General features: G+C 40.5%; 1 protein-coding gene and 1 non-coding gene across 5 annotated transcripts; both read left to right on the top strand.

The window, feature by feature from the left end:
• Positions 1-23,905: 23,905 nt before the first annotated feature.
• CUNH8orf37 (chromosome unknown C8orf37 homolog) lies at positions 23,906-50,049 on the top strand. Of its 4 annotated transcripts, none has more exons than XM_032248641.1 (6): positions 23,906-24,737; positions 29,762-29,849; positions 32,990-33,054; positions 33,612-33,677; positions 42,522-42,617; positions 43,437-43,788. In XM_032248641.1, exons 1-6 carry the CDS (start codon positions 24,583-24,585, stop codon positions 43,702-43,704), a joined length of 738 nt encoding a protein of 245 aa, XP_032104532.1. In that variant the 5' UTR covers positions 23,906-24,582; the 3' UTR covers positions 43,705-43,788. The 4 variants fall into 4 exon arrangements, with proteins under 4 accessions (XP_032104532.1, XP_032104542.1, XP_032104547.1 ...); XM_032248652.1 differs by lacking the exon at positions 43,437-43,788 and adding an exon at positions 47,244-50,049 and having other exon boundaries at positions 23,921-24,737; XM_032248651.1 differs by having other exon boundaries at positions 23,910-24,737; positions 42,522-43,788.
• TRNAS-AGA lies at positions 24,042-24,123 on the top strand. The gene has a single exon. It is a non-coding gene; the product is annotated as a tRNA-Ser (tRNA).
• Positions 50,050-72,089: the final 22,040 nt, after the last annotated feature.

The raw sequence follows: 72,089 nt of genomic DNA on the forward strand, positions 1-72,089 counted from the left end.
ACAGGGTTGGGAGAGACATACTCACTGCGAATGTTAAGTACTAAGAATCAAGTTATAAAGGCTTAAATCCTTTCAGAAATGTTTATTGGGCATCTGCTGTGTGCTAAGCCCTGTTCTAGATGCAGGGTATACACTGGTAAACAAGAGAGACCTATCCTCCACCCACTTACATGGCTTGCCTAAGGGTGGCCTGAAAGTGGGAGCAACATAACCTCCTACTCTAGTCAAAAGGACCCAAATGTTGTTAGGTCTGTGAGATAAGGAGGATGTCGTCACACAAAAATATTAAAGAAATGCGAAAAATATAAAGGAGACTGTAACCTCAATTACACCTTAGCAGCATGAAGTAATGATGCTTTCAGAAGTGGATGTTTCCTTTTTAAAAGGAATTCAAGGATCTTTGTGATGATGGAAGAGTTCTGCATCCTGATCATGATGGTGAATACACAAATCCACACATGATAAAACTGCACAGAACTATTCACGCACACCCAAATAAGTGCATGTAAAGCTGGTAAAATCTGCAAAAGATCTGGATTGCACCAATGTCGATTTTCTGGCTTGATATTGTACTCTAGTTAGGTAAGATGCAACCCCTGGGGGAAACTGAATTAAAGGTATACAGCAGTTCTCTGAGCCATTCTGGCAGCCGCCTGTGACTCTATGGCTATTTCAAAATAAAAAGATTTTTTTAAGGAATTTGAGAGTCACAAGTGTTATAATCATGACTCTGATCCACCCAGGACAGAAGGTATCTGATTCTGGGACCGCTGTCAGAGTTCTAGGCACAGCCCTGGAAGGAGGCAGGGTAATCCACCCAGCTTCCTCAGCATCCTGGAAACACGTCTCCTCCTAAGCAGTCCCTTTAAATATCCCAAAGATCCCACACCAGAGGCACATGTAAAAACCTACGGCAAACACTGGACTCCAGCTCAGGAAATTCCTCAAGAATGTCTCCCCAGGGCCAGCTTGAAGCCTCCTCATCACACATGCTTCTCGATTCTCTTGGCTTCTCACCTTGGCTCCATCGTGGCTTGTTGGGGTGGGGCTGGTAATGGTGCCCCAGACTCTTGGCACTGACATGAGACTTCATGGGGCAAGACTTTGTCCTCAATCCTCAGCTCCAAGTACTGATATGCCTCTGAAAAATCAGGCCGAGGCTGTGTGACCTGGAGCCCAGAAAAAGCAATGACGGCCCCTGTTTCCTTACCTCTCCAATCCAATGAACATTTGTTATTGTCTTTGTTCAGATTGTATTCTCACCTAGCAACAATTAATCAATGATTTGGACTTTCCAGTAGATTCACTCATTGGGAGAGAGTTATCAGAGAAAATAACCAATGTTTATTATCATAGTTATTGTATCTCTCATTGTAAAGAAATCCATTTCCACTCTGGTTTCAGCATGACTTAAGGCAGTCCCTCAGTACAGTATAGTAGTTATGACGGCCCCTGTTTCCTTACCTCTCCAATCCAATGAACAAGTCAGCAATAATGAAGTGCAACTCCTGTTACTGCAGCCCTGCCAGACCCTATAAACAATCTGAGTGCTCCTAGCACCTGTGGCACTCAGGCCCCAAAGCAAGTGAGGGGAGAAGGGAGTGGCTACCTTTCCTGTTTCCAAGAAATGCAGAAGGAGATAAAGGATGATGAAGCCTGCTGGTGTACAGAAAAGAAAACTCTGATCACAGGGAAAAGATATAGCTACCTGAAAGGTAAAAGTAATTGTTATTATTAGTGAGAAATGAAATAATTTGTCCAGGAGCAGAGGCCTGGCTATTAAGTATATGGGAGTGTAAATTAGTTCAACCATTGTGGAAGACAGTGTGGCGATTCCTCAAGGACCTAGAAATAGAAATTCCATTTGACCCAGCAATCCCATTACTGGGTATATATCCAAAGGATTATAAATCGTTCTACTATAAGGACACATGCACACGAATGTTCATTGCAGCACTGTTTACAATAGCAAAGACCTGGAACCAACCCAAATGCCCATCGATGATAGACTGGACAGGGAAAATGTGACGCATATACACCATGGAATATTATGCAGCCATAAAAAACAATGAGTTTGTGTCCTTTGTAGGGACATGGATGAAGCTGGAAACCATCGTTATCAGCAAACTGACACAAGAACAGAAAATTAAACACCGCATGTTCTCACTCATAGGTGGGTGTTGAACAATGAGAAAACATGGACACAGGGAGGGGAGCACTACACACTGGGGTCTGTAGGGGGGAAATAGGGGAGGAACAGCGTTGGGTGGGGAGTTGTGGAGAGACAGCATGGGGAGAAATACCAGATATAGGTGATGGGGAGGAAGGCAGCACATGACACTGCCATGTGTGTACCTATGCAACAATCTTGCATGTTCTTCACATGTACCCCAAAACCTAAAATGCAATTTAAAAAAAAGTATATGTCTCATCAAACAGTGAAATCTGGGCAAAGATCACAAAAAGAACTAGAATGGAGAAAAGTGGAGTTATTTAGAAAATGAAAAATATATATTTTTAATTCATTGGCTACAGTTAAGAATGGCCAAAATCTGAGAGTGTGTTTACAGAGTAAACTGACTGGAAACCCAGAGAGGTGTCCTCGGTCTACTCAGAGTTCCTGTTGGACCCTTCTAAGGAAGACAGAGGTGTTTGCTGTCCTTTATTCCAGGAAGCAGTGTCCTGAGTAGGGCAAGGTGGCATTACCTAAGCCATATGGAACTTTCAAAGGAAAGAAGGAGAGGACAGTGAAGGTAGACCAGCTGTTTCTTACTGGGTTAGAAAAACTTCTAGAAAACCCCATAGAACCTTTTCAATGATAGGACACGCTGAACATGCCAAAGAGAAAGGTCCCATTGGGGTGGGACTGGAGGGCATTTTCCCCCTTTACTTGTAATGATTCAAATACTAATGGATGCCATACAAAATTGAGGAAACAGGGGGGTGTAGGGGGATCCTGACGGAGCTCATGTATGCAACATATGGAACAAGTTATTAAAGAAAGTGCTTCTAAGAGAGTGTATAAAAGTTAAGAAGAGGTAGTTATGCTGCTTTTGGAGACAGCGAAGATTGAGGGTGTGGTGAAAAAATAGCAAAACAGGATTAAGATAAACCAAAACAGAGGAGAAATACTGGGCCAGATGAACTTTCACCTTCCCTAAAATGATTTATGTACTTTCTGAAGAGCTAGACTGGACTTGACTTCAGGGGGTGAAGGTGGCTGGTGAACCTGCATGTATCCAGTATTTCTGCAGAAATTCTGGACAAAGCTACACTCCTACAGGCAGAGCCAACATTGAACATGCATGTTGATGAGGTTCCCTATTTAAATGGGACAAACCATTACTGGAGCACCTCATCCTTAGTAACAAAAAGAGAAGGAACAAAAAAGGAAAGAGCATCTGAATGTACAGAAATCTATGTAAAGAAGTGGCTTTTTGTAATGCTCTAGTTTTTTTTTTTAATCTTTCTTCTAGAAAATAATCGTTTCTCTCTGTTTCTTTTATGTGATATTGGTGTCAGAACTGAAGAGAGACTCAACTGTGACAAAAGACCCCGTGAGGACCCAACAAGATCTAACCAGTCTATTTCACAGTGGCTTACGCCAGAGAGGATGGGGCAGAACAAAGATTGTTAGCATATTGGTGAGCTAAATGTCCATATGTCTGACTAACTGTCACAGGGGAAAGCAAGAGCCAGAATCACCAGGAGATGAAACGTTAAGTTTCATCTTCACTGCATTGCAGGTAGTGGATGCAGAGGTTGAGGGAATGCAGACTGGCCAAGTCCAAGGCCCAAGGAGCCAGTTGAGGGTTGAGCCTGGAAGCTTTGCTAAGGATTGAGATCCATGGAAGGGTCATAAAATCAAGATAGTAAGTATTTCTCCAGAATTTTAAAAATAGAATAAGATAGGACAGGATAGGATAAGATATACACTAGATTATACTAAAAGAGTGCATTACACTCTGTACTAAGTATTATTTAGTGAAACTTTTAATTCAGAGGGGGTGTATGTGAGTGTGTATAGTGCTTCTCTGCACTGAGTCATTATATAAAATACACCTCTTAACCATGACTCAAAAATGTTTGAAACCACAGATAAGAGAGGCTCAAAGAAAAACAGGGGACAAGGAAAGAAAGTGTTATAGCATATGAAAGACCCTGAGACCACTACATCTCTGGATTTAAAGGTGTTTATAACTTTCCTTATTGTATTAATTTCCTTACTAAGTCAGATTTTCTATTGCTTGCTGCTGACTAAATCACAAGGCAGCAACACTGAAGTGAAGATTAAGTTAGATTATCTGGGGTTGAGCATGGTAGCTCATGCCTGTAATCCCAGCATTTTGGGAAGCTGAGGCAGAAGAATCACTTGGAGCCAGGAACTGGTGATCAGCCTGGGGAAGATGGTAAAACCCTATCTCCACAAAAAATTTAAAAATTAGCCCAACAAGCCACATGCAGAAAACTGAAACTGAACCCCTTCCTTACACTTTATATAAAAATTAACTCCAGATGGATTAAAGACTTAAACATAAGATCTAAAACCATAAAAACCTTAGAAGAAAACCTAGGCAATACCATTTAGGACACAGGCATAGGCAAAGACTTCATGACTAAAACACCAAAAGCAATAGCAACGAAAGCCAAAATTGACAAATGGGATCTAATTAAACTAAAGAGCTTCTGCACAGCAAAAGAAACTATCATCAGAGTGAACAGGCAACCTACAAAATAGGACAAAATTTTTCTAATATCCAGAATCTACAAAGAACTTAAACAAATTTGCAAGAAAAAAAAAAACAATCTCATCAAAAAGTGGATGAAGCATATGAATAGACACTTCTCAAAAGAAGACATTTATGTGAGCAACAAACATATGAAAAAAAGCTCATCATCACTGGTCATTAGCCAAATGCAAATCAAAATGAGGTATCATCTCACACTAGTTAGAATGGTGATCATTAAAAAGTCAGGAAACAACAGATGCTGGAGAGAATGTAGAGAAATAGGAATGCTTTTAACACTGTTGGTGGGAGTGTAAATTAGTTCAACCATTGTGGAAGACAGTGTGGTGATTCCTCAAGGATCTAGAACCAGAAATACCATTTGACTGAGCAATCCCATTACTGGATATATACCCAAAGGATTATAAATCATTCTACTATAAAGACACATGAACACTTATGTTTATTGCAGCACTATTCACACTAGCAAAGACTTGGAACCAATCCAAATGCCCAGTCAATGATAGACTGGATAAAGAAAATGTGGTATATATACACTATGGAATGCTATGCAGCCATAAAAAAGGATGAGTTCATGTCCTTTGCAGAGATATGGATGAAGCTAGAAACCATCATTCTCAACAAACTAACATAGGAACAGAAAATCAAACACCACATGTTCTCACTCATAAGTGGAAGCTGAACAATGAGAACACATGGGCACAAGGTGGGGAACATCACACACTAGGGCCTGTTGGGGGTGGGGGGCTAGGGAAGGGATAGCATTAGGAGAAATACCTAATGTAGATGACAGGTTGATAGGTGCAGCAAACCACCATGGCACATGTTTAACTATGTAACAAACCTGCACGATCTGCACATGTATCCCAAAACTTAAAGTATAATTTTTAAAAAATTAGCCAGGCATGGTAGTGTACATCTGTAATCCCAGCTACTCAGGAGGCTGAGGTGGGAGGATCCCTTGGGCCAAGGAGATCAAGGCTGCAGTGAGCTATATTGTGCCACTGAACTCCAGCCTGGGCGAGAGAGTTATTTATTTTTTTCTCAAATAAATAAATACATAAATTAGATTATGTAAAAGTATTTTGTAAACTAGAGACAACTTATACAAATGACAGCTTTTTTCCAAAATCATAAAATTTCAAGTAACCTAGGTAGAACAAATTTTTAGGAAAAATCCTTGACTGTTGTAAGCCTCACCTTTTCTTTGTTGGGACATACTTGCCCTCTTTTGGCTCCTGAGCAGGGATTGCATTCTGTACAACACCTAGTGTATTATCAACACTTAATAAATGCGGAATAATGTGATAACTAACAAATTGCTAACACATGTTCTTAAGGTTTTGTAACCTTCAGGTGAAAACTGATTGCACAAAACAATAGTTTAATTATTACATCATCCCTCTCAGTAATGACGAGTGTCTGTCTGTTTTAAGGCTGAAACCTCAAGTTAGACTGCTGCTATAGTGCTTAAGACTACATGCTCAAATGTGGTCCCCAGAGGCAGATCTTGGGAAAAGTCAATAATCAGCTTCTCTTTACATCACCATGTTGAATTACTTTGATCAAAGACAAAGCACAACATTCCAAATCAAGATGTCAAAAAAGAAGTTTCTGGCTGAAACGAAGTTTTAAGAAGATGACAAGTACTCTCAGCAGAGGCAGACAAGGAACCAAAAGTATTATCTGTAAGTGGTTAATGAGATGGTAAATGGCAAAACTGTTTGGAAGAGCTCAAAGGAATTGCCTCCTCCAAAGGGCACCAGGAATGGACCTGGATTCTTCCATCCTCAGAAAATGTTTCTCTTCTCCAGTGGGGTCTCAACTCTGGTGTGTTGGAATCACCTGGAGAAGTTTTTGGTATTTGGGGCTTTCTTTTAGTATCATGTCCCTCAAACCCACTCCAGCCAGTTAATTCAGAATTTCTTGAAAAGGACCTTAAACTATAGATACTGGACCAACAGCATTAACACCACCTAGGAACTTGCAAGAAATAGAGAATCTCAAGCCCACCCCACTCAAGACCTCCTTAATCAGGATTTGCATTTTTACAAATCCCCAGGTGATTCTTGTGCCCATTAAAGTTGGAGAATGCAAGAATCTTATTTTTTCTCACATAACAGTTCCAGGGTAGCAGTTCAGGGTAACAGGGAAGCCCTGCTCCACACGGTCTTTCAGGTACCAAGGTTCCTTCCTTTGTGCTGCTTGTCATCCCCCAGGACATTGCTTGCATCTGCCTGTTCAATGCTGGATTACTATGGGGTTCCAAACAGCAGCAGTGGAGGAGAGAATGGAGGAGATGCTGTTATTATCCTGAGGCCCACACCCAGAAATGCTACATGGTGTACCTGCTCTGAACGTCATCACAGGGACACACCTAACACAAAGGAGGCTATGAAATGAAGTCTCATTACAGGTCTAGGAAGAAGGAGAGAACAATTTTGGTAGACAAAGAACAGTCTCCACGCCCCCAATAAATGATAGCTATTATTATTTACCAGGATGTATGCTTCACCTACTTAGAGTACAAATATTGTTTCATTTATTTTTCTAGTGACTTGCTAAGGCACAAAGACCTTACCAGCAGAAAATCTGGTATTCCTTTCTTGGGGCATTTCCCAATACTCCATCTCCAGATGGTCAACATTCTAGGGCCTTTCTCAGTTCCAAAGGGTCAATTACACTTCCAAATGCCAGGTGGGAGAAATAACTAAAAGGCTCTATGACCCCACCGGCACCACTGCTTTGGTGGTTACCTCATAGGCATACTAAACCCTGGTCCTGCTAGCCCAGTGGCCCATCATCCTTGTTTTGGAAATGTCCTTGCTGTTCACAGGTCACAGTCATGCCTCCACTTGTATTTTTAGGTCATTGCACTTGCTCAGTTGTCATTCCTCAGTGAAACTGTGTCCAGCTGGCTGGGAGTGGAGGTTCCTCCCTCAGCCATCTGCGGGAAGGAACTATCCTTCCTCATGAGATGCTAACCAAGTCTCAATGTTGAATCCAGATCACCAAACCAGACATGCCCATGGTGAACTCCAATCTAGCCCCGATAGTGTTCTTTCCAACAAACTTCCGTCCACTTCATCTCAATACATCAGTATCTAATGACATTAACCCTCACAAGAAAAGGACCAAAGACTATTTATCCCTTGCCTTCCAGGGACTTCCTGCCATCTTGGCAAAACTGTCCAATTCCTTACTCAGGACTAGTTTTATACGCCAAGGGCTATGGTAAGGGGGCCACCTTTGCGAGACCACAAACAAAAATCCCCTGATAACATTCCCTCAAGAGTAACAGGTATCTACTGGCCTGACATTTTTACAACTATAGGATGGACTCGTCCTATTTTTTTCCTATTATAATGAAAATATGCTCCAAAATTTCTATTTTCCTATTTCCAAATTTCCTATTATAAAGAAAGTCTGCTGCTGAATATTGAAGAAGCAGGTACCATTTTTTACATTTCATCTCACTAGTTCTCAATAACATCTAAGATCTCTTTAAGGCAAGTATCATTAACTCTTTACCCTTCTAGAAATGAAGAATTTAAGAGATTTCCTAGTGTCCATGACCACAAAGCCAGGATTCAAAACCTAGTCTTTCTAACTCTAAAAACAATTAAATATATATATCATTTTTATTCACCAGCTACTTTTTAAAAACTGTTTAAAACAATATACTTACAGAAAAATACACAGATCCCAAGTATACAACTTGCTAAATTTTCAAACTGAGCTCCTTAATATTCAGCAGCAGACTTGGAACAGATTTTTATCATAATAGGAAAAAAATCACAAGTGGCCCCCTTACCATAGCCCTTGGTGTATAAAACTAGTCCTGAGTAAGGAATTGGACAGTTTTGCCAAGAGGGCAGAAAGTCCCTCGAAGGAAAAGGATAAAGTCCTTGGCCCTTCTCTTGTGAGGGTTAATGTCATTAGATACTGATGTATTGAGACGAAGTGGACGGAAGTTTGTTGGAAAGAACACTAAGGGGGCTAGATTGGAGTTCGCCATGGGTATGTCTAGACATTCCCAGATCAACAAAACTGGGAGAATTTGTTACCACTAGACCTGTCCTGTGAAATGATCAAGGGAATCCTGCAAGATAAACAAAAGAACACTAGACAATAAATTAAAGATATTTGCTGACAAAGATTTTGTAAAGGTAAATACATGGTAAGTTATAAAATATCACATATAAAAAATCACATGAGCGCATCTCACAGTTGTAAAAATGTAAGGCCAGTAGATAACTCCTACCCCTGGGGGAATGTTATTAGGAGATTTTTGTTTGTGTTCTGACAAAGGTGGCCCTGCTATCATAGCCGTTGGTGTACAGAACTAGTGCTGAGTAAGGAATTAATCCATGTAATCAGTACACGCAACAAGAAACATACATGTCCAACAACTCCTAGAAACTCATCTTATGGTACTTTCTATTCATTCTGCCAACTAGGGTCGTCATTATCCTACTGTCCAGTTTTGCCGGGTTTTAAGTTTTATATAAATAAAATCATACAGCATTTACTCTTTTGTGTCTGGCTTCTTTTATTTTACAATTATGTTTCTGAGTTTCATATGTTTGTTGCATGTACATGCAGTTTGGTCACTTTTATAGCAGTCATATTCTGTTATATAAATATGCTGCAATTTATCCATTCTATTGTTGGTGGGCATTTGGGTAGCTTCCACTTTGGGGATATCACAAATATCGCTACAATGAACATTCTAGTACTTGTCTTTTGGGAAACATGTATTCATACCTATTGGGTGTATACCTAGGCGTGATAAAGTTGGTCATATTATGTATAGTGTTCCAGTGGTAGATGCCAATCACTTTGGTGCTTTACATTTATTAACTCATTTAATCCTCATAATAGTCCTAATAATGTAGGTATTATTATTAACCCACATTTTTACATATGAGTAAATAAAGGCATACAGAGAGTAAATATATTAAATAGTACAACCAGTCAGTAAATAAATTGACTTTTAAACTCAGGAAGTCTAGGTCCAAAGCCTGACCAATAACCACCATCCTGTACTCTTAAACCGGGATTCATTCTATAACATTCTGTTATTTGCTAACTCATTTCCCTTTCCATGTATTGATATAAGAGTTACAGTACATGCACACGCATACATGCACACACACACACACACAAATGACAGTTCTGGGAATAACAATTGTTAACAGCATTGATATCATTGAAAGAAAACCAGCCACAAGCTGGTCACTTACATGAGCAGTTTGCGTATATGTGAAAGGTATAGATCCACCAAGGGTTATTTTTACTTATTTTACTTCTGGTAAAATTTCAAATATATGAGAAGAGGATTTTGGGAAGATGGCAGAGTAGGGAGCACCAGAAATCTTTCTCCCCACCTAGACAACAATTGTCCTGGCAGAATCTGTCTGATATAACTATTTTGGAACTCTGTTAAAAGCTGGAAACTTCCAGGGGAAGGCTTGAGTGGTAAAATGGGGTTGATTTTGGTCAATTTCACCTCTTCAAACAGTAGCAGCTACCCTTCCCCTACCCCTAGCTCTACGGTGGGCAGCTGTGCAAGTGTTCCTGCAGCAACCTGAACATAGCTTGCTGGGGCCAGGGTGAGCAAAAAGGACCCTGTCCTCCAAATACTGGGGATCTGTGCTCTGAATGGTGATTACTGACTCTGGTCACAAAGGTGCAGACAAAGAGGTAGGTGACCATTGTTGTTGCATCTCCCCCCAGTTATTGCAAGCCCTACCCCCTCTGGCACAAGTGCTTATCAGGGGGTTTAAAGGGCAGACACCCCTTTTGTTTTTCCTTGGTTCATTTTTCTTTTTCCCATTTTTCCTAGACACTGAAGACTAGGACATTCAAAAACAAATATATAGAGAGAGAAAATTAGAAAGTGACTGTGCATGCACAGGGGAAAGTGAAGTCTCAGAAAAGACCTGAGAAGACTACGTTTCTAAGACTAACTCAGGATGGTTCCTGGCACAGAGGCAGCCTACAACAATCAACAAAATAAAAACAAAAAATAGCAAACAAAAACAAGTTTTTAAAAACAGCAAACTCTAGGGAAGGAAGAGAACCTAAGTTCCAGAGTTACCACATTGTTAAATTCAAATGCCTAGTTTTCAACAACAACAACAAAAAATCACAAGGCATACAAAGAATAGAAAAGAATGGAACATTCAATAGAAAACAATAACAGAAACTCTTCCTGGAAAAGACCCAATAGAAGAACTACTAAACAAATATTTTAAAACAACTGTCTTAAAAATGATCAAAGAACTTAAAGAAAGCTATGGAGAAAGTCAAGAAAATGATGTGTGAACAAAATGGAAACATCAATAAAGAGACAGAAAACCTGAAAAGAAACGAACAAAAAAAAATTCTGGTGCTTAAAAGTACAAATACTGAAATAACAAATATCACTACAGGGATTCAAAGGCAGATTTGAGCAGGCAGAAGAAAGAATCAGTGAAACTGAAAATAGAACAATGGAAATTATCAGCCTGAGAGAAAGAAAGAAAAAAGGTTGAAGAAAAATGAACACAGCCAAAGGGACATGCAGGATACTATCAAGTGTATCAACATATACATTGTGAATGTTGCAGAAGGAGAGAGAAGGGAGAAGACTGGAGACAACAGATGCTGGAGAGGATATGGAGAAACAGGAACACTTTTACACTGTTGGTGGGAGTGTAAATTAGTTCAACCATTGTAGAAGACAGTGTGGCGATTCCTCAAGGACCTAGAAATAGAAATTCCATTTGACCCAACAATCCCATTACTGGGTAGCCAAAGGATTATAAATCGTTCTGTTATAAAGACACACGTACACATATGTTCATTGAGGCACTATTTACAATAGCAAAGACCTGGAACCAATCCAAATGCCCATCGATGATAGACTGGACAAGGAAAATGTGGCACATATACACCATGGAATACTATGCAGCCATAAAAAACGATGAGTTCGTGTCCTTTGTAGGGACATGGATGAATCTGGAAACCATCATTCTCAGCAAACCGACACAAGAACAGAAAATCAAACACCACACGTTCTAACTCATAGGCAGGTGTTGAACAATGAGAACACATGGACACGGGGAGGGGAGCATCACACACTGGGGTCTGTAGGGGGGGACTAAGGGAGGGACAGCAGGGGGTAGGGAGTTGGGGAGGGATAACATGGGGAGAAATGTCATATATAGGTGACGGGGATGGAGGCAGCAAACCACACCGCCATGTATGTACCTATGCAACAATCTTGCATGTTCTGCACATGTACCCCAGAAACTAAAGTGCAATAAAGTATATTTTTTAAAAAGAAAGAAAGAAAGAAGGGAGAAGAGAGAATATTGAAGAGATAATGTCTGAAACTTCCAAAATTTGATAAGAGACATGAAAGAAACATCCCAGAAGCTCAATACACTCCAAATAAGATGAACTCAGAGACTCGCACACTGAGACACATATAATACTTTGAAAAGACAAAGAATGTAGATAGTAGCAAGAAAGAAGTGATATATCATATACAAGAAATCCTCAAAAAAGATTATCAGCAGATTTCTCATCAGAAAATATCGAGGTCAGAAGGCCATGGACTAATATATTCAAAGTACTAAAGGAAAAAACCTGTCAGCCAAAAATCCTTTATCCTGCAAAAGGGTCCTTTGTAAGTGAGGGGAAAGTTAAGTCATTCCCAGATCAACAAAACCTTAGAGAATTTGTTTCTACTAGACCTGTCCTGTGAAAAGCTCAGGGGAGTCCTGCAAGGCAAATAAAAGGACACCAGACAATAAATTAGAGATATTTGCTGACAAAGATTTCAGTAAAGGTAAATACATGGTAAATTATAAAAGTTAGTATTATTGTAACTTTGGTTTTAATTCTATTTTGCTTACTACATAATTTAAGAAACCAATGCACTTAAAAGAGTTATTAGATTGTTTTGGGGCATACAATGCATAAAGATGTAAACTAGTGACATCAATAGTCAAAAAGGCATGGACAAGGAGCTGAAAAGGCTCAGAGGTTTTGTGTGTTATTGAAATTAAACTGGCTGGGTGCAGTGGTTCATGCCTGTAATCCTAGCTGGATATCCTAGGTGGAATGCTTGAGCTCAGAAGTTCAAGACTGGTGAGGCACGGTGGCTCATGCCTGTAATCCCAGTACTTTGGGAGGCTGAGGTGGGTGGATCATGAGGTCAGGAGTTCAAGACCAGACTGGCTAATATGGTGAAACACCCCTGTCTCTACTAAAAATACAAAAATTAGCTGGGTGTGGTGGCACGTGCCTGTAGTCCCAGCTGCTCAGGAGGCTGAGGCAGGAGAATCACTTGAACTTGGGAGACAGAGGTTGCAGTGAGCTGAGATTGTGGGCAACAAAGCAAGATAGATCAGCCTGGGCAACATGACAAAACCCCATCTCTACTAAAAATACAAAAATTAGCCGCACTGGCATATGCCTATAGTCCAGCTACTCAGAAGGCTGAGACCAGAGGATCACTTGAGCCCAGGAGGTAGAGGTTGCCATAAGCTGAGATTGTGCCACAGCACTCCAGCCTGGGTAATAGAGCCAGACCCTGTCTTTAAAAAAGAAAAAGAAATAACAGAAAAGAAATGAAAATGGTATAAGTTAAAATTAGTGCTATAATAACTTTAGGATGGCAAACGTAATCTCCATGGTAAGTACAAAGAAAATCACTATAGAATATATAAACACACAAATGAGAAAGGAATTTAAACATTTCACTATAAAAAATCTGCTAAACACAGAAGAAGATAGTAATAAAGGAAATAAGGGACAAAAAAGAAATACACCATATAGAAAACAAATGAGAAAGTAGCAAAAGTAAGTCCTTCTTTATCAGTACTTTAAATGTAAATGAATTAAACTACCCACCCAAAAGAAAAAAATTAGCAAAGTGGGTAAAAACACATGATCTCCTTATATGCTGTCCACAGAAACTCATTTTAGGTCCAAGCACACAAGTAAGTTAGAAGTGAAAGGATATAAAAATAAATTCTACACAAAAAGTAGCCAAAAAAGAGTAGGGATGGATATACTAATATCATAGAAACAGACCTTAAATCAAAAAACTTGGCAAGAGACAAAGAATGATATTATATGTTAATAACAAGTTTAAAATTGTAAGAACAGATAACAATATAAACATTTACACATCTAATAAAAGACCATCAAAAATATGTGAAGCAAAAACTGTCAGAATTGAAGGGAGAAATAGATAGTTCCACAAGAATAGTTGGGCACTTCAATACCCCACTTTCAATTATGGATCAAACTAGACAAAAGATATGTAAGGAAATAGAGGACTTTAAAAAAACACAATAAACTATTAATAGATTTCAAAGACACATACAGAACATTCTACCCACTGACAGCATCCATATTCTTCTCAAGTACATATAGGACATTGTCTAGGATTGACCATATGTTAGTTAGGTCACAAATTAAGTCTCAATTGATTTTAAAAGATAGATATTATTCAAAGTATCTTCTTCAACCATAAAAGAATAAAGTTAGAAATCAATACGCAAGTAACTGAAAATTTCACAAGTTTTTGGAAATCAAACAACATACTCTTAACCAACCAACCAATGAATCAAAGAAGAAATCACAGGGGAAATTAGAAAATACTTAGAGGCTCATGAAAGTGAAAACAACATACCGAAACATGTAACACAGTGAAAGCAGTGCTAGGGAAGAAATTTATGACTATGAACACCTGCAGTTAAAAACAAAAAAAAAGAAGAAGAAAAGATCTAAAATCTACAACCTAAGTTTACAACTTAATGAACTAGAAAAAGAAGAGAAAACGAAACCTAAAACTAGCAAAAGGAAGAAAATAATAAAGATTAGAGCAAAGATAAGTGAAATGGAGAATAGAAAATCAAGAGAAAATAAATAAAATGTGAAGTTAGTTTTCTGAAAAGACAGACAAAATTGACAAATCTTTAGCTATACAGACCAAGAAAGAAAAGGGAGGAGATTCAAATTACTAAAATCAGAAATAAAAGTGGGGATATCACCACTGATTCTGCAGAAATAAAAAGGATTATAAGAGAGTGCTATGAGCAATTAATTATATGCCAACAAACTGAATAACCTAGATGAAGTGGAAAAGTCCTAGAAACACAAAACCTACCAATACTAACTCATGAAGAAACGGAAAACCTGAATAGACCTATAATTGGTAAGGAGACTGAATCAATAATCAAAACTCTCCTGACAAAGAAAAGCCCTGCGCTTCAGGGCTTCACTGGTGAATTCTATCAATATGTAAAGGCAAACTAATACCCATTCTGTTCAAACTTTTCCCACATATTGAAGAGGAGGAAACACTTCCTAATTTATGCTAGAAAGACCAAGGGACTTAAAGAGCTTTGGGTTCTAAGAGTTTTAGTCTAACTATACTTAGAGCATGGATATTGATCTGGATTTCAGTCACAGGCCGGTGTGCAAATTCAGCACATGACTCCTTCCTTGAAATATGGACTTTTACACTTTTCCTGGCTGACTGAACTTTCTGGCCTTTTCCTTTATGCTCATGTCTCTTCTCTGTGTATGTAGGATGGTTACTGGAAAATGTTGAGAGTATACAAACAGACGCTACACAAAACAACGGCAATAAATGTAGAATAATGAAACCGGCAAGAGGATTACAAACTTACATGCACTTACAGACCTTGAACTGGAAAGATCCCCCAGACAAGAATTTAAGAATTTAGTTGTCGGGTTGAGAAAATTTGTCTGCCAAATCCTCACAAGTAATTAGAAAATCAAATAAAGATTATTCCTATTCTAGTCTCTGTTTTGTTTTAATGAGGAGGAGAGATTATAACAATAAGATAGATAATACATGTAAAATATAGTACAGCATGGTAAAATGAACATGAAGTTTACAGTTAGACCCAGGTTGTATGACCTTGGGCTAATAACTTTACCTCGCTGTCTCTATTTCTTTTTTTTTTTTTTTTTTTTTTTTGAGATAGGGTGTTGCTCTGTCACCTAGGCTGGAGTGTAGTGGTGCAATCTCAGCTGATTGCAGCCTCAACCTCCTGAGTCCAAGCAATCCTCCTACCTCAGCCCTCCTACTAGCTGGGACCACAGGTGCATGCCACCATGCCTGTCTAATTTTTGTATTTATTAGTAGAGACGGGGTTTCACCATGTTGCTCAGGCTGGTCTTGAACTCCTGAGCTCAAGTGATCTGCCCACCTGAACCTCCCAAAGTACTGCGATTACAAGCATGAGCCACCATGCCTTTCTCTGTCCTTATTTCTTGATCTACACTGATTAAGTAAAAGAAATTCTATAAAGAGCTCAGAATAAGGTAGGAATGCAAAAAAAACATGTTATACACATGACGACACTATAGCCAACACGTCGTTGCCAAGAGGCACGCAGAGACCTCAATACCAGGATGATGAGAAGATGGAAACCATTACAGTATGGCTCAAGCTAAGAGAACTGACCTGAGCTTGGGCTTATTTGTAGAGAAGGAGTCCATCAGACTAAATCACAGTATTTAAAGGCAAGCTTAGTCTGGTCCAGGCTGGCACTTACACCCAAGGGGCTAGAAATGGAGGCTTAGAAAGGTGTGATTGTGGAAATATTCATAGTCAAGTGGTTAACAGTTTGATTCCAGACAGATTCACTCATTTTAAAATATGCTCTTGGCCAGGACCAAAAGAGACAAGGGGCTGATCCCCCAAAAAGAGGGGTCAGCATGGGCCAGGAGTTTATCAGGGCCGTTGTGCTAGGCTGAAAAATGGCCACAAAAACATATCAGATCACATCAAATCCCAGGAACCTGTAAATGTGACCTTATTTGGAAAAAGACTCTTCACAGATGTGATTAAGGATCTGAAAAAGAGGTGCTTATTCTAAATAATCTGGGTAGGACCTAAATGCAATCACTTGTATCCTTATAGAATAAACACACAGAGGAGAAGGCAATGTGAAGACAGAGGCAGAAATTATAGTGATGTGGGCCAATAGCCACCAGAAGCTGGAAGCAACATGGAGCAGATTCTCCCTTAGAGCCTTCAGAGGGAGTGTGGTACTGCCCATACCCTGAACTTAGACTTCTGTCCTCCAGAACTCAGAGAATAAAGTTCCATTGTTTTAAGTGGTGATTTGTTACGGCAGTCCTAGAAGACTGCTACAGCCCTGGACAAGGCTTTGGGGTTTGGACAAGGTTTCAGCCCAAGAATAGAAATGGAATTCAATCTAGAAGTAGAATAGAAGCCTATCCACAGGGGTTCATGGAGAACACAGCAGTGTGGCATTTTGCTCAATGTGTACCAGACGTAAGCCATGCAGACCAATTCCACATCTAAGCATGATGGGGAGGGGCAAGTCCTGAGTTGGCTCAGGGGCTGAGTTCACCTTGCAGGTGGGATATTTCAGCAGCCACAGCCAGGCTGGGCAAACAGGAACTGGCAAAGCAATTGGTAATGTTTTGGCAATACATGATAAATGTCTTCTGGAACCTGACCACATATAATTAAAGATGCTGTCATTTTCAAAAGAAAAAACACAAAGGGTCAGAAAATATGCTGCTCTTGCTGTGGAAAGAATCTGTCCAAGGACATCGAAACACGAGTTCCCTTCCTTTACAGGCCGCACACATGCTAGACCTAGCTTTGGCGTACGGAGCGTCCCATCTGCTCTGGCCCTCTCTGTAGCCCCCATATCCTTTCTGGAACTAAGACCTCCCTGTGTGCTCAGGGACATTCCTTCTTCAGGCAAGAATTTCTGTGGCCTGAAAAGGCCATTCTGCACTCATGCTACTAAGAAAGGAGAACTGGGGAAAGGAAGGGTTTACTGCCCCTACAGGGTTCAGGCTCATGTCTGAGACTCAGCCTCATTGTTAGAATACAACAAGGATTTCCTACCCCCCCCCCAAAAAAAATGGTATCATAATAGGCTTTCACTTTAGATGTTCTCCAAAGCTGTACTTCTCCCTCTCTATAAGGAGAAACAAATGTGCATCAGTTATAGTCCCTGTCCTTCAGAAGTTTGTGTCCTCATACAGGTATTGATCGACTTACGACCTATGCAACTTACGACCATTCGACTTTACGACCACAATCGCTAGCCACGACTGCTCCGCATCTGGCAGCACAAACCTTGCCCAGCTGGGTGTACGACAGTGCGGACCAGCTTCCGGCAGCACTACCATCTCTGCGTGCATATAGCCTACTCAACTTACGACCAAATCGTGTTACAACCAGTCTGTCGGAACCAATCGTGGTCGTAAGTCGAGCACTAGCTGTATATAATATGAAGTATAAACACAGTCACTAATCTACAGAGTTGCGGGTACAGTAGAGTGGCACAAGCCACTGGAGTTGAAGAAGCTGAGAGCAGACCATGAGAGATATTTGTATTAATATGTCAACGGCAGCCATGAAAGGAATCCAAAATATGGCAATCTGATATTAAATTCATAGCATCAATTTTACGGCCACTGGACATACCCTGGGCAACATGGTGAAACTCCATCTCTAAAATATAAAAACTAGCCAGGCATGGTGGTGTGTGTGTCTGTAGTCCCCGCTACTGGGGGGGCTGAAGTGTGAGGATGGCTTGAGCCCAGGAGATGGAAGTTGCAGTGAGACATGAACATGTCACTGTACCCCAGCCTGGACAACACAGACAGACCCTGTCTCAAAAAAAAAAAAAAAAGAGAGAGAGAGAGAGAAAGAAAGGAAGGAAAAAAGAAGGAAGGAGTGAAGGAAGAAAGGAAGGAAGAAGGGAGGGAGGGAGGGAAGGAAGGAAAACGGGAGGAAGGAGTCTCATTCAGAATGACCATCACGATGTTGAAATAAAAGAATGCAATAAATGGGTATATGAAAATCTCTGAATAATCAAAGAATTTCTAAATTATTTCCCCTCTCTGGTCTTGATTGCTATAAAATGAAAGAGGTTTTTTTGTTTTGAGACACACTATGTTGCCCAGGCTGGAGTGGAGTGCAGTGGCATGATCTCAGCTCACTGCAACCTCGGCTGAAAGAGTTTTATACAATATTACTAAAGTCCTTTCCAGCACCCAAATATTCCTTGGGCAATTCACGGCAAGGTCGATACCAACCGGTAACTTTTGCAAGGCCATAAAGATTGTTTGACATGTGAATCAGCAACTAAGGAAATAGAGCAAATTGGCCTGCTTACAACCTTGGCTTCCTTCACAAGAGGCAATATGGTCAATCAAGGGAAATGGAAGATTGATGGGCACCAAACCTAAGCCCAGGCCTGTGGGACATATCCCATCACCTCCATCAATTTGGTTTCACTTTGCCTTCATTTGAATGCCTGGATGAAATTGCTATTCCCCTCCCCGATTTCCCCAACTGTGCTTTTTTTTTCTTTTCTTTTCTTTTTTTTTTGTTGAATCAGGCTTAACTTTCTAAAGCTTAAAAATTATAAAACAAAAAAAGATATGAAAAAGGGGGGAGGGAAGAAAGAGCTGTACTCACATAACTGTAGAATTGAAAGGAACATCGTGATGTTAAAGCCTCAAAAACAGGCTGAACTACTAACTCCGCAGAGGGCTGACTGGTTTGAGCCACATACATTAGCACTTGCCTCCTCAGGCTGATCTGTTTGTTGGTTGCTATGTGGATGGTGATAAAATATCCATTTGGGTGGGGTCAAAAATTATATTACACTCTCATAGCACATCTGCAAATCCTGGCCTCCGTGCTGTCAGAAGCTGGTTCCCAAATACCAACTCTGAACCTAGCCCTACCATATGGACACATGGGGTCAATGAAAAATGGTGTCTGAGGGGCCCCAAAGCATGAGAAGTTCTGGCAAAAAGTGACAGGTTTTATCCAGGCTGCTGAAGAGAAATGTACTGAGACTAGAAAAGCTAAGGAGGTGCACGCCTTCAGAACGTGTCTGTGGATCAAAATACACCCTAACAGATTCTTGAGAGAGCCCCTGGCGGCTGTGTTAACCTTGGCATTGTTATCATTAAGAGGCTATGCTCATTTCTGGCACCTAATGCTGGACATATTGACAGCAACGGGGTTGATGGAAGAGGAAAGAATCTGTTTTGCAGTTTAAAAAAAAAAAAAGAAGTTCTCAGATTTCTCAAGCCATTTGAAATCACGCCAGAGAAATACTTGATTTCAGCATTCTTCAGCGCTCTGCGATGATGCCGCAAGTGGCGTCCCCCACATGTGATGATGTATTTCAGAGCCAGAGCTTTCTCAAGATGTTCCAAGCCTGCAGGCTCCTGATCCTTTTTCAAATTACCAAGATAATAGTATCCCAGTGAGAGTTGTGATTAGTCTAAACTCTCCACAGCTGTGAGAGATGAATGTACAAATTCCAATAAAGATTCTGCATGTTCTGGGCTGAGTTTACCTACATGACATTGAGGCCTAATTCAGGGACCACTTAAAAGAACTGGAGCTGCTTTGGTGTTACTCCATTTCTCCCATGGCATCGGCTGCTAGGAGGCTTGCAGCTGGCCCAGGAGGATGCCTCCCCTCATGCCAACGTCACCACCCAGCAGTGAGTATTTGCTTAAAAGGCCTGCAGCATGCAGGGAGAGAAGCAGGGCAGGGAAAATTAAACCAGACTACAGGGGAATTCGAAGAAGCCTTGCAATTCATTATGTGAGTAGCTAGGAGGATTACTGGATACCTTGTAACTGAAGCAGCTGGCCTGAGGCTGTGTGGAACAGCCTGCCTTGCCACCTCCAACTCATTACAATGGTGCTGGCAGGAAACCAGGCTCAGAGTTCTTCAGATACTTGGGAGAGACAACAGCGCTTTGATTTCCTAACTTGGACACCTTTTACCTAAAATACTTCCTTGGAATACTAAGTGAATGTAATAATACATGACATGCCCCTTTACCATGTTTTTTGTTTTGTTTTGTTTTGTTTTGAAGACAGAGTCTCATTCTGCTGCCCAGGCTAAAGTGTAGTGGCAGTACCTCAGCTCACTGCAGCCTCCACCTCCTGAACTTGAGCCATCCTCCCACTTCAGTCTACCAGGTACCTGGGACCACAGGTGCAGCACCGCCATCCCTGGCTAATTTTTGTAATTTTTTTTTGTTAGAGACAGGGTTTCACCATGTCATCTGGGCTGGTCTCAAACTCCTGGGTTCAAGCGATCCGCCTACCTCGGCCTCCCAAAGTGCTGGGATTACAGGCGTGAACCACCACACCCCATCCCCTTTACCATGTTAACAGTTGTGTCACTTGGAGGCACTTGCGTATTGTTTATGAAATATCTGACATTCAGCATGCTTTCCATGACTGGGAAAGACAGGGGACAAGGATTCACAACATTGTCTACACACATTAACAATTACAGAGAAAGAAAGAATATTGTTTGGGAAACAGAAAGTTATACCAAAGGAATATGTAGCAGGATTTTAAAAAATGATCTAATGTGATTTGCATGAATGTAGAATCTGCTAAAGCCACGTTTACCTTCATCTTATACATCCACATTCATTGTTGAATTTCATAACTGTATAACTTTCTTTCTGACATCTGCAGATTTTAATAGTGCACTATAATTTTACAGTTTATCACACAGCCATACACATATGCCACTCTAATGTGACATGTGGCATTTCTCCTTGTAGACTCTGAACTCGACTTTTTACTCTCAGTGGCAAACCAGAAAGATAACATAACTCAAGTCAGGAGACCCACCATAGAGTTGAATGAGCCATAAATGAAATTCTCAAAATATCAAACTCTGGATGATCCATACATGGCATCTTATTAAAATAGGAGTGGGCAGGAATGGAAAACCAAATACCATATGCTCTCACTTGAAAGCAGGAGTTAAACTATGGGTACACAAAGGCATATAGAGTGGCATAATGGACATTGGAGACTCAGAAGAGAGGAGGGTGGGAAGTGGGTAACAGATAAGAACACCACCTATTGGAGGCGGGGCGCGGTGGCTCAAGCCTGTAATCCCAACACTTTGGGAGGCCGAGGCGGGCGGATCACCTGAGGTCGGGAGTTGGAGACCACCCTGACAAACATGGAGAAACCCCATCTCTACTAAAAATACAAAATTAGCCGTGCATGGTCGCACACGCCTGTAATCTCAGCTACTTGGGAGGCTGAGGCAGGAGAATTGCTTGAATCCAGGAAGCAGAGGTTGCAGTGAGCTGAGATCGCACCACTGCACTCCATCCTGGGCAACAAGAGTGAAACTCTGTCTCAAAAAAAAAAAAAAAAGACACTACCTATTGGGTATAATGTACACTACTCAGGTGACAGGTGCACTCAAATCTCAGACTTAACCACTATACAATTCATCCATGTAACCAAAAACTGCCTGTACCACAAAAGCTACTGAAATAAAAGTAAATAAAAATAAAATAGAATTTTAAAATGTAAATGGAATAAACTATCCAATCAAAAGACCAGAAAAATGGGAGTAGGAGTGAGGGAAGGAGAGAACACGCTGACTTTTTTCTAATATTCACAAAAACAAAACACAAAACCAGAAACATTTCCTCTTTTATCTTTTCACCGTCTCTCATTGCAAATCTTCTACACCCTAACAGATACTTTCAACACTGGTACACATCCCCTCAGATTTCATCTTCTAGAGAGCAAAATCAAATCATTAATGTAAGCCTGTCAAACTAGATGGCAACTATGCATGACTTCCCCTGGAGCCACGTTGCAAGGGCCACTTTTTCAAGCAGCTTTTCGTTATCTTTCTGCTGGAAGCTGGTTCTAGGTAAAATTGCCCAGCAAGGCAACTTGAAGAAAAACTAAAAAATTAATGAGTGGGAAATCATAGGATATGCAAGGATTCTAGACAAATAACTAGTGTCCGAGTCCTCTGCTTGCCCCAACATTGTCTCCCCACCCTCTGGAGTTCTCTATTCTGACTACAAGGGTAACATATGTCAGGGGGCCTCTAGCATACTTCTTAAGCATCCTGGCAGTGGTGCTCACTATTCTTAAGTATTGTGAATAAAAATGCCGATTTCCTCTGTGTGTGTGAACATATATATGTTTACATACACATTTATGTGTATGTGTGTGTGTGTGTGTGTGTGTGTGTGTGTGTGTCTATTATACATATATATGCCAGGATACCAGCAGCTAAAACAAAGATTCAGAGAGTATAACTAGAGCTGCCCTGCAGAAAAAGGGTGTTGCCTTGCTGGGAATATTCCGAGTTGGTCTGATGGCAACGTGGGGTGTGCTACTAAATGACAACCATCTCCTGGGGAGAAAAAGCCCTGCTTTGTCACATTTGCAATTTCCCTCCTGGAAATAACACCCGCCATGGCTCATTTCAAGCTTCCCAAGTGACATCACTGAATGGAAAGTTAAAAAGCGAAAGTCCTTCAGATGTAAACAATTTCAGTGATATTTATAAATAATAAAATGTAGTGGGATAACTACAATGTGGTGAATTTTGAGCATCATATTTGCTTTTAATATAATGGAATTGCCAGTTTGCATAATTTAATTTTTAATAATGGTTGCATTTAACAACTAGTTCCCAAAACTCTTGAAAATTTAACGGAGGGTAGCAGTGAGCAGGTACCATTCGCTCCAACACACCACTACATGTTGCTCTTCAGGGATATTAAGATACTTTGAACAAGCAAATCATCTGGATCAAACGATCTCCAGAGTTTCCAAGGATGCCAGCCTCTTTGCTATCCCGCTTTAGAAATACCCAAAACACAGATTAAACTGTGGACAATATATATAAGAATGCCATTAACTATACCTTAGGCTTGTATCACGCTTTACACTTTTCAAAGTAATGCTTTCATGGCACGTGGGACTGTCCGACCTTGCAGAGCGAATTTAAATCTGTGGGTAACAGCTTTTTAATGTATAATGGGTGAAAAAAAAGTCCTGGGGGCCGTTTGTCAAAGAGAAAGGCAGGGGTGGAACAGGCAGCCCCACAAGGAAGCCGGGAGGCTGGTCAGCCGCCCTACGGTTCCTGGTTGCGTCCTGGAAATGGCCCCAACATTGTGCAAGCAGATGGGTGTGCAATACTTTGGGATCTCTCTGTCTCTCTCAGATTTAACTAGAATTACGTTTTTCTGTTGGGATACAAGGAGTTATATGGAATATGTCCTAAGAGTTTTACAAATAGTAAAATGATGAGCACCGTAACATTCAAATATGCTCTTAACAAAACAGCTCAGCAACGCCTTCCTGCAGATCAAATCGTGCCTGTTACTGCAACAGAGGCTTGTGCAGAGTCTAGATGCATTCTCACCGCGAAAACTTACACCGCCAGTAGTCGTGGCCGAGTGGTTAAGGCGATGGACTAGAAATCCATTGGGGTCTCCCCGCGCAGGTTCGAATCCTGCCGACTACGGGAACATTAGCGTTTTGCTGTCGTAAACACCTACTTTGTGTTTTAGAGCGTTCTCCTCCAACCTTCCGCAGATTTAAGGAATTTAGAAGCGGATGGAACACGACAGGGACCCAAACGGGAAAGGAGAGAATGATGGGGCGCGACAGTGTGCCTGTGGTTACAATGTGGGCCCGGGAGAGGGAGACAGGACGAAACACGCCAGACAAACTGGAAGGAAGAAAAGCAAGCAACGTGAGTCACACAGACACAGGGCAGGGAGAACTACCGCCTCCGTCCCCGCAGGCGCCCACCCCCAACAAACCCACCGCGTTCTTTGCCGCGAGCTCTGGCGAGCGCCTCGGGTTGCCACGGGACGCGGTGCGCATGCGCGGGGACGCCTAGTAGGCCTGGTCCTCGCGTTACCCCTGGAAACCACCGGAGCTTCGGCGACTCGAGGGGGAAAAGGTCAGGCAATTCAAGATGGCGGAGGATCTGGACGAGCTCTTAGATGAAGTGGAGTCCAAGTTTTGCACACCCGACCTTCTAAGACGGGGCGTGGTCGAGCAACCCAAAGGTTGCCGTGGCGGCACCCACAGCAGCGACCAGAACCAAGCCGAGGCGAAAGAGAATCTCAGGTTAACGGGGCGGGAGGGGTGGACTGTTCTAGTAAAGCCCTGCTCCAGGCCCTAAAGCCGCCCCACCGCCGCCCAACTCAAAAGAAACCTGCCCGCGACCTCCAGCCCCTCCTTGTGTCAGGGTTCAGACCCTCAGTGTCCCACCCTCGGCGGCAGCTCACCCCTCCACCCTCTAAGCGGATTCTGGCATCTCTTTTCTCAGCGCAGACTCCGCCCCCGGCAAGCCCGGGAGAGCTGGCCCCGCCCCTCCCGCCGAGCCCGCGGCTAGTGTCTGTCTCCGGTTTATTTCTGCCTGCCAGAGCCTAGGAGGTTCTAGTCGGGGACCGTGATGCAGCTCAGGCGCCCCCTTGTTAGCCCCGAGAGGGCTGTGCTGACCTCGCCCAAATTGTGCCTCTGTGTGGCCGAGCAGTTCTTATCTCCCTGTGAGGTGCCCTGTTAGACAACCTCATCCCATTACCTCAGACCCCACTCCCCAGGCCGATCCGGGTCCAGTAGTTAAGAAAGGAGAAAACAATTCCCTTCTAGTCTGTCTTTAGCTGAGTTTTGTGTTTTGTTTTTTTGAGATGGAGTCTCGTTCTGTCGCCCGGGCTGGCGTACATTGGCGCGATCGTAGCTCACTGCAGCTTCCAACTCCCTGGTTCAAACAATCCTCCCACCTCAGCCTCCCTAGTACCTGGGATTACACACTCGGCTAATTTTTGTATTTTTTGTAGAGACAGAGTCTCACTGTGTTGACCAGGCTGGTTGAGAACTCCTGACCTCAAGCTGTCCTCGCACCCCTGCCTCCCTTAGTGCTGGAATTGTAGGTGTAAGCCATCGCAGCTGGCTCAGTTTATTTTATTATATTTTTTAACTCAGGGAGTTCAGATGAGATTAGATTCATGACAAAAGGATTATTATGAACATTAAACCAACTACCTTTCTTCTCTCCATGGCCCCCTAGTTAAAGGTCCCAGGCATACATAGGGAAATTTAGGGACATTTCGTGAGTATTTTGGTTTTTGATCTAAAAACTACCTTTCAAATTTACCAGTCGTTTTTCTCCATGTAATTATTAAATCATAGGACTTCCTTCACTTCCTCATTTCCCCCACAACCCCTCCAAAAAGAAAATGTTCACATCAGAGTATTGTCCTTCACAGTGATGGCATGAGAGACTGCAGTAACTCTTGGTAGAATCTTTTGGAAATTGCCTCTTGCCTAGAATATTTTGAAAACGGTTGTGAAATTACACAGAAGCAACTTTGGATCAATCTAAGAACGTCATCTTTATTAATTTTTTTGGCTGCATCTTTGGTTTGGTGTTGGTTTTTTGGTGGGTGTATGTGTGAATTCCCAAAGTACTAGCCAGCTCCATTACTAATTCACAGGCTTACCTCCAATGACATTTATTTATAAAAATTCACTCTCCAAAGATAAAAGCATTGAAAAAATTCTAAAGGAGTACATAAACAAAATTTCTAATAATTAGTTGAGTTCTGAGCAGCATTTTAATACAAAACTTAGAGACAACTATAATTACTATGAATAGGCTAACACTCATTTGGCTGGATGTTGTAAATATCACTCTCATTAACTTTTATTATCTTGTATATTGGAATTCTTTATGTACCTATTAGCACATCTACCATCCCTATCCCACAGCAGTGTTACTTTGCAATTTCTTCAGTACTTGTCATTTGTCCTTCTAGGGGTTAGAGCGAATCTGTCAAGGAGCTTTTCATCTTAGGAAAACTAGCATGCAGAGGGGCAGGATGTATTGAGAGCTGCTCAGAATGGAAGGGACTATCTATGTGGGTCTTCTCCAACCATGGGTTGTGTCATACCTGCTCTTGCTCTACTAAAATTCATAATGTTTCTAGTACCTCATCCTACCTTGATACATTAGATTTTTTAGTACTAAATAACAAAAGCTGTAGCGAGCCAGTACTGTTGTCATTTATAAGAAAACTTTTCATCAGGCAATGTAGTTGTAAATTATACAAAAACAGCAGCGAAGGGCCTAAACCTTACACCAAATACAGTCCCAACCTGGTTTCTAATGTAATATATTAAAATTTTTCCTTGAGCCAAAATTGATACTTAAAAGCTAGGAAGCTTTTATGTATTTATGTTTGAATTTATTAACAGGAGATTACCTACTAATTGTATAGCAGTGTAACCTGTATTTCATATAAAAGTTAAAATACTGATATTACCTCTTAAAATGATACCTTTGCAAATAATACTGTAAATGACCATGCTACATCTGGATACCAGGAACAGCTGCTAATGTAAGAGGTCAAAACAGGCAATTTGTTAAGTGTTCAAAATGATAAAGAGAAATATGTGATTGGTTTTTGGTTTTTTTTTAAGACTGATGCGGGTTGAGAAGAACTGCAATAGGAATAAAGTGGGTCAGGATGATGCAGATGGGAATATTTAAAGATAATATAGCTTTCTAGATGACAGCTATAATAATAATAGCCAACATTTATTGAATTCTTTCTGTATACTAAGTGCTTTATATATGTCATTTCATTTAATCTTCACAACCCCATGATATGAATACTGTTATCCCCATTTCACTCACTAAATCAATGCTTAGTTACTTGCCTAAAGTCATATTGCTAAGTCACAAGGACATGGAAGATCTAGATTTAAGTTTTCTATATATACCTCTCATACATACCTCACACTTAATTATAGGTTTAAGTGTTTGTATTTCTTTTATTTTGAATATATCTTTTATTTTCAGCAGAAACTATCTTTAAAAAATTAGAATGTCAGAAACAGAGAGGGAACCAGTAAAAGCTTAAGATTTGATTAAGATTATTTGATTAACATTTAAGATTATTATCACATCAAAAGACCAAAAAAAGTCTTATACAGTGCTTTAAAATTATCTCAATGAAATGTTGACTTATTACTATAGTAAAGCATAGGCAAGTGTAGGCATTGTGAAATTTCATGATCTAAGAACAGACCAGAATCTTACGTAAGCTGGCAATTTGGATCTATAACAGTACTGATTAGGTTGGTGGAGTTTGAATGCATCTGATTCTTGAAATTGTGAAATTGCATGAGGGAGGAGAACCCAGAGAATATGTCCTGAAAGCCAAAGGAGAGAATTTTAAGAGGACATCTTAGCAACCTCCTATCAAAAAAGAAATATAAGGAATTGGTACCCAACAGTGTCAGATACCTCTGAAAGATTAAAGAGGATTGGAACTGAGAACAGCCATTATACTGTAGTGATTTGGGCAGTGGAAACCTTTGAGAGAAGAGTTTCACTATAGTTAAGGGATTAGAGGCCAGACATAGAATATGATACCTGAAAGCAATTTTAAATAGTCTCTTGCCCCCACGTACGTACCCCAAAAAATTATCTGACCCAGAATGTCAATAGTTACAAGGTTCAGAAACCCCCGTCTAGGATTAGCACCCAACTGATGCTTAAATCTAATCTATTTGTAAGGAAGTAGAAATCATGGACATAGACTATTCTTCAGTAGCGAGTAAGAAAGGGTAGAAGCTTCAAGAGAGGGGTTTTTTGAAACGTCTCTTTGAAGAGGAAAGCCTTGAGAATACTCCTAAGTCAAGGGAATAAACCAGTATACAGTGAAAGACATTAAGGGTAAAAGTTATAGTACAACTGAAAAAGCTAAGCCTGGAGGTAGAATCAACCATTAGGTAGTAGACAGCAGTCTCTTGCTTTTCCTAAATCAGGTTAAATTATTTTACTCCAAAATGTAACAAAGACGGGCGATGTTAAGAATTGTCAGAGTAAATACATTTCTGAAATTAGAGAGTTTGACTAAAAAAATTTGTCTTCTAGAACGAATAATGAAGTTATGAAGTTGATATACAGCATCTACTTCATATAAATGCTAAAGAAAGTTAGTCTTATGTAGTATTAAGTGCATGGACTGCCCTAGATTCAGTTTCAAGCCTTTCTTTTTTTTTTTTTTTTTTTTTTTTTTTTTTTTTCTTTTTGAGACAGAGTCTCACTCTGTTGCCACGTGCTAGGCTGGAGTGCAGTGGCACAATCTCAGTTCACTGCAACCTCCGCCTCCCGGGTTCAAGCAATTCTCCTGCCTCAGCCTCCGGAGTAGCTGGGACTACAGGTGCACGCCACCACGCCCAGCTAGTTTTTGTATTATTAATAGAGACAGGGTTTCACCATGTTGGCCAGGATGGTCTCGATCTCTTGACCTCGTCATCCGCCCGCCTTGGCCTCCCAAAGTACTGGGATTACAGGCTTGAGCCACCACGCCTGGCCAGTTTCAAGCCTTTCTTCCCACCATTTCTATGACCTTGAACAGATTTCTGAATCTCTCGGTGCCTTTTCTTCATCTAAAAAAAGTGGGGTTAAATATATACTCATGTAAAGACTAAGGACAATGCCTGAGACATAGTAAGTATTCAGTAAATACTATTTTAGCTATTAGCTATTTAGCATCAGCTATTAAATAGAAGTTCTGTGCAGTAGTGGTTTATATTAATAATCCAGTGATGGCTTTGCCAGTAGAAGGTAGAGGTAGTTGAGTAGTTGAGATATTCTGTCTAACAAATAGCACCTTTTTTTGGGCGGGGGGAGGGGTCATTTGATTACATGACCTTCGGCTCCTCTAGTAAAGAGATACGGTTGACTTACAATGGAACCTTTAGAAACAAAGTCAGAATGACTGGTTAAAATTACCATTATTTGTAATATCTGGTTCTGCTTATCATTGTACATATTTTGTATTCTCTAAATATGTGCTTGATATAATTTAGATAAGTACATACCCAACTTCTCTTGAAGGTAATGTATATAGTTTTAAATGTCTCATTTTAAGTATGTAATAGTATAGAACATATGTGAATTTGTACCTGATAAAGTATATCTGTCTCAACAAACTTAGACTATATCCACAGTGAAAAAAATATATAATCACTTTTATCTTTCTATTACCAACTCTAATAATGGGCTTAAAACTCTTCTGATACTAGCTTTATCTGCCAATAAATTTCAGGTGGGTTTTCTGTGTCTACGTTTTCAGATCAACGGAAACATTTAAAAGAGAAGATGATCTTGACAGTCTGATTAATGAAATATTTGAAGAGCCCAACTTGGACAAAAAAACGTCTGTAAGTCAAGTGTTAGAAATACGTAGTCATTCTTTCATTATTTCAAGACATGTTTAGAATAACTTAAGGAAGATGAAAATAGCTACCCATTATCTTTTGAATTCTGAGAAACAGAATTACTTAAAGAAATTATTACACTTAAAGAGCTGTGGAAGCAGTAAAATATTAGACATTCTCAGTATGTGTTTTTCTGTGCATTTATCAGTAAGAATAAAAAATTAGAAAAGCTGTTAGCATAGAAGTCAACTCACCATCCAGCTGGTCCCTTGTATTTATTTGTAGCCTCTAAGAACACTTTTCTAAAAGGCCAAAAACAGCTTTCATTATAGGAATGTGCTTAGCACCTCAGATGAAATGCTGTTGCTCTTATCCCATGAAGCAATAAATTGTTAATATTTAAATTTTTTAAACGTTTATGTGTCTATTTTAGCTGTATAAAAAGTTCACAGAATAATGTAACAGCAACCTATGTGCTAAACATACCATGACAGCCACCCATATTAAGCATATATTAATATTTGCCATATTTGCTTCTCTGGACCTTTTTTTTAAAAGAAGTACAAATTAGAGATATAGTTTTTAAGACCTCTCTAAATCCTACTCTGTTGCCTTCCTTCCCAAAGATAACCATTTATCCTTTCCATCCACACATTTATACTTTTATTACATTTGTATATAACCATAAACAATTATAACTGTGTATAGTAGTCCATTGTATAACCCTGCCACAGTTTACTTATCTACTTCCCTGCTGATGGACATTTAGATTGTGCCCAGTTGTTTGCTATTACAAATAATTGGAGAAAAGGCATACAAATTTTAACATGTACACAGGGAAAACCATTGATTACTCTTTCATTAAATATCTTTGCATGGCTTTTTTTACCCATATGCGGTTGTTTCTCTGGGATGCATAAAGCTAGAACAGGAATTCCTAGGTCCGCAGGTGTGCTCATCTTCAACTTTTCTACCCATTGCCAAATTGTTTTCCAAAGTGCCTTTATCACTTACATTTTTCATACTGTGCAGTAGATGAGAATTTATGTATTTTAATTTTTATCAGTAGGGTGTGTGTCAAGCATGTCTGTTAGATTTAAAAGAAAGATACAAAACAGAAGTCTAATTTACACAGATCACAAAAAAATTAAGAAATAAATATAGTACCAGGGGGTTTTGTTTTGTTTTGTTTTTTAAAGGATAGGGAAGATAAAAACAAAACAGTGGACTGAAAATAGCTAAGTAATGGGAGTGGTAAGAATATGGAGAGGAGAGACCATTTATATTTTTGTCAGCCAGACTAAAAATCAAATGACTAGTATAGATTTTAAGATCTGAATTTTTCAAAATTAAACATTTTCAATTCACCTGAAGTAAATTAATAAGCTGATGCTGAGTTAAATAGTATGTCAACACAGTAGCAATATTAAGTACAGTCATTCCTCAGTATACTCAAGGGATTGGTTTCAGGACCCCCACATATGCCAAAATCCATGCATACTCAAGTTTCACAGTCAGCCCTATATAACCGCCTATGTGAAAAGTTGGCCCTCTATATATGGGGTTTTGCATGCCACAAATAGTGGATTTCCGATCCTTGTTTGATTGGAAAAATTCCACATATAACTGAACTTGTGCAGTTGAAACGCATGTTTTTCAAGGGTCACCTGTACCCTGCAAACAGAATACTTCATAAGTGCCGAGTAAGTGCGTAGGCACGGAATAGTAATGCCAATTAGTAGTATTAATAGTAGGAAAAAATTACATCATTTTGTTGCTCTTCATTAGTTATTAATATTATTATTCATTATTAACTACTATAGGGTGCATATCTGTATATGAGGCACTATCTCTTCAGTTAAGGTGTTTCAGAAGAAGATAAATACTTCTCTGGTTTGGGTTTAAGATATACTAATTTGAAATAAATGTAGCTCTTACGATAATGAAGAAATAAATTTTTAAGCATGATCTTTTCCTTTTTTAGTTTTGTATTGTGTCCAGTGTTTCAACCTTCAAAGGAGACAACAGGTCTAAGTAAAACATTTATTGGGGGAAAAAACAGTTATTAAGAAGCATCGATAAACAGATGATCTATGCTGACGTTGTCATTAGAGGTTAATATCATGCCCTGAAAATACTACTCCCCCACCTCACCCCCTGCTTTCCCATTCTGTTGCATTTCTGAACTGTTCCCAGAGCCACACAAGAAAGCCCAGGAACCAACAACAAACGTCAGAGTGTGTCAGCTTAGAGTCATAAACCTGAGTTTGGATGGTGCATGAAACATGCTCCCCAAACAGAAAGACTTGTGCAAATTACTATTTTTCAGAAATGTACCAAAAGTTTTTCCAGTTCTGCTTAACATCAAATAAGAGTTGAGAGAAATAGTAAAACAATATTTTCGCCTCTATTAAATTTCCTCACCCACTATGTAAAATGAAGGCAGGTCTCTGCACAGTTTAAATTGCCTTTTCTCCATTTCACTTCCTCTCCTTGGCGGTGGTCCTAGTGTGTGGTTGGTTTATGTTGTTTGGTACCATATACCAGTTAACACTTAATAAATGCTTGCTAATGATGATGATATTATGTAACCATATAGGAACTACTGTATGGTTGTGACTAGGTAGCTCTACATTTTCCTTGAACATTTATTGGTTGATACCATTCCATTTGATCAAAATTAATATTCCTGAAGTTACACAGGAGCTTGGTTAGTTTAATTTTAGTTCATATGACGCACATTCACAGCCTTTAAAAATGAGTCTGAGGTTTTTTTCTTCCTGAATTGAATTTTTCTAGAATGAAGTTTTAAATAGCAGGTCCTTCATATTAAATCATTGAACTGTAATATTAACTGAAGAGTTATAAAGTGACTCTAAATCTTAGCATGCTAATAATGGCAATATATCAATTTCCTAGCCTAAAAGTTAGTAGAGTAATTTGCAAATTCCTTAGGGAGTTCTACTTCCCTTTTGCCTTTAAAAGGTTTTAATCATTGTTTTTATTTCAGAAACTTAAAAATGATGCCATCAAAATTTGTATTTAAGTCAGTTAGAAAACATTCCTGTTATAAAGAATATTAGTTTTCATGTTACAGTTTTCTAAGTTACTCGTGGCCTTTTATTGTTTTGCTTTTTTAACAGAAATTAAAATCTAAATCTTCCGGTAACACATCTGTCAGAGCTTCCATTCAAGGCCTTGGTAAAAGGTAAGTTGAGATTGCTTTGGTGAATTCTACATACTACTGAGCAAACACTATGAGCATAGTCTAGTAGATTTTGTTACCATTTAAACAGCAGTGAGATTGAACAACAAAGCACTGGTTGGCCTTCAGGAGAAAGACCAATAGCAATATCTTCAGTGTTCTTATGGTCTGTGACCCACTTCATGTAAAGGAAATTAAATGGGGAATTATTGCTATTGTAAATAATTTTCTGCCGCTTAAAAAAAAGTGTGAACAGTTTCTCAAAATTAATGTTCTGTTATATTTGTCAGTATTTGCTTCGTCCCTTACCTTATTTGGCAAACACATTTTTCCTTTACTCATTTTAACTCCTTGAGTGTTCCTGAATGTACAGGTTATATCCAATAAAGCAGTGATCCTACAATAAATATGTCTTCTTTGAAATGATTGGTTTGCTAGGGAAAATATACAATTTGATTACAAGAACATAAAGTCAGTAAAACCAAAACTTTTTTAACAGGGCCAAATTCTCCTACTTTTTGTTATAACTTCATATTTTTGTATCTGTTAAACACGTCTAGTTGCAGTCCGGTGTACCTTGGTGGAAGCTCTATTCCATGTGGGATTGGAACAAGTATTTCATGGAGGTAGGATGTCAGAAATGTATTATACTTTTTACTGGGTTTTTTCCAAATGGATGCTCAGTTGTTAAAATGTAGTTCTTATCATCTTGGCATCAGTCTGTTTTATAAGGAGAGGTATTTTTATTAGCCAGTCTAAGAATTGTTTGTTTATTATTCTTGGATGATAGCTATTGAAAGCTGTGCTGTTGGGTATATATTATTCATGTATTGATGCTCTCTTTTCTAAGCCCCACTTGAAATGCCTGGATCACTCCAATCCCAGCGTTGTTTCCACAGGACACAGGAGAGTGAACTTCCTTCCAGGCAGTGGAAGCCAGTCAGTAAGGCAGTTGAAGCAAAGTGGGCAAGCAGATACGTGATGACTTACCCACACTGCCTTGGCCAGTTAGCGTGTAGAGCTACAGGTCTGCATTACCCAAAGCATTCTCAAGCATAGTCGCTTGGTTTTACGTGTTTACATATGTCAAAAGCAGAAACCCTGTTTTTTGTCTCTTCCTTGCCCTTCCTACACCCGCTTTCTCACTTAGTACCTCTTTCTGGGCAGTCTTATAGTTGTGATGCCACCTACCCCAAACCCGTATTAGCCCCATAATCTTAGCACATTCTATTCGCATTTTCATAATGTAGGCAAACAGTTTGGTTTTAAGCAAATCCCACTCTCCTGCTGCTTTTGGTTCAATTTTTGGCAGAGGCCTCCTTACCTAGCTTAGTTTATTGAATATTTTTATCTAGTTATTTCTAAAACACTTATTTTCGTTAATTTTTTAAGAAAAAAAGGCCTAAGTTATATTATTGCATGTTGATCACATTTCTGGAGAGATAACTGTTATATAGTCAAGTGTCACCAACAAGGATACATTCTGAGAAATATGTCATTAGGTGACCTCTTCATGTACAAACATCATAGAGCATACTTACACAAACCTAGATGATACAGCCTAGTACACACCCAGGCTGGATGATACACCAGCCTACTACAACTACTAGGCTATAAACCTGTACAGCATATCACTGCATTGAATATTATAGGCAATGGTAACACAATGGTAAATATTTGTGTATCTCAGTATTAAAAAGGTACAGCAAAAATGCAATATAAACGTTTTTCTCGTGGTTTCTTTTTTGAGATGGAGTCTCACTCTGTTACCCAAGCTGGAGTGCAGTGGAGTGATCTGGGCTCACTGCGACCTCCACCTCCCAGGTTCAAGTGATTCTCCTGCCTCAAGCTTCTGAGTAGCTGGGATTACAGGCGTGTGCCACCACGCCTGACTAATTTTTGTATTTTTAGTAGAAACAGAATTTCACCATGTTGACCAGGCTGGTCTCTAACTGCTGACCTCGTGATTCACCCACCTGGGCCTCCCAAAGTGCTGGGATTACAGGGGTGAGCCACTGTGCTGGCCTTCAGATTTTTTAAATGGTACAGCTGTATAGAGCACTTAGCATGAACGAAGTTTGCAGGCCTGGAAGTTGCTCTGGGTGAGTGAGTAAGTAGTGAGTGACTGGGAAGACCTAGGACATTACCGTACACTAGTATAGACTTCATAAACACTGTAACGTAGGCTACACTAAGTTTACTTTAGAAACCCTTTAATAATATTAACCTTAGCTTACTGAAACTTTTTTCATTTATAAACTTTATTTTTAAATTTTTGATTATTTTATAGAAACAATTTAAAACGCAGATTGTACAGCTATACTAAAATATTTTCTCTCTTTGCATCCTTATTCTATAAGCTTTTTTCTATTTTTTCATTGTTTTTTACTTTTTAAACTTTTTTGTTAAAAACGAAGACAACACACACATCAGCCTAGGCCTATACAGGGTCTGGGTCATCCATATCACGGTCCTGCACCTTCACCTCTTGCCCCACTGGAAGGTATTCGTTGGGGGGTGTCATCTCATGACAACAGTGCCTTCTTCTGAAATACCTCCTGAAGGACCTGCCTGAGGCCGTTTTACAGTTAAATTTTTTTAATAAGTAGAAGGAGTACATTCTCAAATAATGATACAAACTATAGTTTAGTAAAAACTGAACTAGTGACATAGTTTATTATCATTATCAAGTGTTAAGTACTATACATAATTGTATGTGCTGTTTTTATACAACTGGCAGCTCAGTAGGTTTGTTTACATCAGCATCACCACAAACACATGAGTAAGCACTGTGCTATATAGGACAGCTATGATGTCACTAGGAATAGGAATTTTTCAGTTCCATTATAATCCTGTAGGACCGCTGTGGTATATGTGGTCCATTGTTTACCAGAACATCACTGTGGCACATTAACTGTATTGAATAATAGGAGTGGGAGTTAAAAAGACAGTGGAGGGTTGAAATGGTGCCAGCCTCCATCCAAGGAAGCCCGGAAGGTAGGGCTATAGGACCAAAGTGAAATTAGAAGCCTGGAGAAGCCTTATAAGCTATAGGACCAAAGTGAAATGAGAAGTTTGGAGAAGCCTGAGTATATAAGGCAGCCAATAGGCTAATATAAATTCACTGGACTGGTACCTGCTGTAACAGCTGTAAAGAAGAATTGATAGTAATTGAATCATCATGTGTCGAGGACTCTCTCTACAAAGAATTAGAGCTACAAACTGCCTATAGAGTTGAATTTAGTGTTTTTGCTATCAGTCCTAAGTTACCCATCTCAGCTCGGTTGGGACTTGTCTCCGTCATTTTCAGAGCCATGCCTCCTCTATTCCAGGCATCTGTCAAGTCACCCATGAACCACAGCAACAGTTTCCCAGTTACCATCCACTTCCGTCTTTTCTAGTATCACCCACATAGAGCATTCAAGATAACATCCCTAAAATATTATTTTGAGTGTTTCTCCCCTGTTCAGAAGGAAAATTAGAGTTCCCCTTTGTCTCACATTAACTCTAAACTCACTATTTACTTTACCAAATTGTTATCGTTGCTGTTCCTCTTCTCTCTTTAGTTCCTTCAGCTCCAATTACAGCCTGGGTCAGATATCCACTTCCACTAGGATGCTTATCATTCTCTACTTTCCACTTAAGTTTTGCTGTGTCTGAGTATATTTACATTTAGTCCCTATCTGGAACATTACTCCCTTCTAATGCATGTCTCCTGCTGCCTTACCTGTTTAATTCACATACATCAGATTGATTTTTCTATTTGAATTTTTTCCTTTTTTTAAATCTATTGAATACCCATATCCTAAACCCTATTCTAGTTTATCATTAAAAGGCAAAACATTGGCCAGTGAGGAACAAAGAAGCAGATGATTACTCCTATGGCATGAAATGGAAGGGGTCTGGTGACAGAATGCCTGAATTCAAAGCCTCACTTTGCCGCTAATAAGCTCTGAAGCCTTAAGAAGGGATGCTATCTTCTCAAACCTATTTCCTCACTCTTAAAAACTAAGCATATTTCGTGGAGATACTCTTAGGATTAAATGAAATAATACTTGAAAACTGTGCCTGTGGTGCAAAAGACAGGCACAGTACTGCAGGCACACTGGGTTCTAATTATGGTACCTTTCTCATCCATTATTTCTGCTTTCTCATTATGTTACAGCTCAGAGACAAGAATCTTATATTCTACTAGTTTTCCATTTTATCTCAGGAAATACATATACTTATAGATGCCTTTTGTTTTTAAAAATGATCTTTAAAAAATACATTCTAGTTTACTCCTAAAAAGTAAATATTTTGTTAAGATTTTCTTATATGTGAAATATTTTGTGTGTACTTTGACTTAGTTCTAGCACAGATGAAATCTTTGCTAGATGGAATTTCAGTAAACAAAAGAACAGCCGTTTTCATAGCTCGAGGCTCCTATCACATACCATTAGTCCAGTGGGATGCCAAAATCAATTATACCCCATTTCTACCTCCTGCACAGCTGTGAGAAGACATACCAGTTGCATATATATGCACAGGTAAATGTTTATATTCACAGATCTTTTATTAGTTGCTCCTTTCATGACACAGAATTTGCACCCATAGAAAGATAAACACGTGTTCATCTGCATTTGCAGTGTTTTATGTGTGAAGTACTTTATACCGTCCAGAGCACTTTTTATATATGCATATTCATTTACCTGCTCCACAGGGAAAAAAATCCAAGATTCCAATCAAGAATTTTTACCTCCATTTTATAAATGAAGAGATTGAGGTACTTGTGTTAAATTCGTCAAACACATATTAACCACCTGGTAGGTCCTAGGGATTAAGTGAACAAATTATGGTGAACAAATAAATGGGTACTTTCTGTCCTCAATGAGCTTTCAGTCTAGGTGAGGAGATAGGCTTTGAATACATGATTCCACAAATAAGTATTTAATTTCCATTGGATATGTGGCGTAAAGGGAAAGTATGGGATACTGTAAGCATAGATGATGGACACTCTAACTAATATGAAGGGCCAAGGAATACTTCTCTGAGCAGATAACCAAACCACAGTCTGAAAAATGAGTAAGAATTAGGCAAAGAGAGGTGACCATTGGAGCCAGAGAGCACACATGTTTAGAAGATCCCTGCGAAGGGGAGGAGCTGGTGGTGGTCCTCTGGAGGAAGGAACAGAGAGCATCTGTCCGTTCTGGAGCATAATGACTAGAGAAAGAATGGCTGCTGATGGGGCTGGAGAGAGAGTAGAGAGACATTTGGCTTCAGGTCCTCTAATCCTTTGGAGGATTTTGGAAAAGGTATGTCCTGTGTGCAATGGGTCAGACTTGTGTTTCTTAAGTCATGTTGGCTGCTTTGCAAAAAATGGCTTGGTAGTTGGAGGGGCAAAACAAGAAAGGACACAGGAAGACTAGTCAACAGGCAGTAGTTAGAGTGGTCCAAGAAAGAGACGATGGGAGCTGTGACCTCAGTGGTAGCAATGGCTATAGGGAAAAAGTCAAATTTGAAATATTTAGAATGTAGAATTGACAGAATCCAGTGATTAAGTAACTAAAGGAGGTAAGAGAGAAAGTTGTTAAGAATAACTCTAGAAAAAAGAGAAAAAAAAGGAGAAAAAAAAGAATAACTCCCAAATAATGTGTCATATCAAATATTACAAAGCAAGGATTCAAATTGGTGACTTGATTCCTAATCCATTATGCTTTCTATGATACCACTTGGCAGAAAGCCATGTAATGTATGTAAGTGGGAAGAATCTTAGCTGATGTTGCTGTTGGAACTGCTGTTATTTTCAAACTTTTAAACACCAAGATTCTGTGCTCCCATTGTGCAGATCTGATAGGATTTAACAGAGAACCACAGTATCTGGGCAGAAGATTATATTGGGTTGGTTTTGGGGCATTCTTATCATAAACATCTGTAAAACAGTGAATTCTACTTATTAGCTGGACAAAAGAACAAAGCTATTGGTGACATATATGATTTCCTCTACGTTTTAGAGGGAAAGACTTGACAGTTTGTCTTTCACTGGAGTCATGACTTTATATTAGATATGCTTTTATGTACATAGCTATGAAAGAGACATCTATTTCAGCCATGAAAAGAAGTACTGATTTACACAGCCAGGGCATAAAGGAAACCGAATCTATCCTGCCTATTTGTGTTGTTTGTTTGATTTCTAGATACAGCTCTGGTTTGAGGTAGTGCTGAATGACTTTAGATTTTAGAAAATGATTTGCCTTTTACTGGTTGGTGGAAAGGGGAGAGAATAGTAGTAGGAAGTATGGTGGCAGTAATAAGTAGTACAGACAAAATGAAGGCATTTTCAAGCCAATCCAATTTTACTCTCCTAATTATTTTTTAAACTACTGCAAGACTGGATTATTCCATAGACTGGTACTAATTATGATCTAATAGAGGAAATTGTAGCAGTGGAATGATTTCTTAGCTGCAAGTTAGTTTTATGTTTCTCAAAGGACAGTGTTTGTAGGAAAATGTGGTAGTGTGAATAGATTTGAATAAACTACTAAATTTTAAATTAAATTAAAAAGCTGTATTTAACATTATGGTTGAGATTTTACACATACAAAATGTCAGGAAATTCTAAATTATAGCTCCCACAACAGCAATAATTCAGCCAAATTGCACATATGTATTAAGGCATTAAAGTTAACACTCTGTGCAATCATGTAATAAACTACATATGCATAAGAAAGCAAGTCATAGTAGCTTTGGAAACTATCATTTTGCATTTCCTGACTTGTACATTCGAAATCTGAGTTCAAATGTGTAGAAATGTAGTTGTAGAATTTCCAAATGTAGAAATGCAACTTCGTAAATTGCTAACAGTTTGAAAGAAAATATGGACTTGCCTATGAAACTTGTATAGGTTTTAAATGTTTCCTTATTATTATGGTTAATATTTTTAGACATATAAAGCATTTATTCTCAAACTTTCAGGACAAAAGTATTTACAATTTTGAAATTAGCATATCTGAACTTTGAAAGGAAATAAATGAAAAAGATATAATGTTTTCATTTCATTTTTTCATTACAGAAGTATTATATGGTTATTGAAAGAATAAAAACAAAATTGAAGCACGTATAAAGAAAAAGATAATAATCTCCCTTCCTTCCCTTTATTCAGTTACTCCTGATGCAACCAGTGTTACTAGGTAGTATATAACTTTCTATATTTTGCTCTTTGTAAACTTACAGCCACCTATATAGGAATTTTTGTGGGGGATTGTTTTTATAAAAATAGGATCATGCTGTATATGTTAGTGTATACCTTTCTTCAGATGTCTCTCCAGGTTAGTAAATAAATCTAACTAATGCTCTTTATCAACTGCCTGATATTCCATTTATAAATATACTGCATGTTACTCAGTTTTTTCCCATTTTGATAGATAATCAGGTAGTATCCTGTTTTTTGTCACTTTGACAATACTAAAGTAAAAATTGTTGAGATATATGTTTATATACTGGTGCTTTTATTTGTACATATCCCAAAATGGGATTGCTAGTAATGGCTAGGTATAAATTTTGATTTAAAAGTAATACCTAGGAGGCCAAGGCAGGCGGATCATGAGGTCAAGAGATGGAGACCACTCTGGCCAACGTGGTGAAACTCCGTCTCTACTAAAAATACAAAATAAAAATACAGCTGGGCGTGATGGCGCATGCCTGTAGTCCCAGCTAGTCAGGAGGCTGAGGCAGGAGAATCGCTTGAATCTGGGAGGCAGAGGTTGCAATGAGCCAAGATTGCGCCATTGCACTCCAGCCTGGCAACAGAGCGAGACTCCGTCTCAAAAAAAAAAAAAATTATAATAATAATACCAAGAATTTTCCCAAAAGGTTATAGCAGCTCACATACCCACTAAAAACATATGAGAGTGCTAATTTTTCCCAAATTAATTGATGAAAAAATATATCTCATGGTTGTAATTCTATGAAGTGTGTGTGAGTACTTTTATTATCCCCATTTTACAGATATGGAAACTGAGTCATGTAGAAGTTATTTTTAACAGTTACACAGATAGTAAATAGTGGAATCAGCATTTGAACCTAGGCAATCTGTGTCCAGAGTCCATGTCCTTAACTACTATTCTTTGCTGCCTGTGCTACAGAGAGTGATTATTGTTTTTATTTTTTTTTAATTTTGTCATTAGTAAGCATTTTGTGTGTAGTGTAAGTATTTAACCATGTGTTGAAAATGAAATGTTTTCTTCCACTCTGTTACTGGTGTCTTCGCCCTTTTTTTTTGGTATCTGAAAAACATGTCCTTTTAATTTTTTGATGATCAAATGCGTCTGTGTTGATTCTGATTTTTGAACACTCCAAACAATGGAGTGCATCAGAATTATTATAGCATTCAAATTGTTTGCAGCAGCAATTCCTAATTCTTTTTTACCTTGCTCTGTAATATTTTACTCTTGTAGTTGCTATGTAGTATATATATAATTGCATTTTGAGGGTTGCCTGTAATTTTAATTCCTCAGATACTCATTAAATACCTATTGTATGCTAAGTATCATTCTAGCAGTTCTGCCCACTCTCTCCAACATTATCAGAGTTTTGCTCTTCACTGCATCTTGAACATCAGCACACAGCATGCTCCTTTTCCTCCTCTCTTAAACATAATCTCTTAAACCCACTTCCTTCTAAAGAAACTAAAAGGTACCACTCCATAGATATACCTTCTACGTAAGGCCTATGCAGACCACCTTATTTGAAATTGGAAGCCATCCCCTCCTCATACTCCCAGTTTTCTTTACCCTACTCTACTTATTTCATTCAAAGCACTAGCAGCCTCTAACACACTTTATAATTTAGTTATCATGAGTATTGTTTACTTCTTCTCTCACTACAGTTGAAGCCCCATGAAGACAGAATCTCACTAACACATACTAGACTCTCAATAAATATTTTTAAGTGAGTGAATGAATGCATTATGCCAAGTTGTGAGGAAGTAGAAACAAATATGATCTTTTCCTAGCACTTCAGCAGCTTATGGGAAAAGCAGATTCATTTCAATGTAATGTGACATATTCTTTGGTAGAGATGTTCCTGAAAATTTCAGTAGGAAGGGAAGCATTTAAAGAAGTTAGCTTAAATACACTTACAGCATATCTAATATCTTTAAAGTGTTATAAGTTATAAGGTCTCCCTCAGACATAATTTGAAAACATCATGGCATTAAAAGATCTACAAATCTATTTTCTCCCATATCTATATATGTGTATGTTCGTTGTACAAGATTGTAGTAAAATAGGTAGGTTTATGCAAAAATTTAACCTTAAGGTTTAGACGATAAACAATGCTTTAGTATAAACATTTGTAATCAAATTAATCTGTACTTTTCTATTGTTTATTCAGTAATCTAATATGTGGTGTGTCCTATAAATAAATCACCATGTTTTCACATTTAAAGATACCAATTATCTTTAATATACCATTCTTTTTTCTCTGAACAGAGCATGTAACCATCTGCGTTGTATAGCCTGTGATTTCTTGGTGGTAAGCTATGATGACTATATGTGGGACAAATCATGTGATTATCTGTTTTTCAGGTATGTTACTAAAGAACTTCACTCTGAAAAATGTACCAAGTACTTCATATTTCTTATTTTGACATATTCTCTTGGTGGATTTGGCCAGATCATGTGGGCTTCACCTCTTCAATACAGCCATGTGCTACATTACGATGTTTCAGTCAGCAATGGACTGCATATACATGGTGGATCCATAAGATTATAATGGAGCTGAAAAATTCCTATCACCTAGTGACAACATAGCCACTGTAATATTGTGCTGCAAGGCATTGCTCGTGTTTGTGGTGATGCCGGTATAAACAGTAACATGCTGTAGAGGCTTGTAGCCTTGGAACAGTAGCCTATACCATATAGCCTTGGTGTGTAGTAGGCTATACCATGTAGGTTTGTGTAAGTTCACTCTATGATGTTCACACAATGAGGGAATTGCGTAACAAAGCATAAGCAATGCATGACTGTGTTTCTGTCATCCATCTCCTTCTCTCCATCTGTCTGCTGTCAGCCTGGATAAGGACATGTTACTTCTGGACAAGAATACAGAAGTAGCCTTTTCACTGGTTTTTCTGCCTACAGTCTCTTCTTTCAGACCATCCTTCCCTTGTTCAGAATTAAAGCATAGCTCAGAGTGTACTGTCCTGCCCAACACTCTTCCACTTACAGAATAATGTCCAAATTCCATAGCATGGCATTCATGACCCTCCACAATCCAGTTCCCATCCATCCATCATCCAGCTTGGTCTTCCCACGATGTATATTTCACCTTTACAAGATTTTAGCTACATCAGAATACTCAGGCTCCCATTCCCTCTGACTTTGTACAACCTCTTTACCTCCTAGGATGCCTTCCCATCATTTTATCTACCTAAACCCTACCTGTCTTCAGAGTACAATACATCACAGGTCTTCCATGATACTATCACCACTCTCTCAGCTGAAAGAAAACTCTTCCTTTCCTGTGTATTCATGGTGCTTTGGACATATTATATACTGTAATATAAAACTGAAGCACTTAGGTTGGTGTATTACTGCCTTTCTTGTGGCTGAGATAATGTCTTACTCATATTTATATAATTTGTACATTCTTGTACACTTACGGCATACCTAATATCTGTAAGGTGTTACAAGTTATAAAAATATATTTGAACTTTTCATTGACATTTTCAAATAAAAATGTAAAGCTAAAAATTAATACAGTGTATTATTGCAGCACTTTTTAGTAGCATGAAGAAAAGGGTAAGAGACTTTCCCCTACACCTCCTTTGGCAGCCATTCTTGGGTAAATCTGTGAGTATACCCTAATTTAATTGTTTTTAAACTTTTTCACATCAAGAACCACTTTGAGGCCGGGCGCGGTGGCTCAAGCCTATAATCCCAGCACTTTGGGAGGCCGAGGCGGGTGGATCACGAGGTCAAGAGATCAAGACCATCCTGGTCAACATGGTGAAACCCCGTCTCTACTAAAAAAAAAAAGAACCACTTTGAAAATCTATGACAGCGTTGAATCCTCTTCATACACATACACACAATTCAAATATAAAAATAACATGGAAAAATTATAACTTGAAAAGTTTTACAGTTTCCAACCCAAATAAAGCCTAATGTATTCCCAGAATTCGAGGTCAGGAACCCATACTTTTAGGCTTAGCCCACTTTTTAAGCCATTAGTGAAAAAGTTAGCTTTTAATTACAGGTTCACTTTTCCTTCTCTGACTTTTCTAAACCCTCTGCTATTTACTATCTACTAGTTAATCTAATAAGTGGTTAATAATCCCCATATGTCACCAAGATGAAGCATGAATTTTCATAAAACTGTCATAGAATAATAAATGCATGTAACATCAAGACAGGGGTGAACACAGGCATAAACTATGGATAACTTAGTTGGTACTACTTGCAGTATCTCAGAGTCATCAAGAACACCAGTTGGTTTACCCGAGATCTGTGGCAGCCTAGTTTAAAAATATATGTACTTTTAGATAAAACAGTGACAACCAGAGGATTTATTATACTATTAAAAATAAACAAGTAGTCATTATTTAAATCAGTAGAAAATACTAACTCAGTTCTCAAGACACTTAGGAATATGTTTGGGAGACGAGAATGGAACAACTAAAGAAATAAGGCAGTCTTCACCATCAGGCTATAAATCACTGATGTGATAGTTATTTTGTATAGTATATTGGTGTTTCTTTATCCAGTAGACATTATTCAGCATCTAGTCTATGACACTCTTAGATACTGGGTTCGTAAGATGAGAGGAACCCAGGGGAAGGAGACATGGGAGGGGACAAGCATGTGAGTAGCAAGGTTGTACAGACAGTAGAGCCAAGAGCACTGATGGGAGGTGAGCCTTGGATGGGAAAAGGAAGACCTCTATGACTGTGAGGAAGCCAGCAAGGTACTGATGTGTTCAGGGAGAGCTTGCCAGGAAATTGAAGGGTTTCATACCTGGCGGCCTGGTTTTGAGAATGAAGATGTGATCTGCTGAAAATAAGGGAGTGGAGTGGGAGTTGAAGAGGATACGGAATAATCACTGAGGAAACCAGAAGTAGGCAGTGACCAAAGACAAGTTAAAAGGTTTGTAGAGTACCATTCAATGTCCAGCAGCACACAGGGAGCCATTTATTTTTAGCAGTGTCGATCTGCACATTTGTTACACAGTGAAATGCTATACAGTTGTTTTATTGTTTTATTTTACAGATGAGAGAAATAAATGTATCCTAGCTTTGAGAAGTTTTAGAACTTTTTTTTTTTTGAGCCAGAGTCTCACAAGTCATGTTACCTAAGCTGGAGTGCAGTGGCGCAATTTCAGCTCACTGCAACCTCCACTTCCTAGGTTCAAAGAATCCTCCAGCCTTAGCCTCCCGAGTAGCCAGGAATTCAGGTGCACGCCACCACATCCAGCTAATTTTGTAGAGATGGGGTCTCGCCATGTTGCCCAGGCTGGTCTCAAACTCCTAAGCTCAAGTAGTCCACCCACCTCGGCCCCCCAAAGTGCTGGGTTTACAGGCATGACCCACCACACCTGGCTGAGTTTTAGAACATTCTAAAGGGAGTGTAAGCTATAATTCTTCACCACCTTGCTACAACAGCTGAAGAAAATCCTTTTATTTTTCTATTAAATCGTGTTTTCTTTAAGGAATGGAACGATTTTTCCCTAAGCTTTTAAAATATGTGCATTTTTAAAAAGCATTTGAAATGTCGTAATTAGATCCCTGCCTATTCATGATTCCTAATCTAAAATCTCTAAGGATTCAGTCAAGTATCAAATGTTAAGTTTTTAAAATATTTTACAGATCAAATAAAGGACGTTTTTCCTCAACAGCTTAGTTTTGGTGGGGTTTTTTCTTTTTGTTAAAATTTATATTATTCATTTCTTCCCTCAGCTAAGACTGTTTCCTGAAATCAGACGTTGGCTTGGAAAATCTCGCAGGTTTTGTTAGGTTCTAACCTTCTAAATTGTGCCTGAATTTTGTACAATGTGATACTGAATGTGTGGCCATTGACCACCAGAGGGCACTTTGTAGCCTGCCTTCTGTTGCAGTAATACCCACAAGTAATGTTTAGATAGTGTATCTTTTTCTAGCATTCATACTGTATTTCATCCTTTTTTTCATCATTTTATTTTTAATTTTTTTCCATTTTTCTTTGCCACGTAATGCTTATATTAACTCATTACACGGAGTGTCATGAAAATAATTTATTAATTAAACTTCTGTAGTCTTTTTTATAATAGTATCAAATCCAATGGTTCTCATTTTCACAATAGCCCTACTTGTTGATTTAATTATTTCAACATTATTAATATGTATTTCAGGATAGACATTTTTGTTACGGATAGTATGAGTAAATAAGCAGATTATTGAAACTGATGAAAATTTTCCATAGTTAATTCATCAGAAGTCTGTGATCTTTATATCTCTAATGTTCTCTTTACTCGCCATATTGAAGGGTTTTAAAATATGGCATAGTTGAGTATCTGAGGTGGGAGATGAACCACCATCCTTTCCACCCAATTTTCATATTATTTCATCTCTGATAGGACAAATCAGTAATTCTCCAGCCCTTTAGGCTATTGTATTCTACGACCGTCAATAAACTGGCCTAGAGAATTGCCATGAAAAGTGCAGATTATCAAAGAAATACCATCAGAAAGAGAACACTGAAGCATGTCTTCTAATGTTAGTGTGAGGGGATCTAGGTTGTTCAGCGTTCATGTACTAGGAAGGTAAGAAAATAGGCTGGGCACCGTGATTCACACCTGTAATCTCAGCACTTCATGAGGCTGAGCTGGGTGGATCACTTGAGTCCAGCAGTTTCAGGTCAGTCTGGACAACATACTGAGACCTCATCTCTACAAAAAAAAAAAAAAAAAATTTAAACCAGGCACAGTTGGGAATAATTCCAACAAAGTTATAATCTTAGTCTTATGCCTATGGTCCCAGCTACTTGGAAGGCTGAGGTGGAAGCCTGGGAAGTCAAGCCTGCAGTGAACCATGATCATGCCACTGCACTCCAGCCTGGGTAACAGTGAGACTCTTGCTCAAAAAAAATAAAGAAACCAATGACTTTTTTTTTTTTTTTTTTGAGTCATTAAACACTGAACAAAGCCACTATGCTAAAACTTTCCTGTTTTACTAATAGGAACAACATACCAGAATTCCACAAATTAAAAGCCAAGTTGATAAAGAAGAAAGGAACACGAGCGTATGCCTGCCAGTGTAGCTGGAGAACTATTGAAGAACTGACTGACCTTCAGACAGATCATCAGCTTCGTTGGGTTTGTGGTAAACATTAAGAATGCAGGCTGCACATTCAGACAGTTGCATCCATGAGAGCAGTATCCGTTAATCATCATAATGTTTGGGCAGTGGTCCCTAGCAATACATTCCCTGTGGGAAAAGGCAGTGAATTTTACTGATACAACTACACACAGTTTTTAAGACCAAATGGACTAAGGAAGATTATTATAACACTTTGGAATTATTTTCTTCATATATATATGGATGTTTCACTTAGTAAGCAACAGCCATCTACATTCTTTACTAATCTGTCTTCTGTTAAATAGAAGTTTAATTATGGAGTTTCATACAAATACCTAGTTTTTCACTAGTAACTTCAACATTGATTGCTAATATGCTTAGCAAAACATTCCCCACTTGTAGCAGTTAAAACAGATAAAGCCGGCCAGGGCAGAGAGGTCATCTAGGGGTGTCTACAACACTTCCTCCAAACAGATCTGTTGTTGGCAAAGATCATAATTTAGACATGAAAGAAACCAGGTGATCAGTGGCTAACTGAAGGGTATTCAGGAGTTACAGGTATTTTGCAAAAACACTGCCTCATAGTTGATCTTACCTCACAAACTCAAAGCAATGTTATGTACATTAAATATATGTTACTAGTTCTAGCTTATTTTCCCTCTTTTGTTTATTAGATATTGAAAGTTATTTTCTCTTTTCAATACTCAATAATATATAAAAAGTTTGATGCATCTAAAATCACAAAAACTCTGAAACATACAGGTTATTGTTGGATTTTTCAAGTACTTTCTATCCTTTAATACCTAAAACTCCATCAAGTGAAGAAAACAGCAAGTAAGATAATTTTTCAGGCAGCCTGTGGACTTTTCTGGTAGGATCAGGTTGACATATCATTTATTAGGTGAGTACATGAAAAGAGAAAGCATATCTGAACCAGCAGGTAGGTAACCTGTTGGGCTCCCTCCTGACATCACAGAGATCTGAGGAACCCTACAATAGCAGCACACTCAGGAAATCAGATCCCTCAAAATTTCTAGCTCCCAACCCCATTGAGAGATTTTGGGAGCTTTCCAATCTGCCACAGACTCTCTGCTACATGTGTCTACTATATAAGTTCAGATGTGTGACGCAGGGCACACTGAAAGGGAATAATTCCAACAAAGTTACAATCTTAGTCTTATGCTGAATTTGTTCCAGCCACCCTACTGAAGGGAGGAAGATGTGATCATTAGAATCCTTTTCCTAGCCATGACACATTTACATACTTGTGAAATTTACTGTAGTAAGTCTAGCATTACAAAAGAACAGATCTTATAATGGCCAATGCTCATACTTTTGTATTAAGGATATTATGGCAGACCGGACGTGGTGGCTCACACCTGTAATCCGAACACTTTAGGGAGGCCGAGGCGAGCAGATCAGCTGGGTCAAGAGTTCAAGACCAGTCTGCCCAACATGATGAAACACCGTCTCTACTAAAAATACAAAAATTAGCTGGGCGTGGTGGTGCATGCCTGTAATCCTAGCTACTCGGGAAGCTGAGGCAGAAGAATTGCTTGAACCTGGAAGGCGGAGGTTGCAGTGAGCCAAGTTGGCACCACTGTACTCCAGCCTGGATGACACAGTGAGACTCTGTCTCAAAAAATATTATGACAGAGTTTATCTTTCAATAAAAATATATCCCTAAAGTTATATCTACATGTAATTGAGTCAGAAATATAGGGGGATGTTGATCGAAGTCAACTGTTGCAAAATACAGCAGAGCAACAAGATCAACACATTCAGAACCTTATAGCATTTGGCACATTATTCATTATGGTGCAATTCATTTTTATTCCAGTAAGCAAATTTACTAAATCATTAATTTGAATTTTTTTTTTTTTTTTTTTTTTTTGAGATGGAGTGTTACTCTGTTGCCAGGCTGGAGTGCAGTGGTGCCATCTTGGCTCACTGCAACCTCCGCCTCCCAGGCTCAAGCGATTCTCCTGCATCAGCCTCTGGAGTAGCTGGGATTACAGGCGCCCGCCACCATACCCAGCTAATTTTTGTATTTTTGGTAGAGATGGGGTTTCACCATGTTGGCCAGGATGGCCTTGATCTCTGCCCACTTCGGCCTCCAAAGTAACCTACATTGCCTCTACTTTGAAGGGACAAAGTTGTCCTGGTTTTTTTTCTCTTTTATTATTTCATTATAAGTATCCTAAAACTTACATACATTGCCTATGTTTGGCATTCCATAACATAAGAGTCCCTCAATGTCAGAAAAATGTGTGTGAGTTCCCATTTTTGTTGGCAATGTACTTTATAAGCTTTTTAATATAGTACAATTTTAAACTGAAATGTAGAAAGAATATTATGTTTATATACAACTGCAGAAATTATTAACTGTTGTAATTTAAGCTGAAAATGCAACTATTTTAGTATCAGTATAGAAGAAAAGTATAGTTTCTAATCACCTGTAATTTTACAATGCAAAGCCTATAAAACTTTCAAGATGTTTGCCTATTTGTTTTTACTATTTATAATAATTTTCTGCAAGTAGCTATTGTTAAGCCAGGTAACTTCTTTATTTGAACTGTATTATACTCGCAGACCCTTATTCTGCCTAGAAATGAGTAAGTAATAAATAATTACTCTGTATTTGTTTACTTCTTTTATTTTATAGTAAAATATTCCATTTGAATGGACATTAATTTGAAATCATTTTGATGACTTTTTTTGGGGTAGGGGGACAGGGTCTCTCTCTGTTGCACAGACTAGAGTGCAGTGATCTGGTCATAGCTCACTGCAACCTTGAACTCCTGAGCTGAAGCAATCCTCCCACCTCAGACTCCCAAAGCACTGGGATTATAAGTGTAAAGTACCATGCCCAAACAAAAAAAAAAAAAAAAATTTAATGTCAGCAGAAAAGTTTCCAACCATCCAATTAAACAGATAATTTGTTTACATTGAGGAGGAGAAGCATGCGATAACTCTGATGTGTGTGTATGTGTATACATGGATGTGTAAAGAGAGTGTGTGTACATGCATATGTAAAATAACATGGGTATTCAAAGGAACAGGTCCAAGTTTAGGAAGAACAGGTCATGTTGACTTGGTGGTATATGCCCAGAACTTGTTTGTTGATGTCAGTAAACTTAGTACCCTTTTTTGGGGGAGCCAGAGAAGATGTTATCAGACTGTAAATCTGAATTGCTTTCTCTCTTTTTCTTATTTAAGAGTATGAAAGAAGAAAAAAGGTCGTTTTGTCCAAAAGTATTGTGATAAAGCTTAGTCATAAATTTCAAATGCTGATATTTATCAGCTGTAATGTTTTAACAAAATCTCTATCAGCCAACCTAGTGCTCCCAGTAGTCAGCAATATCTCTTGTATATTGCTTGTATAAAATAGTTCCGCATGCAAACAAAAAATTTAAAATACACAATCTCTTTAGAGGTTTCACATCTTATTGCATCTCTTTTAGAAAAAAGAAAAAAGATTGCATTTTATATATATATATATATATATATATATATATATATATATATATATACGCGCATGGTAATTAAATTTGACTTTTCCCAAATGCCTTGAGAAAAGAGATGACAAAATGAGATGTGACAAAATCAGAGTTCAGAGTCATGTGCCTTAGAAAGTTAGTGACGTTTTGGGCTTCATTCGCCTTATCTATATGAATTGTAATACTGCTTTTGTAAGTTTAAGGATTAAATCGTATAACATGTAAAAAGTGATTAGCGTAGTGTTTGGTTCAGAATAGGTGCTTAATAAATGTTCTCATTCTTTTTTATTATTATACTTTAAGTCTGCAGTACATGTGCAGAACGTGCCAGTTTGTTACATAATTATACATATGCCATGATGGTTTGCTGAACCCATCAACCCATCATCTACATTAGATATTTCTCCTAATGCTGTCCCTCCCTTAATCCCCCACCCTGAGGCAGGCCTCTGGTGTGTGATGTTCCCCTCCTTGTGTCTGTGTGTTCTCATTGTTCAGCTCCCACTTAGGAGTGAGAACATGTCATGTTTGGTTTGCTGTTCTGTGTTAGTTTGCTGAGAATGATAGTTTCCAGCTTCATGCGTATTGCTGCAAAGGACATGAACTCATACTTTTTTATGGCTGCGTAATATTCCATGGTGTATATGTGCCACATTTTATTTATCCAGTCTATCTTTGATGGGCATTTGGGTTGGCTCCAAATCTTTGCTATTGTGAATAGTGCTGCAGTAAACATATGTGTGCATGTGTCTTTATAGTAGAATGATTTATAGTCCTTTGGGTATATACATAGTAATGGGATTGCTGGGTCAAGTGGTATTTCTGGTTCTAGATCCTTGAGGAATCGCCACACTGTCTTTTACAGTGCTTTGTTCTCATTCATTTTCCTTCTAAAATGAATACTGTCTAAATTGAAGTAATAGTGTGGCATGTTTCTTACAATATGTCACTTGTAAAGATGTTTGTTTTATTTATTCCCTATGAGAAAAGCAGCAATGCAATCATTATTTTTATAACTAGTGACTGTATGCATGGCAAGCTTTATTTTATGTAAGTTGAAGCCACAACTTTCCTATTAAAAAAAAACAAAAGATACTCCTCCTAACCTGCCTCGTTCTGTGTGGCTTAAACCTAAGTGGGTCATCATCAAGGCATTCGGGCCTTTCACAGTATCTTTTCAGTTTCATCTGCCTCTGCTTTCCTCCTCTTCCAACCAAACTGTCTACCTGCTGTTCCTCAGATATACTCCCTCATCTTATCCTATCAAAATCCAACTTATTTTTCAAAGCCAGTATCTTGTACATCAGCAGTTCTCAAAGTGAGTTCCACTCTCAGGGGTCTTTCAGCTGGTCCACAAGATCAAATCTACTTTCATAACACTAAGATGTCAGTTTCCTTCTTCACTGCATTGACCTATGTGCAGATGGCGGAAATGGCGGATAGCACTGCTGGCACCTCAATTAGCACCATTCAAAGCAGTGATGCCGTGCACCTGCCATCAAAAAAGCCAGTTTCACGTAAGAATATTCTTGAGAAAGGCAGTAAAAATTATTATCTTAACCTTCAATAACATGTCTTTTTAATATTCTGTGTGACTAAATGGGAAGTACAACTAAAGCACTTGAGCAATTGTCTTGAGTTGTGAGCTGAATGAACTGTTTTTCATGGAACCCTTTTTTGCCTAAAAGAACAGCTGATAGACAAAAACTATGAGTATTCAGAAAATTAATAATGTGAGTCTCCTCCAAGAAAATAACTGACAGAATGTTAAGTGAAAATTAGAATTTCAGAAAATTTGTATTCACTGCGAACATGTCCCTATTATTTAAATTCTTTCCAGATAAGACTAGTGGTGATATTAACAAGCAATTTTTATACTATATAATGAAATGTGACAATATTTGGAAGCTCTGTATAATTCAGCAAACTAATATTGCCAAGGAACCAATACATGATATAACAAAACTATACATTTAAAATGCAAGATAGATCAATAGATTTTAACATTACTGCATACTAAAAGCTCATTTGATATGATTTCAGTTTCTGCATCGCAGCTAACTTTTAAAAAACTACTACTTGTGAAGTTTTGATGTAGTATTGAAAAATAGGCACACTTATCTGAAAAGGCTATTACTCTCCTCTTTTCCAACTGTATGTCTGCATGAGGCTGAGTTGTCTTCTAAGGCTTCAACCAAAACAACCTATCTCAAGAGAGTGAATGCAGCAGTAAATATGAGAATCCAGCTGTCTTCTGTTAAGCCAGAGATTAAACAGCGCAGCAGAAATAGAAAACAAATGCCACACTTGTCACTGTATTTGTTTTGGAAAATACAGTTATTTTCATTAAAATGTGATAATATATAATGGGTTTATTATTTTGAAGTATGTGTAATCTTAATGTATATTTTTAGTTTTCTTAGTTTTAATTTCTAACACAATAAAAAATCAATAGATATAATCACAAAAAGAAACAAGCTCTTGGGGTTAAGAATATAAAAGGGCCAAAAACATATACTGAGGAAAAGACAATAAATGATGCTAGGAAAACTTGCTATCCCTCTGGAGAAGAATGAAACCAGACCCCTATCTCTTGCCATATACAAAAATCAAATCAAAATGGATTAAATATTTAAATATAAGATCTCGAACTATGAAACTAGTAAAAGAAACATTGGGAAACTCTCCAGGACATTGGTCTGGGCAAAAATTTCTTGAGCAATATCCCGTAAGCACAGGCAACCAAAGCAAACATGGACAGATGGGATCACATCAAGTTAAAAAGTTTTTACACAGCAAAGGAGGCAACCAACAAAGGGAAGAGACAACCCTCAGGATGTGTGAAAATATTTGCAAACTTTCCGTCTTACAAAGGATTAATAACCAGGATGTATAAGGAGCCCAAACAGCTCTATAGGAAAAAAAACTAATAATCTGATCAAAAATGGGGAAAAGGTTTAAATAGACATTTCTTAAGACATACAAACGACAAGTAGGCATATTAAAAAGTACTCAACATCATTGGTTGTCAGAGAAATGCAAGTCAAAGTCACAGTGAAATAGCATCTCATATCAGTTAAAATGGCTTATATCCAAAAGATGGTCAGTAGCAAATGCTGTTGAGGATATGGAGAAAAGGAAACCCTTGTACACTGTTGGTAGGAATCTAAATTAGTACAACCACTGTGGAGAACAGACTGGAAGTTCCTTAAAAAACTAAAAATTGAACTACTATATGATCCAGCAATACCACTGCTGGGTATATACACAAAAGAAAGGAAATCAATATATTGAAGAGATATCTGCACTCCTATGTTTGTTGCAGCACTATTTACAATAGAAGCAACCTAAGTGTTCATCAACAGATGAATGGATAAAGAAAATGTGGTACATATAAATACAGGAGTACCATTCAGCCATAGAAACGAATGAGACCCAGTCGTTAGCAACAACATGGATAAAACTGGAGATTATTATGTTAAGTGAAATAAGTCAGACACAAACATCACATGTTCTCATTTATTTGTAGGATCTAAAAGTCAAAACAACTTATGGACATACAGAGTAGAAGGATGGTTACCAGAAGGTGGGAAGGGTAGTGGGGACCTGGCAGGATAGGTGAGATGGTTAATGGGTACAAAAAAAAAAAAAAATAGAATGAATAAGACCTCCTATTTGATAGCACCACAGAGTGACTACAGTCAATAATAATTACACATTTTTAAAATAACTTGCAGAGTATAATTGAGTTTTTTATAACCCAAAGAATAAATGCTCAAGGGGATGGATACCCCATTCTCTATGATGTGCTTATTTCACATTGCATACCCGTATCAAAACATCTCATGTACCCCCATAAATATATACACCTACTGTGTACCCACAAATATCTTTTTTAAAATGTTTAAATGTGAAAAAGTCATGAGACAAAAAAGGTTGAGAACTGTGGTACACAATCCTGATTACTCTTCCTAGCCCACCCTACCCCAGCCCAAAGATGTAATTTCTCCCTCTTCCGTCTGCTTTCAGACTTTCTGTTTCTCATATAATACCTTGAATTGTAATTGTTTGTGTGCTTATTGTATTCATCTTGGACATTAGATTTCAAGTTCTTTAAAGTCTATGAGTGGTACAGGAGAAACTGGGAGAGTTATGTCACTAACTCCCTGGAATCACTGTAAGTAAGCCAGAGTGTCTTTGGGCTCATCTGTGAAATGAGGGTTGGATTGTTAAGTTTTCTTTTTTTGTTTGTTTGTTTTTTGAGATAGAGTTTCACTTTTGTTGCCCAAGCCAGAGTACAATGGCATGATCTTGGCTCACTGCAACCTCCACCTCCCAGATTCAAGCAATCTCTCTTGCCTCAACCTCCTGAGTAGCTGGGATTACAGGTGCACACCACCATGCCTGGCCAATTTTTTGTATTTTTAGTAGAAATGGGGTTTCACCAATTAGCCAGGCTGGTCTCTAACTCCTGACCTCAGATGATCAACCTTGGCCTCCCAAAGTCCTGGGATTACAGGCGTGAGCCACCGCCCCCGGCCTATCAAGTTTTCTTCTAACTTGCAGATGGTATGAGTACTGTTCCTCTAAAAGTGCCCTGGTGCACCTAATGTTGTGCTGTCCACACATTGGGAGATGTGTGTGTGTGTGGTGAGGAAGATCCCAGATTCTGGGGTCAGAGAGACATGGGTTCCAAAAGACATCACCTGTGTTCTCTTCGTTTTCAATCAGTGAAGGAAACAAGTGAACAGCTTACTACTGAGATGAGCAATGAGTGCTCTCAGAAGTAAATGGGTTCTTAGAGGACAGGCATTTAGATCAGGGTGGGAAGAAGGGAGTTTCCTCCTCCTTATAGAAGATGATAATAAGAACAGCATGGCCTGAGAAAGTAGATGTCTTTGATGCCTTAGTGTGTTTGAGGAACTACAAGTAAGTTGATGTGGCTTGATTTTCATAGTGAATGTGGGGGAATGGAATGGGAAGATCTTAGGCTGCGCTAAAGACATAGGTAGGATTAAATTAAGAATTCAGTCTGTCCCATATAGTCCCATGAGATACAAATTGAACTAATTGGAAGAAGTCTTTGAGAGAGAAAGATGACAAGCACTTTTTCCAAGTGACATGTGCTCTGTATGTGGTACCATTGTTCACAGTTATTCTCTCCTCTCCCAGAAGGATGGTACATCCTCACCTGTTGAACTCAGGTGGAGAAGAATGACCTCCCACTCTTTGAGAATGAAAGGACCTCAGGAAGGCAGTCCCAAGAAAGCCAGGTTCAGTTACAGGAGGGTGAAGGCATGAGGAGTTCACTTACCATGAAGTGGGCATTCCAGAAGGCATGGTGAATGAAGTTGGCCAGGAGGCAACAGTGCAAGGAAGCAGGGGAGACAGTGGGTGCAAGAGTTGGGGAAGAACGAACAGTATTAGAGTGTGAGCCTGGAAGGAACTCATATTGCAACCAAAAAACAACAGGGATCGGAGCCCTGCGGGGACTGAGCAGCCTTGATCTAACTGCAGCTGGTCTCTGCTAGAACAAGGCCGTTTCCGTGTGTGACGTAGGCTCGGACTCTGGCCCTGAGTGGTAACCCAGGCTGCAGGGCAAAGAGGGAGGTGGGGAGAAGGGATTGTCAGGTTGTTTGCATTCACTTCAGCAGCCTACATCCTTTGCTGTCACTTTTGAGCAGAATCGATTTAAATAGAATCCAAATTGTTAGGAGACTGCAGAGTTTATCTCTGGCTAGAGAAGTCACAATATCCAAGAAAAAATTGTGTTCAAGTATTGTCAGTGTCTTCAGAAGGCTGTTTCCAGGCACTCTGAGTACTTGGGAATGAGGCCTGAGCACTAACTCTTATCAAGTCTTTGTTCATAAGAACAAGTTCGTATCGGAGATTAAGGGGATTGGGGTTCTGATAGACAAAAAAGGCTGGGAAAGACTGAGGGTCCAGGTTTTAGTTTTGTGGGCAATCAATGCCAGAGAAGAGACACGGAGGAAACTGAGGCACAAAAACGTGCCTAAAATTACATAGGTTGTAAATGGCAGAGTAGTATTCAGACCTAGCTCAGCTGAGTAACACAGGGCTTTCACCCTGGTATTCTCCCATTGAGCCTTGATGGACCAATAGATGAATACACTGGACTGTGAGATTATACAATCCCAGTGTTACCGGAACAATACTTTCAGATATTTATGTGATTTTATTTAGAGGAACCAAGATGCAGTGCCTGGCTGTAGCCATGTCTCAGGTTGCCTTCCCAATGCTCATGGACAGGCGGCAGCTTCCATGAACAATACAAGAAGGCCAGGCTAGGCACAGCAGGAAAGAGTTTAGTGATCCCTGAATCAAGTCTGCCATGGGCTCGGGGGTGGGGAGTGAGAGACCGCCATGGGTTTGATAACCCTGGCAGTCTCTGGATTGGGGGCTGAGTTCTTGTCTAGCTCAGTACTTCTCCACCCTGGCCTCAGATAGAGCCAGCTGGAGAGCTTTAAAAAGTGCCAGTAACCCAAGCCCCAGGCCCAGAAAATCAGATTCATTTGTCCGCAGTAAGACCCAACCATCAGTACTTTTCAACAACTCTTGCACTTACTCTAGCATCGTACAGCCAGGGTTACAATCCACTAACACAAATGAGACCTTGGGCATATCACTTTGCTCTTTGAGCTGTAGTAGCCTCACCTATTTAAAAAAATTCTCTAAGAGGCCTTACTGCCAGTATAAAAGTATGAGGTGACACTAAGTGATTTTTAATGTCCCTCCCAAGATTAAAGTTCCATGAATCTCTTCCTAATGCAATCATTCAGAAATGATTATTTCATTTAGGATTGAGTGTGTATTGTGATCAATGTTTCTCTTAGTCCCCTAGCAACAGTGTAGTGTCAATGCCAACTTCAAGGTTTGAGTTCCCTAATGACCAATTCATTTTACACAGAAAAGAATAAAAACCTCCAAAGGTTGACAGTACAAATTCTTCCCACTAGGAGAAGTATCTCAGAGCGTGTGGCCCTCTAGAAAGTGAGTCACTGGCATCATCTTCTATTGCAAAGAGCAGCACTTATTAGCAATGTTAGGTGGAAAGCTGGACCTCTGGAAAGTGGATGGAAAACAATAGAGAAATTACATAACTTAGAAGCCATTATAAGTTTTTAGAGTCAAGTAAAATTGACATTCACAGGTATGTAGGGGAAAATTCTGAAAGATCTGCTCTCAAATAATATAATGCTTTAGCCTTAATTTATTGAGGGATGGGGGATTATACAAGAGTTTTCCCAGTGGAGTAAGGTATATTCTGTCATAAATAGCTACAGCCTCAGCCTCTGGTGGTGGAAGGACCCCACAAATGCTTTTTAAGTCCCTTCCATCTGGCCTTGGTTTTCCTCCGCAGCTGACTATGCACTAAAGGACCACTTGGACTTTTTCCACTCAGCTTTTAAGGAACAGTTTTAGGTATTATATTTGGTTACTAGCATAAACTTACTCTGAAATATCCTAGGTCCAGTCATCAATCAAGGGAGTGAGAAGGAAAGGATTTGCATGGCCCATGACCCCGCGCCCCGACCTTGAAGGCACAGATAATATATGCAACTCACAATGCTCAGCACCACATCCTCAGCAAAGGGGCTCCAGGCCACCTCTTGCCTTTGCCCCTGTTAATATGCAGAGTCTCACTCTGAACAAGCTGCTGCATTGTGTGAGGTTAGGAGTACAGGCCCGGGTTAGACTGCCTGGATTTGAATACTGGCCCCACACCTTATGGGGCATGTGACGTTCTCCAGGCCACACATCCTTCCTGACCTCTTCTCTCCAACCTGTGCAACAGGGATAAGAATGCTCACTTCACAGAGGGTGATGCTGGAAGTGGATGGGATAATTCATGTAAAACATTTAGCAAGGCTCCTGGCACATAGTAATTACTTAGTAAGTGTGAATTATTTGCTGAGGTCTCTGTACAATGTAAAAATGCATACTTTAAAGATGGCTTTCTGCCATGATTCTAGATAGGTTTTTTTTCCTTCAACTGTATTCTTTTTTTGCCTTAAAATGTTTTAGTCCCACCAAGTTTCATCTTAAAACAGGACGCCCAAAGTGACACATTTAAAGAGAGGCTTCAAAGCAGAGGACCGTTTCACTTAAATGCCCACCTGCACTGTGCCAGGCGTGGCAGTAGACCCAGAGGTGCCAGACACCAGACAGGAGTGAGGGTTGGCAAAACATGGGTCATTTCCTAAGGAATTGTAGTCATTGGTATTTTATATCAGGTGTCTTTGACTCTGGTCAATACCAGACATCAAGCACTATAGGCACAATCAGTGTATTGAGGCTATTTCACAACCAAGTAAAATTCAGCACTGGCCATCCTCCTGTTGCTCATCATTGACTATAGTGTGACCAAAATGGAAACTGCTAAGCTATGTGTCAATGCTTGTGCTAGAAACATACTACTTCCAGACAGGGAAAAAGGAAAGCACTTCAGTCAAATGTCCCTTGTATGGTCTATAATTCTTACTGCAACTTCAGGTCGGCTGTTGAGTCATCAAGTCACATTCTGAACCCAACTCTGGCCCTTCCTGCATCCTGAGGGACCCAGCAAAGGAGGGAGGTCCTGAAGCAGCCTTTCTAGGGGTATAGTGACTTACAGTGAAGAGGAAAGAGTCAAATTTGTCTCCAGGAACTCAGGATTGTAAAAGGCCCACCATCCTGAGCCCTCCAAATAGTGAAACCAATAAGTTGAGAATCTAACCCGTAGTTGGCAGACCTACACTGAAGACCGGATCTCGTTTATTTGTTGGGTGTTGGTCTCAGGAAAAGCACCCGGAACACTTCATCTAAACCTGCCTGCTATTAACAATATCCCATAGTGGTAGAGGTAAATGTTTTTCTTTGGCTGAAAATAGAAATCCTCGCCAGTCTAAACCACCTGTCTTTGCTTTTAGGAGAAATGGATAGACACCAAATATTGGGATCTTTCCAGGGAAGTTTAGCAATGCTTTCTACACAGAAGTACTTGTCATTTTGAGCTTGTGGGCTTGAGCTTTCTGGGAAAGAAAATTGGAACCTTCTAACCGATTCACTTAAAAAATCAATTCCGTAGCACTTAAAGGAATCTAAGTGGATCTAAAATTAAAGAAAAACAATGAAATGATTCCTCACCTACAATGAAAGGTTGAAAATTGAGGTAACAACCTTGGTGAGCTGAGTGAGGAAATCTTAAGGGCAAGTGGGTTAATGCCGATGGGATTTTTGAGACCAGGAAACTGTGTCTTCATGACCTTTGAGCATGATTGTTCAGCACAGATATTTCCAGAGTACAATGATTTGGTTTTGTTTTTAAGAGTTGTTGCTTTTTTTAATGGAATGAAAAACAAAATGAAAAATTATTTCATGTTCTTGCTTTTTTGTGCATTGAAATATAGTACATAAAAAGCAGAAATCCCTCCATTATCCCAGAAGAGAAACACTGCTGATTGTGTCCCTCCAGATTTTGGGATGAATGGATTGCTAGATGATAGAGCTATTTACTGAAATGTTTTTCTTACCAAAAATGGGTCCTGTCCAATATATTATCCTGCCATTTGCCTTTATTTTACTAAACAGCATTTCATGGCCATCTTTCCTGACCAATATACACGTATTTCTTTCTTATAATGGCTTCATGGTATTCATGGTGTGGGTATTCCATGATTTCTCTAACCATTCTTCTGTTTATGGAGATTTTGGTTTCATTATTCTCCTGATATAAGAAAATGCCTCAGGCGATATCTTTGTACATATATTGGTACACATGCTTGCTAGTGTATCTTAGAAACAGGTGATTGAAAAGGTACTGCTGGGTAGAGATTATGCAGCTTACAGGTGATGCCTGTTTGCTGTTCTGTGGACCATATTTTAAGCAGCAAGGCCATGGGTGTAGTCTGCCCTGTAACAAATTCAACTAATCAGATAAGCATGCTGTAGAGGCCACGTGGGCATTCTGGTGGATGGTGCCAGTGGAGCCCACCCTTGCCAACTTCAGTGAAGCCATCTTGGACACTCCAAACCTGCCAATCTGTCATGTAAACACCAGCAAGTGATTTTTGCTGAGGTGGAGCAGAAGCATCACTGGGCCAGGCCTGTCTGGTTTCATGGTTCATAGAATTGTGAGATATAATAAAATGGTCCCCACCCCAAAAACACTGGGATTGCTTGGTCATAGAATGTACATGTTTTTAATTCAGATAATATTGCCAAATTACCCTTTCATAAGATTGTGTCAATTTCTATTAGTACAACTGTGGAAAAGAGTGACTAATATTTTTCCTAAAGGCATGGAAAGAGTCTGTGTTTGTTGAGCATTATTGACTGTTTAAAATATATTTTATTATGAAATATTTGAAACATACAGGAAACTACATGGAATAGGATAAAATAATGATTCAAACATTTTTGTTGCTTCTTGAGTCTAATTTAATGGTAACTGGCTGAACGAAGTGGCTCATGCCTGTAATCCCAGCTCTTGGAGAGGCCAAGACAGAAGGATGGCTTGAGGCCAGGAGTTCAAGGCCTTAGGCAACATAGCGAGACCCCATCTCTACAAAAAAAATGTTTTAAAATTAGTCTGGCATAGTCCTAGCTATGCAGGAGGCCAAGGCAGGAGGATTGCTTTAGCCTACGAGTTCAAGATTACAGTGAGCTATGATCAGGCTACTGTGTCCAACTTGGGTGGCATAGCAAGACCTTGTCTCAAAAAAAAATAATTCTTCAGAGAATTGTCCACTTCACACTTCAGCTAAATAAACTGAGATTTCAGTCCAGATGTGTTGGGCTGCAAAGCCCAAACTCATTTTGTTTACCAACTTCCCTTCTCATATAGTATAACTCATATTGTAGATATACAGTATTTAGCAGATGCCTAAGATTTTGTGTCATGTTTCCTAAGTAGCTTATGAAGACCGCAGAACCAAAAAGAAAAAGAACAACATCTGGCCTATCCTCTGGCTCTCTCTTCATCTCTCCCTCCCATAGCTGAAGTATCTCGGCCCACTCCCTTGGCCACCCCAGAGGCTGTAGACAGGTTTGTGAACCACCACCTTGCAGTCAGTGAAGCCTTCTGCCAAGGGCTTCATGGAAGAAAGGGACAGGACATGGGGCAGGTCGGGAGAAAGCGGATTTGTCAATGACATTCCTGTTAGCAGGGATTGAGAATGGGAACAGGTCAGGGAGAATTAGGGAAATGAAAAATATTTAAGAAATACAAAGTAAGAGTCAATCAAGGTTGTATTTCTAAAAGAATTGAGTGTGTAAATCTTGACACTCTGGGCAAAGAGAGTTCAGGTGGTCTAATACCAGCCACCAGGTAATAGATACCCAGAGCTCCCAGCACACAGGCCCCTGGCACAGGAAGGCACCTGCATCCAAAGGCACTTTCTTCACCCAGGGCAGCTGAAGGGCAGGGGCAGGTGATAGAGGTAGAAAGATGCATGCCAAAGCCCTGTGCTCAAGGTTCCAGAACACAGCTGAGTGCCCTCCAGCGCCATTCCAGTTCCCCATTGGCTACCCGGACAACCACAAGCCACACTCCATCCCAACAGAGCCTCCTGGGGAAGAAGAAAAGCCTGGGTCACCTTCACCTGTGGCTCCAAGTCAGTTATAAAGGTCTCAAAACGAGGCCACAAAAATTCTGATACTGTTTAAATTGTTACATTGAGCAAATATATTAACATAAAAGTATAAGACATAACTATAGAATTACATACGTTTATCGTAGGTAACAGATAAACCATACAGAGCTATATAGACTTTAGTTTTGTTTTTTACAGTGCATTATAGGCGCTGGGTTCTGCGGGGCTTGAAAGGCATCTTTCTCCCCACTCTGTTCTCCTGTCTGAGCAGCTGCTGCTGTTCTTGCCCTACCATAAGGGCTGGATGCCAGGAGCTGACAGCTTTAAGTGATACGAGCATATTTCAGTGCTGTCACTGCGTTTCTGTGCCTGTATTTATTGTCCCATTTGCTGTAATATCACAGTCTAGGCCAGGCGTGGGGCATATGCCTGTAATCCCAGCACCTTGGGAGGCTGAAGCGGGCAGATCACTTGAGGTCAGGAGTTCAAGACCATCCTGGCCAACATGGTGAAACCCCATCTCTACCCAAAATACAAAAATTAGCTGGGCATGGTGGTGCACATCTGTAATCCCAGCTACTCAGGAGGCTGAGGCACAAGAATCAGTTGAACCCAGGAGGCTGATGTTGCAGTGAGCCACGATCGTGCCACTGTACTCCAGCCTGAGCGACAGAGTGATATTCTGTCTCAAGAAAAAAAAAAATCTAAACCTGAGGCCCTTGGTGAACTCCTGTTTTTCCACCATGGCCCATGCCACCCTCCAGCCCCACAGACCATGGTAGAGCACCTGCCTGCTCCACCATCACCCACACAAGGTCTGTGTCCTTCCAGCCATCCTCAAATGCTGATGTGCCCCCTTTGCTGCCCCCTGACCATTGCCTGACGACCACAGAAGCTGTCACCACTTTGTTCCTAAGGTAAGGGAAGGCCTTCCTTCCCTGTAAGAATCTGAGGGGAATGAGTGCAGCAGCATTTCTAGGGTCATGGCCACCAGCAGATTTTCAGCTCTGCTGAAGTCCCTTGGCCAGTGAGGGAGCGCGCTGTGTCACAAGGGCGTCAGAGGGCCTGCAAGGGAGCCCCAGAGAGTGCAGGTGAGCAGGGCAGGAAGTACACCAGCAGCCACATGCTCAGCTAATTAATCACCTGCTCTTCTGCTTGACCTCCGTGAGCCATATTTAAGCACAGGAAGGAACTGTGAATGATCCCAGTCAGTGCTTTGACACTGAAGCTCTCTTGAGTGTTTAAGCTTATCGTGTTATGGAGGTACAGGTTGTGTTCCCTGGTAATAACTCGTATCTTTTCTGAACAGGAGTGGGGCTTTAGGACACAGAGTTGGGGACAATGAGAGCGGCACAGGTGGCAGGGACAGTAGACGGGGTAATTAATCCAGCCCCTTCATCTTATGATGAGTCAGCAGGCTCAGGGTCCTGAAGGGACATGCCTACAGACACAGAGGGTTGGTATAAGGAAATTTTTAAAGGGAAAAAGAGTCTTGGAAGTTATCAAGTCCAGGCAGAGGTAGCTAGGCCCCTGAGAAAGTATCTTTGATGTCCTACCCCTCTGTTTAGCCTGCCTATTTCTCTCTCTCAGTGCCCTGCCCAGTCCAGGCCTCTCCAGATGGTCCCCTGGGTTCTGCATCCCTCTTTTCACCTCTTTTTTCCTCAACCAAGACAAACCACTCCAGTCTTATCAGGGCCTCCCCACTGAAACCAGCTACCCCACTTGAAACACAAGCTGATAAATAAATGTCCTCCCCCACAGCTGGGAAGAGCTGCTAATGGCTTCTAGTGGTTTTGCACTCTCAAAGATGTTCTTTTTTAAATTTTTGAAAAGCCAACACACACATACGGCTCAAAATTCAAATAATATAAAAATTCTCATCCCTGTGCCTGCCTCATTCCATCGAGCCCATTCTTATCCCAACTCTCAGTTACTTTTTTTTTTTTTTTTTTTTGAGACAATCTCACTCTGTCACCCAGACTGAAGTACAGTGGTACAACCTCAGCTCACTGCAACCTCCACCTCCCGGGTTCAAGCGATTCTCCTGCCTCAGCCTCCCGAGTAGCTGGGACTACAGGTACGTGCCACCACACCCAGCTAATCTTTGCATTTTTCGTAGAGATGGGATTTCACCATGTTACCCAGGCTGCTCTCAGACTCCTGAGCTCAGGTGATCCACCCGCCTCACCCACCCAAAGTGCTGGGATTATAGGCATGAGCCACTGCACCCAGCCCTAGTAACTGTTTTTTATTAGTTTCTTGTGTATCATTTCAGAGTTTCTTTATACTCATATAAGCAAATACAGACATATATTTTCAGAGAATTCTTAAGTGTTCTCAAAACCATAAGCCAAAGGAATCTTGCTAACAATAGAACGTCAGACACTTCGTAAATTTTATTGAGCAATAAATCTTTCCCAGGGCCCCTTTTGTCACAACGTATAATTGGCTACTTGTAAGTTGGAGTTCCTTGCTCTGAAGAAAAGTGGTTCCAACAGGACTCTGTAACAAGATCATCACCCAGAGAGAACCACAATCTGCATCTCATTTCCAGGTATTAAAGGGTGAAGGGGTAAAGCCCTGAGTCCTCTCTTTTTCTTATTCATTGCTTTGTTGAACCCTCCCAGGCACCAGACACTGAGCTAGATACTGCGGACACAAATACAGCCCCTGTGCTCATGGCAGAAGGAAGACAACTTAGGCCAAGGAGATTGTTCAGTGGTGACTCACCAGATCCAACCCAGGCAGGTCTGTGTTTAAAAGAAAATTGAGGCTGGGCGCGGTGGCTCAAGCCTGTAATCCCAGCACTTCGGGAGGCCGAGGCGGGCGGATCACGAAGTCAGGAGTTTGACCAATATGGTGAAACCCCGTATCTACTAAAAATACAAAAAAAAATAGCGAGGCATGGTGGCGCTCACCTGTAATCTCAGCTACTCAAGGCAGAAGAATTGCTTGAACCCGGGAGGCAGAGGTTGCAGTGAGCCAAGATTGTGCCACTGCACTCCAGCTTGGGCAACATACAATACTCTGTCTCAAAAAAAGAAAAAAAGAATTGATTGGTTCCTGTAGCTGAAATGTGGAAGGATAGATTTGATTTAGGGACAAGTTGATTTAGAGCTTAAATGATGTTACTAGGAGCCATCTCTTGGCTCTGCAACCTCTAGGCTGGTTCAATTCTCAGGCTACTCATGGTGGCCCAGGCAGCTTCAGGCTCACATCACCACTTTAGACCATGGAAGTTAAGTCAGGATCTCAAGAACTCAAATCAAAATCCAGGGACTGAGTGTCCTTAGCCCTGATTGGCTTATTTAGATCACCTGCCTATTTCTGAGCCCATCACTGAAGTTAAGGGGCATGGATTGTCCTGATTGGCCTAGCCTTGGTCACATTGGCCTAGTCTTGGCTCCTAGGGGTCGAGTCAACTTTACCCAAAGCACACAGGTTGACAGTGGAGGGAGGGGTGGTACCCCCCAAAAAAACCAGGGTACTGTAGCCACACACCAAATAGAGAGGCTGCCAGGCCACAGAAATAGGTGTTGTCCACCCCACCCATGTAATTACAAATGAAGTGAATGTTTCAGAAGGGGAACTGAAAGGTACCTGGGAGGCCTGACCTGGGATGAGGCATTGGGAGTGTTCCCTGAGGAAGGAGTGGGCATCCGCCAAGTGAAGGTTGTTGGTTTATATTTGGGCAGGTGACTCCAGCTGTCATGGGAAGGCTCAGAGGCAGGAGGAAACAGAGTCCCTCCAAGGAACTTGGAGCTTCACTGTGACTTGAGCTCGGAGAACAGGGACTGGGGAGTGACAGAGGGCAGAGGGAGTGACACAGGTGAGGTGGGAAGGCTGGATGGCCTGCACCTTTCATCCTGGCCACTTTTAACCCCAGCCAGGTTCCACGGCCAAAATCCACACATAACTGGTTCCCCAGTGGGCTGCGTGTTCAGGCCTGTCCCAGGCACTGTAGCTGGGAGACAAGTGAAGATCAAACCTGACCAGGCCATGTTTCTGCTTAAAACATGAATGAAGTTCTAGGTTCTCAGCATGACCGTCAAGGTCCTGCCTACACTCCAGCCTCCTATCTCCCTGCCTTGTCTTCTCCCTGCTCAGCAGGCCCTACACCCCAAGGCCTCCTGGTGCTGCTCATCACTAAAGCCACAGTTACTAAGGATGCCCTCAGAGGAAGAAAGAGGGCTTAGGAAAGCTGGACTTTCGCCACAGGGTGTATGTTTCTTCTTAATAGAGCAGGTGGAATAAGGCTGGCTAGGGGACGTGGGCCAGGTGTGGACACCAGCTGTGGGCCTGTTCTTAGGACCCAGTCTCTGGCACAGCATTGGGCCTCCTGGCTCATCGCAATCTACTCACAGAGGCCCCCATGGCACTGGAGGCCCATCATGGGAGCTGAGATCAGGGCAAGGGCTTTCACCGGGTCTGGGGTCAAGAGCAAACACGGAAAGTGAGCAGTGACCTTTCTGGGAGAGGAGAGAGCAACAGAGCAGAGACCACAGGCCAGAGAAGCCTGTGCTCTGTCTCTAGGCTCGGAAAGCTGCCAAATGATGATCCAGACTCAAGCTGGGACTCCTCGGGACATTTTTCGTGACTTCTTTGGAAGGATCCAAGAGAAATGCAACTCCAGTAGAGTCACATATATAGGAAGGTGAAAAAAGCAAGATAAGCTCTTGCTCAGAATTATATTTATTACCTAATATCTCACCTTAGGCTCTGGGCAGAACTTTCTCCCACTTCCTCTCTACAGTTTCTGATCTCTTTCTGACTTATTTTTAAGCTACCTAGTTTACATACGTGGTTTTTTGTTTTGTTTTGTTCTTTTGAGATGGGGTCTCACTCTGTCGCCCAGGCTGGAGTGCAGTGACATGATCTTGGCTCACTGCAACCTCTGCCTCCTGGGTTCAAATGATTCTCCTGCCTCAGCCTCCCGAGTAGCTGGGATTACAGGCATACACCACTATACCCGGCTAATTTTTAATTTTTTTAGTGGAGACAGAATTTCACCATGTTGGCCAGGCTGGTCACGAACTCCTGACTTCAAATGATCCTCCTGCCTCGGCCTCCCAAAGTGCCGGGATTATAGGCGTGAGCCACCACGCCTGGCCTGCATATGTGTTTTTAATTAAAGTTGCCTCCATTACTTTCTAGAAGCAGATTAATAAATAAATAAAATGAAAGTGGCATTTTTTTAATCCCACAGAGGTACCATAGGTGTAAAATAATGTGTTATGGATCAACTCCAGGTCCTCAAATGTTCTAAAGCATTTCTTTTATATCTGTTCCATCGAAGTGGAATCACAGCCATCGCCAGTGGACCTTCAGCTTCCTCTCTTTAATCAGGTTCTCATGAATGCACAGTATACTATTTCCTTCTGATAGCCCAGCAAGTGTAACCACAGCTGCAAGCGCACATCTGTGTTTAGCTAACAAACCAGCCAGGCTCATGCCAATCATCTCTTTTATACAAGAAGACCAAAAAAGTAGATAGAGCCTCACAGGGGTCCCAGTGTCCTCTTGAATGTGGGTTTATGTGCAGTAATTACCATCTGCATTCTTTCATTCATCAGCTAGAAAAATATGTTCCTCCAGATCTTCTCTTAGAATCTGACCTTACAGATCAAGCACTCCAAACCCTGGTAGCAGAATCTGTGACTGCAGCTCAGGGCTCTTCTTGGTACACAGCTCCTCCTTCGTTTCTGCATAATTGTGTAACTCTCAATTTTATATTTCTTGACATTAGAATTATGTGAAGCCAGCACAGTGCTTCTTACCTGCCAAAGCCAATGGCTAACAGAAAACTGTGGGGCAGTTGTCCCAGCTGAAGGCAAGGCCTGTGTGGGATCTAGACCCTAGCAGTGCAGGCAGCCACTCAACCAGGATATCAGCCTTAGCCCTCAGCATCCATCTGCGTGTTTTCCTCTTTTCTCCAGGGTATCTCGAGGCACATAATGGAGATGGCTGCAAGCTTTGTAAAGCAAGACTTAATCTGTCTCAACATCTGTGTGACTGTTGTTTCTGAAAGGCTGAGCTGAACCCTTTCCTCCCTACCTCCCACCTTCCACTGGAGGCAGGCAGGGATGCCGTGGGAGAGGGTAGGTCTGGGTCCTGCATGCAGCCACCTGCCCAGAGCAAGTTCCCCTAACTGTCAATCCCACATACCTGCTAAGCCCTTTTTCAAACTCCTGACCTCAAGTGATCCATCCACCTCGGCCTCCCAAAGAGCTAGCATTACAGGCATGAGCCACTGTGCCTGGCCCCTGCTGAGCCCTTTTCAACAGGCCTGGCCCCCGATAAGCCCTTTTTCAACAGACAAACTGAGGCACAGCAAATAACCTAACAGCCACCATCCACACATGGAGGTCATGTCTGAAATAGCTATCTTGCCAAACCTCGGACCACTTAAGGTCTCTTTAAAAGCAAGCCCTGGGTGCCTCATCTCCCTTACACCAAGCAATCTCCGAGGTATTTTGCTAGCTAAAAGGCCATCTCCTCCTGAGAGAGTCACGTTGTCCCCTGCCCGCACCCCCAGCAGAGGCAGCAGCTCCTCTAATCATACGTGGCTGTGCATCAGCAGTTTTCTCCTATACTTCAGGAATCATGGTGCACCAGTGAGCTGCAGGCATGGAGATGAGGAAGGCTGGACAAAACCAAACCTGTGAGAAGAGCACTGCCAGGCCCCTGACGGACGGGAGAGAGCTGTGGGGTGAAGTGGGCAGGGGGAGGAAAGTGTCTGGAGCCCTGTGCTCACTGTGTGTCCTGCAGAGCAGCCAGGGCATCACCCGGAAGCTCTCAGTCATGCAGACCCTCAGGTCCCACCGGGCCTCCTGGATCAGGTGTGCCTCCTCCAGATCTGGGTGATTTGGGCATAATGTTTGAGAAACAGTAAGTCTGCAGGACTCCGTGATTCATTCAATCAGGGGAGAGAGTCTCCAGGTCCTTTCTTTGAACCTTCCCACACAGCAACTGAATAATGAATGCCAGCCACAAAGCTCTTCACTGTGTAAAGTAAGAAAATGTGTGCTTTCTTATTTAACTCTGGTAACACGCCTGGGAAGTGGGTCTTATGACTCCCATTTGACAGAGGCTTAAAGAGGTTAGATAACTTACGCCAGGTCGAAAACTGAAAGAGCTGGAATTTCATCCAGGGGGCTGCTTGACCTCTATACCTACCACTATGATGCAAGAATTACCGCTCTTTTGCTTTGGACTCTGCAAGGCTTAAAATAAAACTCCAAGCAAAACATACCCCCACTCTAAAGCCGAGTTGGAACTCACTTTAGGAATCCGGGCTGAGGCTCCTTGGGGCCTCCCTGCAGGGATGGGAGAGACAGAAGCGGCCAGGCAGGACTCCAAGCTGTTCCCATGAAACAGACCTGGGCACAAAGTCCCAGCAACAGAGGCCCTGTTCAGGCTTGTCCTTCAGGCAAAGCTCACTCGGAACAAAACAGAGTCTTCTGGGCCTTGGCGTGACTCAGCGACTTCTGGGGCAGGGGACCTTGCCACAGATCTCACTGCTGTGGCCCCTCCTCTGGAAGCTGCCTGGCCCGCAGCTTCACCGAGCTACAGCCCCCCAGGCCAGGCTCCAGGAAGTTTATCCCCAAGACCTCTCTCCAGAAATGCCATTTCCAGCTGCTTTCTCTCAAACCAGTGCTAATGTCTCCTCTGTTAAGTCTGCCCAACTGCCCCAGGCAAATCCAAAGGATCTAGGCTCTGTGCCCATCAAAAGAGGCACATTCATTTCTGCACACATTACTTGGGCGTATTTTATTCCAGTAACCATGCAGGATGTGATTACATACTTTATCTCATTGAATCCTAGAGCTATGAGATTGGTACTACTAGTCCCATTTCACAGCTATGAAAATTGAGGCTAGTGGGTTTTGAAGCTAGAATTTAAACCTGGAGTCCTAATTCCAAATCCAGTACTTCTTAACCACACAAGTGCAACATTTTTCATAGACTTAGAATAGGACTTATATTACACAGATGTGTCTTACCACTAAGTTGTACCACCTTCAGGGATGCTTATCATAGCTTCCTCATTTGTGTTTCTCAATGCAAAGTATAGTGCCTACAATAGAATATATGCTGAATAGACTAGGTTGAACTGAATTATTCAGCAATTACCAAAAGACCGTGTGCCAGACCATTTGCAAAGCACAAGGACCACAAAGATGAAAAGATTATACCCCTCCCCCCAGCAAAAAAACACCCCTGTGTGAGACATAGGACACTGCTGTTTATTTACGTTCTTGTAACAATGGAAGATGCACAAAATGTGCTGGAAGCCTCAGGAAGGAGCACTGGAGTCTGCATGCAGGAAAGGGCAAGCAGGGGACGCGGCCACCACAGCAGATGCAGAGCCTGAGCAAGACGACACAAGAGAGACATCTGCCATGTGGGCAAGCAGGACAGGACATTTCCAGGGAAGAGCAGAGTCTACAACACAGAGCTTTGAGAAAGCCTGGTTTTCCTAGGACTTTAAGGAAATAATAAATAGCACTGTGGAGGGACTGGGTTTCCTAAAGAGTGCCCCATAAATTGAACTCCTTCCACCCAAAATTAGGGTCATTCCTTCCCAAAGCAGAGCCCACCCCAATCCATGAACATTGGAAAACAGACCTGAATGCATTTTGCATCAAGACAAGAAAGGATCGATGCCCAGCTGAGTGTGCTCTGTTTCTTTTCCCAGGTCACAAAGAGCCAACCCCAGCCCCAGGGGAACAGAGAGGGCATCTGTGAGAAGCTCTAAGTATCTCTTCTCTATAGTTCCCTCTGGGAATCTGAAATTCCTTCCAGTCTATAGAAAGAGAGATGCTGGGAATAAGTGTCCCCACCCCAACCCAACCCTAGCAGTGTTCAGAAACTATTAGCTGTCCAGAATCATGAAGTGCTGCAGGGAGTGGCCAAAGGCTGACAGGTAGCCTGGGCCATGCTGACATGGCCTTATCTGCTATATGTCATCTCCCAAAGGTGGTGGGAGCTGCTGAAGAACGTTGAGCAGGAGGTGACACCAGGAAGGTCACTCTGAGCCATGGGGTGGTGAGGAGAAGAGAGGAGGGCACAATGAGGCATAAGTGCCTATAAGGAGGTTCCCCTGTAAGGAGTCACCCCAAAACTCTGACCAGGGCAGTAAGGATGGAAAAAAAGAGAGGGAGTCAAGAGATGTTTAGGAGGCAGCACATAGGACCTTATGGTTAACTGCATGTGACAGACAAAAGGAAAGGATTCAAGTTTGACCCAGGGTTCCAGCCTGGGCAGCTGGCTGGCTGGTGGTGTCATTCTGGAGCCTAAGAAGTTTGCAGAAGAGAAGAGCTTACTTTGGGTTTGAGGTCTGGGATATCTAAGGCAAGACGCCCAGGAGATGTGGATATCAGGAAAGAAAGGCAGTCTGGAGAGAGAGATTGGGAGTCAGCCAACTATAAGAAGGCACATTTCCCAGGCAACAGGAGCCTGGAGTCAAAAATAGCATGCCAGTGAGTCACCCAGGACAGCCTTTCCCTGCCTCTGCCTCCTCCAACGCTTAGGGAACTCCAGCCCTTCTCAACATATTCCAGGGAATCCTGGCAAACCCTGATATATGTGGGTGGGGGACAGGAGGTTACATAAACTTACTTCTTGAACTAC

This window comes from Sapajus apella, unplaced genomic scaffold (genome assembly GCF_009761245.1).
Source record: "Sapajus apella isolate SASKATOON/1434 unplaced genomic scaffold, GSC_monkey_1.0 scaffold3, whole genome shotgun sequence".
Taxonomy (NCBI): Eukaryota; Metazoa; Chordata; class Mammalia; order Primates; family Cebidae; genus Sapajus; species Sapajus apella.

What these genes read in the sequence shown, in the direction of transcription:
- CUNH8orf37 (XM_032248641.1), top strand. Translation starts at nt 24,583, where the DNA reads ATGGCGGAGGATCTGGACGAGCTCTTAGATGAAGTGGAGTCCAAGTTT. An exon ending in GAGGCGAAAGAGAATCTCAG is followed by an intron (nt 24,738 to 29,761) that starts GTTAACGGGGCG and finishes CTACGTTTTCAG; the next exon opens with ATCAACGGAAACATTTAAAA. An exon ending in ATTCAAGGCCTTGGTAAAAG is followed by an intron (nt 33,055 to 33,611) that starts GTAAGTTGAGAT and finishes AAACACGTCTAG; the next exon opens with TTGCAGTCCGGTGTACCTTG.